Raw genomic sequence first — 57,527 nt, forward strand, 5'->3', positions numbered from 1 at the left:
ACGCCGCTGCTCGCAAAATTTGCCATGCCATAATAATGCATTCCATGCCGCATGAAAAGGGGGGGTGTTTGTGCATGTGTGAAGCTTAAAGTGCGGTTCTCGGCCCGATCGGAATCGGAATCGGATCGAAAACGGATCGGGGTCCACTACGGGTCACTGATTAATCCATTATTTCTCCATTAGCCCGCAGTGGCACGCACGAATGGAAGAGTAAAGTGCCAACTTTTGCAGTCAAAAGAGTTTAATACCTCTCCAACACAATAATGACTTGACCGTGAGTGTGTGTTTTATCATTGGAATGTTTTGGCGTTACTTTAATTTTGCTGATGTAATTTTATCAGTTCAAGTGTTCAAGCTACGGTTTCCCAACATTTCTGGCCTGTGTCAACCTTCCTGTGAGGGGGATGATGGGACTGATTAGAACACACACACAGGCACACAAATACCAAGAACTGCTTCCCGCTCCATAATCATCTCTTTAAGTTTTGCAACACAGAAACAGCAGCAACAGCAACCACTCACAAGCGAAAACAGCGACATTCTGCCTGTTTCCAGTACAATTAAACAATTAAGCACTGGCCAAAGAATAAATTGATGCCAATTAGCCACTTCCAAAAGTGGCATCTTCTAAACGCCCGTTCCTCACCAAATCCCAAGAAGTGTCCCGATGAATGGGGGTTTCGGCTGTCATTTGTGCGCAGTTTGTTTGTCCCAAAAACGGAAGATTTGGTTGTTGCGATCCATAATCATTCCTGCAAGGATCAGTCTAATTTAACACACACACAATATATACGTGACGATCGCGTGCAAATGGTATTTTTTGGAAGGAAATTATGTCCCTTTCTTTTGCTGCTGTTGTTATGGTTGTGGTCCAAAAGAAGTATATAAACCTGGGACCTCTGGTTGGGGGTGGTGTTTGCGCGACCCGTTGATAAACCTGTGCGCAATCAAATCATGCGCGCGGGGGATGTGAGGGTTTACTTTGCTGCACACTTTTCAAAAATCTTCGCCGCAAAACAAACAGTTGAACCCGGCTGGGCGACTGTGGGGAAGTACCGTGGAGACACCGTCAAGCGACACCCAGTTTGTCTGCCGTGTAATGAAACAATGAACGACAAGGAGGCAGCAGCAGCAGCAGCAGCAGCACCATCATCATCACATCACGTAATTCTGATGGAGACAACTCTTTTTCACCTAGTTAGTGCATTGCTGCTGTACGTGACTGGAGACAAAAGAGGGACACTTTGGTTCGGTACGCTTTTGTCCCATCTGAAGTGCAGAAGTGTCCCTTTCCACTTTGTTTTTTTTTGCGGTATACATGTGCACATGAGCTTTTTCCCCAACACAGAGGCGTTCGCTGGCGTTCGTTCGTTCAACCTTCAGCATCCACTTTGGCCATGGATCCCCGGCCAGAAGAGCACACCCTGCCCTGTCTAATGCAATCTGTAGTGTGAGGCAAGATTCCTTTTGCAACGCGGAAGGAAACGCCACGAAGCTGTTGTGTTGTCTTTTGGTTGAATTTGGCGTGTCCTTTTTCCCTTTGCGGCTTCTAAGAAATAACCTGCAATAAAATGCATAAATTATTTATTTGCCCATGATTCATCGCAAACTTACACGTCCGAGTGTTGCTAATTTCAAGCCTGCTAAGGCACAACTGCTGCTGCATGCTAAATCGCCCTTTGCGCCCTTTGTGCAGCCCCGTTTGTGACCAGCCCATCACCATCCGGTCCGGCTGACCATTAGACGATTTTTTCCTGCGCTTGAAGGGTGTTTAAACCTGCCTTTATTTGTCCATTCTTATCCTCCCTCAAATACGGTGATGCATTATTTGTATTCCTGCCTAATGACAGCTGTGTTCTCACCTTCACCAATGTGCGCCCGCCACGGTGAGTAATGCGACCCGTGCAACGCACCCCTTAAACGGACCCCCGCTGTCTTTCCCAAATACCCATAATGACTCATGCTCGGGATATGGAATACACATATCCTGCCAAGAGGGGGGGTGTCGACAGTTTACCATAAAACGCTACGGAAACCCAATTGCAAGCCAACCAGTCAGCCAGCCAGCCAGCCTGCCTGCAGAAAAAACAGGGAATTGACTTGCACTTTTCACCCTCCCCCGTGAGTGGCCTTCACTGCCTGCGTGTCACTGTCTCGGCTTCGGACAGCACACATGCGGATAGGGGTTGCAGGGGGTGGCGATTAGGTTTCTCGCCGGAACGAACTTCCCGGAACGGGAGTAAGAGTAACATATTCAATCGAAAACCCCCCTGGCCCTACCCACTGTTGAGAGCGCTGTTAGCCTACATTTAACAATACGTAGGCACAAGAGGCAGACGAAGAAGAAGAAGAAGAAGCACAAGGAAGCCATTTAATAGACACGTTGTATTTGTAATTTTGTGAGAAGCGTCCGAAGGATCCTCCCTATCCCAATGTTTTGGGTTTTGGGTGAAAGGGCCTGCCACAGGAGGGATCGATTTTATTTCAAACGAGCGTGAAATAAACACAGAACGCAGCCCGTAACGCCAATTGTAACGTGCATTTGATCGGACATCGGCACACGCAAGATAAACAGTCAATAACCAGGTTATTGGGAATGCCCTGAACTCGGCGAAGCCTCGCCCCGTAATGCGAATGCATCACGCTCCTCTCCTCCCCGAGCGCACGTCATAGAGGTCGTTGGTTTGGAAAATTGTTTAGTGTTTTGCTTCTTGTTTTTGCCCTCTGTTTACGTAAAGCATATTTGTATGTTCTGTATGGCGCGAGCGAGCGCCCGCGCCCACTGCACGACTCTACTCCGAACGCCGTAAATCACGCACGCACGCACGCACGGTCGAACGCACCCCTGCTGTGATTAATGACGTCCTCTTCCACCCGTTCAAACCACAAAAGCCAGTGAAAAGCAGAAGAAAAAACAACGAACTGGTGCTTAGAAATGCTTAGCTCTTAGCATCACTCCCATTTCCGTGGTACACTTCTACACACATGATCGTAACAACGCTACCGAATGTACGCAGTCCTCCTCTCGATCTTCACCTCGATTCGAACCTCTCCTCTATTACACATCGAATCGATGCTGCATATGAAGTGCTATGGATGCTTCCAAAACCAATACCAAAATTGTTGTACCACCCCGACAAAGGAATAAAACCCTCGTTTTACAAACCATCACTCACAACAGTGAGCGGATCGCCCTTTGCCGGCCATGAAATTTAACACTAAATGCGCGTCATGTGTCGCTTTTTTTGTCTTGTTCGGTGTGTCATATCGACCCTCTTCATTGTGACCCTCTCCAGCGAACGGAACCACCATCACCCACCACCAAATCGCCATATGGTTTCAATTAGAGAGCGCGGTCTATCAACATTCGCGACACTCTCGCCTTCCGATGTGATCCGATAAAACCGTTTGAATTTTGGCGTTTTATTTTCGATCGCGACACTTTTACTCGCTCTTTTCTCTCCCTATCTCTTTCATTTTCTTTCTCTCTGTCTCTCTCTCTCTATCCATTCGCGAAAGCAACACGTGTTGATACATTGATCACCGATCATGCCACCGATAGCGTGTATGCGTGCGTCGCCTACTGCACATACATACTTTTTTTTATTACGCACCACACTTAAGCGATAAGCAGCTACGAACGACACATTGTCGTCGGGCGTGGGACCATCATGCTGCCCAGCCCGGGGAAAGGACAGACCGATTCAATGCGCATCCTTCCAAAGTGCTGAAAAGTACTTAACATGGATGAGAGCGCGAGAGCGAAACCATTAAACTCGATCATTCACGCCATAACGCTAATGCATTTCACTGACGCTGTTCCATTTGCGTCCGCTGCTACCCTTTTGCAGGGCTCTAAAGTGTGTGTGTGTGTGTGTGTGTGTGTGTGTGTGTGTGTGTGTGTGTGTGGCGTGTTGTTTTTTTTATAAATTTGTTATACCCTTCTGTTAGTCATCTCACGAGTGAATGCATGCATTTTCTCAAAAAGACGGACTCGACGCACTAAATCTGCCTCTTTGACCATCAAATACGGCGCGTAAATCGCATGACACTCCAATGGAAGCACGTTGTTACTGACTTGCACTCTGCTGCACTCCAAAGCCCGGAAAGATGATCTTACTGTGCACGGCTCAATCATCATCGATTATTGCTGCGTACGAAGCGGAGTCATAGAGCGGGTGAAAGCGACAGGGTGGTGTGTGTGATCTTGTTTGAAGTAATTTGTTTCCTACGGCTTTTTAAGAAGCCAACGGATACATCCAACCCCGCTGCCGTAGATGGGCTTCCGGGCGGGCACCCACACTTCATGGGAACAAACAAGTGACAAAATGATGGTACTTCTTACTCCCACCAAACCAACGCTAACGCCCCGTGCCCATCGTGCATCGTGGCCACAGATGTCATTTTTTTAGGCGTTCTCATCTCAAGCATCAGAAACACTCTGCAAACACAGATCGGTTCGGGTTAAATTTAAAACGCAGCACTCCAAAAGCCGTCCCCACAGTGCACAGACAGCAGCGGCACCAAGCACGAAGAAAGAAGCAAGAAGGCAAAGGATTGTACACAAAAAAATGCTCATGCTTAACGAATTGTTCGAAAAGAAAATGAAACACCATCATACACCACATTCACTGTGTGCAACAAACAGCTTCAATTGTTGGTCGCCCGCTGCAACAAATTGAAGCCGCGTCTCGGTGGCACCACATCGCCACCAACCCCAGCCTACTAACAACGCACCAAAACGCATCAGTGATTAATTGGTGTTGTTTGGTCTGTGCGTTCACATTGCCGGGCCTGTTTCCTGGTATGCCATGACAACGCACATAGTGTGTGCACTATTTGGTTATAGAAGCATGTTCCGCGATTCCGCAATACGCTGGGCAAGTCCAGTGCAAATCGTCAATCTTCCCAGGTCACGATGATGGCCCGGAGGTAACGAATCGGTCACACAAATGCTCGACAAATACTACTTCCTACCAGCTGCTGTTACTGCTGCTACCTGCCTACGCCACGCTCCACGACATTGGGAAAATCCCGCCTACTTGTGTGTGTGAGGGGTTTTAAGGACCCAATTTAAAAACTTCGCGTTTTGTTTTCCACTCCTTGGCACGCGCTTTGTATACTTGCCAGAGGCAGGCATGGTACTTGCGCCTACCCTCCCACTCCCTACTCCAGTTGATGCTGAAGGGCTTCCACCAGGTTGACGTGCAAAACGAGCACGATACGCATACGCACCAATCCAAATCGTATGGCAATCAGTTCGCTGACGATCTGTACCGAAACTTCTCCAAGGTCTAAGTCGTTACCCGTGTTTTGTGTGTTGCTTCAAGAGGCATTTATTAAGAGCGCGCCTCATCCTCGAGATTATTGAGATTTACCGATCGGGCTCGCAAATCGCTGTTAGTTAGGAATTGGCCATAAATAACATGTTGTTGCGCTGTTGTGTTGCTGCACAAAGAAACCCCAGCCCGAGACGGGGCTCATAAGCATAACGTTCCAGCCCCACTCCACCACCACCAACCCCGTACCGTGAGCGAGTAACTGTGGCTAATTGAAAATATCCCTGTTTACACGACGCTCGCGCCATTGTTTGCATTGCTTTTCTTGACAAGCTGAAAATGTTCGTGCAGACATGTGTGGTACCACTCTCTCCCCCCACGGGACGGAACGGGAAACGCGCCACACACACGCAGCCGGGCAACCGGGCAATAAACATAACGGATTGCGAATCGGCAGCTTTGAACATTTAGACGTGAATAATTAATTGCAACAAAACCCCCCCCCCCCTCTCCCTATGCGCTCAAGCACGCTCAAGTCCTCTTTACCCCTGTGGTGCCCCTTGCGTGGTTCAGTTAGTTTAACGATTATAGGATTTTTCTTCCCAAACTCCCAACCCACCGGCTAATGTATATGTAGCTCTTCAATAGTTTGTTGCCAAACGCATTGAAACATTGATTTTTGGCTGTGCTGACGCTTTATAGCGACCGCTGTCCACATGGTAATCTACTCGGATTAAGTTATTTCCAGCTGTCCAAGTACGAACACGAGCTTCATCGAGCCAATTGAACGAAATTTTGAAAACCAATCGATCAGCGTGTGTTAACCCAAGCGATAGAGCATATACGAGCTAACTAACCAATCCATTCGGAATTGGTTTCGGCGACATTCAAGTCAAAATGTGTCCCTGAAACATGAACCTTCCGTGACATCATATTGCCTGATGCTCTCAAAAATAGAACGCTTCCCTTCTTTCCAGCCTTTTGAGTCATCAATATGTACGGAACCACCAGCCAACCGCTCGCATGATCGCATAATGCGTGTCTAATCGATTATTTGCGCTGCTCGCGGCTCGGTTCCATACGCGTGGAGGGGTACCCCTTACTGCTACCCCCGCCAAGCCATACCAAAAATGGACCTTTTTCTTGCGTTCGACCAGACGCACCCGAGAAGGCCGCAGCGGCACAGAGAAAAATGAATTATTTCTTACCAATTCTGGGGCCACCAGCGTCATAATGCGTGCCCAAACACCCATCAGTCGCCGGCAAATGGGAGTGTGACAACCCGCCAAACAAACCGTTTGAACCGGTTGCACACACTGTCGCTGACTGCAGTCCCCACCGTTAGTGGTCGCCACTATTGGAAACACTACCAAAAAAAAACCCTGTGTGACGCATGCTCCACCACACTCATTTGTGAGCCCTCGGTGTGTGTGTGTGTGGGGCGACAAAGATACATAATTTAGTACGCCAAAAAATGAACCTAAAATCGTATCGTAAATACTCATCCCCGCTGCCCATGTGCCGCGTTTCGAGTGACCAGTACTTGGACCTGGACCAGAAGAAGGCTAGAACAACATCACAACATCACGTCCAGGGGTCCCTGCTGTATGCTAAGGACTCTTCCGGCACATCGAAGCAACCCTCCTCACACACAAACACACACACGATGCAGTCAGTAATCGGCTAAAGGGGCAAAGGGCTCTAGAGCGTGCTTTTGTTACGCTTCGGTTCCTCTCGGAGAGGGACAAAAAACGCGACTGCCTATTACCGTTTCGTTCTTGCGCCCTTTCGCATTGGGTCGCATTCGCCCCAGCTGACACGCATCGCGAGTATGTGTGTGGGAGTTTATGACGCGGCCGTAGAACCAAATCGCGAGCGCGCGCGTGAGAGCGAGAATTATGCTCACTTTCCACAGAAGGGGCCCGAAGTCGGCCACATCGGCCACCCGAATGCCGAGGAGCTGCGAGTTGCGTGCGGTACCGTTCAACTTCATCACAATTGCTCTGACTTTGCCTGTGGTCGCCCGTGTCTCGGGGACATTGGATGTGGCTTCCCGTATTCGCGTTGGTGGAAGACAGTTTCGCGTTTCGGCTCTAATTACCGGGTTCGATTCACCTAAAACAGTTCGATTCGACACAGGATTCTGAATGCAAGCGCGTAAAGTGGTAATAAAAACGGACAAGTGCAATATTGTGTAAACGAAACGAAAGTGTGCTAGCGTGAAAATGTCAAACTGAACTCTAATCCCAGTGAGTTAACAACGCCTACTTTGCCCTCCGTAAACGCGCGATGGATCGGCCGAATCGCACTCGAAGGCAACGAGTGATTTTCCGAAGGATTATGTGATGATGATGATGATGATGACGATGACCAATGATTAACCGATCCTCGACATTTGTACCAAGATACATATAAGTAGTGTGGCGTTATTATGTATGAACAACAATTGCCGGTGTCGATCGCTGACTGGTTTGCTTTCCCAATGGTGATGCACGCTACTACTGCCAGCTGCAAAAAGCATGGAGTGTTGATTTTATGGATCATTTTTCTGCTGTCGATCATTGAAGGTGAGAGAGACTACAATAACCATCTGGTGTTAACTAATGTGTTGATTTTGTCATATGAAATAACCATCCACGTCTAACTGGTGCTTGTTCCCACGCTCCAAAACTGTGATTTTCTACGAAAGTTCAATATCAAATCGCTTTCTATAGAATTCAACTTCTTTTATAACGTTTATTTCTAACACGCTACCACGTTGCAGACTATGCGCTGGCCATTAAGCTGACCGAAGTGCGAGTTCCCAAACACGCAATCCGAGGTCAGGACGTCAAGCTCGAGTGCCACTATGATATGGAAGGTGAAGCCCTGTACTCCGTAAAGTGGTACAAGGATGGGCGAGAGTTTTATCGCTACGTGCCACGGGACGATCCTCCGCAACAGACCTTCCCAGTGGAAGGTATTACGGTGAATGTACGTGTTTCCTAAACTTTCCACCCCACCCCCAGCATTCCACTTAATTGCCTTTTATTCGCCTTTTTTGCGCGGCGGCACAGGTGCAAAACTCTACCAACAGTCACGTGATGCTGGAGTCCATCAACTTGTTCTCTAGTGGCAAATATCGTTGCGAAGCATCGGCGGAAGCGCCTTCCTTTCAAACCGTCGCCGAGAACGGCGAAATGATGGTGGTCGGTGAGTAAGGCAACTGCTACCTTCCCTTTAGCATCTTGTTACTATCTCAGTGATCATCGTTAATGGGCTGATGTGTGTGTCATCCACAGTGCTGCCAGAGTCGGATCCCGTCATATCCGGGGGAAGGCTCCGGTACCAGATCGGTGATCTTGTCCGAATCAATTGTACCTCGCCACGATCAAAACCAGCTGTCCAGCTGGCGTGGTACATCAACAGTGAACTGGCCGATCCGGCGTACGTTCAACACTATCCAACAATAGTTTCTCTCGCACCGGATCATCTAGAGACTTCAATATTGGGGTTGGAATTTCGTATCAAGCCCAAACATTTCCGCCGAGGGGACCTGAAGCTAAAGGTGCGTGTTCTGCTCGGGCAAAGTAAAAGGTATTTAACTGTTCAAACACAGCCATGCTCATTACTCGCTCTCTCGTCTCGTTCAGTGCCTCGCTACCATATCAACCGTCTACTGGAAAAGCAATGAGGAAAGCATGGAAAGCGACAGGCCCCAAAAGGCTCCCATTCTTGAGTCGCGCAAATCCGGCCTCTCTACTGCTAGCCGGGCGGATAGAGTACAAGGTAATAGCTAATGATCGCCCCATGATCTTCCTGTCTTATCCATCCGCTTTTCTCTATTTTTAGCAAACAACGGAGTTTCCTCGCATCAAGTCCCTGCCCAAACCTCTCTGGCGACCATCATCATCCTCCTAAGCGTTTGGTTCACTCTGCTTAACACAGTCCAAATCTGCTTCAGTGCACGGTAACTGTACTTACATACCACCCAAATCAAACCAAACGGTTAAGTCCTTCAGATGCAAGAACAATTCACTCTGCGTTCTGTACTCACAATGGCACAATGAATTTGCAGACAGTCGCTGATACGCAAGAAGCAGTTCAAAGCAGTTCCTTACAGAATCCCAGGATGGTGGGTATTATCGTTCTTATGAGTAAAATTTAAATTTAAAATCCACTGCCTTGCATAGCGAGAAACTCTGCCAACACTCTCCCAATATCTTGGTCCATCATATTGTACATAAGCAGCAGCACACACACAAACATCTACTGCACGTACTTCTTCAGCTTTAAAGTGAAATCTATTCCATTACACCCCCGTGTTAATGGGTGGAGAGAGGAAAACGAAAATATTATGAAAAACTTGTGTCACACAAGCTCAAAGGTGAGGTGTATATTCAGGTTGTATCGTACCGCAAAGACTTGTCGGAGGTAAGAATGTCTAGAAGAATGCTACCGGAATCGTTTCACGATCGGAATGCCAAATGTATTTATGAAAATCAGTTGAATGTAAGAAACGCGTAACAAAGAGTAATGATAATATAGAGCAAAACCTTTTACTTTGTCACATTTCTGCAACAGCACCAGTGAAAGATGAACTTTCTACTGATATATCACAATACTATCATTAAATTACTGTTACAATAAACAACGCAAAATCCAAACAAAGATCGTTTCCTATCCAGATTGTACCTTTGTACTGCCCAGTTGCAGGGTAAAACATGTAATGCAAAACACCTTTCTTTCAAAGGTGTTTGCTAAATTTGAATGTATTATATTGTCTGTTTTGTAAAATAAAAACTATTTTTACGTAGAAAAGATATATTTTGTGAATGCATCGATAAATCTTCCATCTGTAAAAGAGCACGAGCGGAAATGTATTTGACAAAACAGTAACTTTTGGAACTACTTAGAACTGTTGATTCATAGTATCGTTTAAAAGGCATATACGTGGTAATAGTTCATTCCACGTCCACCGTTTTGTGCGACACTTTGAAGCAGCTTTTCTTTGGACCTCCAGAATGTGGTAAGTAATTTAGATTAGTACGGTGGTTAATTAGCGTCCTTTCGGATAAACTTTATCAAACTTAATTCTCTAAAACGATTTAGGACTGAATGATTAGACGTATTCTTTATTAGGCTACCTTACACTTCATGCGTCATTATCTCTCTACAATCGCACAAGGACAATTTGGAGACTGTGGCTCGTACGAGTGTCTATCTTCTTCTTCTTCTTTTTGGCTCAACAACCGATGTCGGTCAAGGCCTGCCTGTACCCACTTGTGGGCTTTGGCTTTCAGTGACTAATTGATTCCCCCCCATAGCAGGATAGTCAGTCCTACGTATGGCGGCGCGGTCTATTTGGGGATTGAACCCATGACGGGCATGTTGTTAAGTCGTACGAGTTGACGACTGTACTACGAGACCGGCCTAATATGTGTAATATGTGACGAGTGTCTATATGTATAGAAATTATAGAGAAACAATACTATAACACCATCGTTTTTTTTTTGTCAAAGCCCAGTGTAAACGAAAGAAAAATTTCGAATCAACATACTTTCTGTTCTAGGTATGCAAGAAATATTAAATTACTATGAAAACACCCTGCAGCATATCAATTAGTAGCTCTGTTTTAGAAACAATCAAATTTTGATTGTATCTCACGAGCTAATAATAATCGAGAGGATATTACAGTTAGCTACTCTATTGAACCAAATCAGACTTTAATGGATGCATTAACGCAACGAAATTAATCACCGCGTACAACTTACGCCAAAGAAAAAGTCGAACGAAGCCCCAATCACGTAAGAACTTAATCTAACCGTCTTTTCGAATTCTATCGTCGTCCCTATACTATTAATCTTCGAATAGTACGATACTTTATGTCCCAATCCTTCGTTCGTTCGTTCGTCGTTTCGTCCAATGTGTCCAATGTGTGTGGGTCGTTAAATATATCGTTTGACTAGTGCCGTTCGAAGTAGTATCACCTTACAGTCGCATCGCATATGCAAAGTACCTCCGGTGAGGAGGTACTACTAGAACTCAAACCTATTCCCCTTCCATTCCATACTGTCTTGCAGATGTCCTTGCGTATGCTCCTAATGCGTAAGCGATTAGAACGAAACTCAATGTAAAGTACTGAAACAGTTTGCATTATTACCTGGCAAGCTTACTTCACTACACTCTATACTATATAACATAGGATGTCGATGACGCTCCTCCCCATCGACCGTGTAGTAGTTCACTGCATTTTGGAGACCTCAAATTTCGTGTTGATAATTTCCTCGTCCGAATCCAACACTGGAAGCGCCGCGTCCGCGATAGCAGCCGGTATGTTATCCTCTACCCATTTCAAATTTTCCTCGTCCGTAGTCGGACTCTTGGCGTTCGGTTTCGGCGAGTTGCTCCTTGTGCCACGCATCTTTACACCGTACGCGTCGGAGACGAATTGTTCTTCCTCTTCTAAAATTTAAATTCATATCAAATTTAAGGCGTCTCCTATCATCACAGAACATCATTTTAATCACAAAACATACCATCATCCTCGTCCTCAGGGTTATCTAGCAGTGGGGTAAACGCGTAACGTTGGTTGTTGTTCGTCGGTCGCCAAAGAATCATGATGACGAGTAGCAGGGTCGAGAACAGCACGTGCCAAAACGCATCGTCTACCCACAGCTCTTTCCAGTCCGTCAAGCAGTCGGCGAACCGGTGCACCTTAATGGAGTACAGCATAAACACCACGGAAGCGAGCACAGCAAATATGAGCGTGTTGGTAAAATGTCGGTACAACGATAGCTTCACCATATTCCTGAAAAACAAAATGCAACGTGTTCATTGTTAAAACTCACTCGCAACGTAGAATATATGCACGTTCATCGCATACATACCGTCGCAGACGCAAAGTGCGCGTCGTTTGCACAAGGGACGTGAAAATCCACCAACAAATGGCGGAGTCTAGTACGGCAAGCGGTATACTAGCAACCAGTATCTGGTTGCTGGGATCGTTCTTCGTGTGCATGATGCGCAAAAAGCTCTCAACGCACGCTAGTACCAGATACAGCACCCCTGTCCCAACGACCCGATGCAACATTGGCCCCAGTCGTGGTCTACAATTAATAAAAAAAAAAGTGTAAATGAGAATATAATGAGAACACCAACCTGGCAAGTCCGGCAAGTACGTACTTCACGATGCCAAAACCGAGCGACACTATGATCACAAGCATTCTGGCCAACGTTCGCTTTCCGCAGGACACCCATTCCGCGAGCAGCACCATCCCTTTCACGGACACTCCGGTTGAGTTGATGCTTTGGTATTCCCCATAGAACATGGCCTTTTCCAACATTCCCAGTAGAATTACGCCTCCTATCCAGAACTGGATACGAAGCAAATCTCTCCATTGTAAAAAGGACACCGTCAACCATACGATGCCCAGCAGTACATAAACCAAGCACATAGCTCCGTAAAACTGTGAATTGGAGAGAGTAGGGCATGAATAGCTCAGTCGTACTTCATACTACACTCCACCACACTGACCGGTAAAAGCGGCCAATCAACGGCTGACAAATAGCCACTCGGGCGTCGTATTTCCACATGTACACTCGCCGTGTAGTCATCGAACATTTCCTGCTCTCCATTCGAACGTACGCCGCCATCCTTCTCTCCCGGCTCAATACGCAAAATGAAGATGTAAAGTCCATCCTTGGTCACTGTAAACACCGGTTGCTGTTCATTGTTTGGCTGAAAGAGGTTTACAGCAGTACACGCTTTAGTTCCTGCTTTCAATTCGCCTACTTTGATTGATGCTTCTTACCGATCCGATGCTTCTACGAGACGGTGCCGGAAGGGGACTGTTGACTGCAGCGAACTTTGTTTCCGGAATTACAATGTGCCGATCATTGCTGCACACGTTCGGATACACTGCAGAGTCGATCTGCGTGATGTTGTTTCGCGTAGGAAAACGTTCATCCTGAAGCAAATAGGACTAAAAAGGGCAAATGTAAGACAAAGTTACAATCCGGAACGTAGCAGCAGCTCGCAGATTCGATCACCACACTCACATAGCTCACATATTCTTGCCAACATTTTAGCTCCCGCAGGCTCCAGGAAATGTTCACACGTACTTCCGGGCTGGCACTCGTTCGGGTCTGTGCTGCCTCGCAAGTGACTTTAAAATGCAAAAAAAAATGAAAACATGCGGAAGTTACGGTATAATGTCATTGATAAGTTGGCAGTGATGATAAGCAAACCCGCGCCGACGACTTCAAACGCGGACCGGTTACAGCCTTTCACTTACCCTGTACATAAATGCTGAATCCATCGTACAGTGATTTCGGTATTGGAATATACGTGTTCCGCTAAAATGATAAGAAGCAGCAAATATGTGTCATTTGTTTTCGTCACCATACTGTGGGTTCTACGTCGTCTGCTGAACGTGGCACCCTCCCCTTCCCGTGTGCATTTGCCCTGATACAAGAAACCATTCGAATGGACGATTCCAAAGAAACATACCTTCGTTAACACAAAATCCCATTTTCCTTGCTCCGGAAAAGCAAATACACTGTTAACACATAAAAATGCGAAACATATCCGCAAACAACGCCGCACCGTCCTTTCGTTCATGCCTGCCTGATTGAATCTTCCAATAACTACACTATACTAGGTTTGTCCGCCACAGTAGCAGATGTCGCGCGTTATTACTAGCCTATTCGATGAGCGATATCGTTTAGTTAGCGAGAAGACCGGCTGTAGCAAATCAGAGAAATAAAAATCCCATGAATATTTTGCCCGAATGGCCGCTTTGTTTACACCTTCCAACAAATTGTGTGACGTTTACAACGCAATTGAAGATCAGGTACGGCAACGATTCGCTCACAGCTGTCATGACGGCGGACGGCTTAGCCTGAACAAGGTGACCAGCGTAGACAATGATGCAACGGTGAAATTTATTGAATGCTAGTTATTAGTTATTTACACAGGCATTTTGAATATGCAGAGGTTTGTCCATATTGTTGATGTCCGACTAAAAGATTCAGTGATGCAAAATTTAAAGCAGCAGCACAATTGAGTCCAGTTTGAAAAGTTTCATCAACAAAATTTTCAGCACGTACGCAGCCAGACTATCTCCCGGAAAAAAATGGCTGCGTCGACTCTCCCCCAGCCGCAAAATACGGATTTCGCCGCGATTTTCGACCAAGCGAAAATAAAAATTATGCCATTTGTATGGGGCGAACACACACACACAAATTATAGTGGCTGATTATGGATGCGAAGATTATGGTTCTGTCTTCTGTTTCACTCTCGCTCACAGACGATGATGCCCTGTCACATTCTCACAATCCCATCGGCTCTACTGTTTGGTTGTTGCTGCTCTTTCTCGCACGTGAGGGAGTTTTCTTTCTCCTTGTTTTTCCCGTGTATGGCATTGGCTGCGAACGATCATCTTCCTCACGATCTTTTGGTTAGTTAAAGGGAAATTGTTAGAAGCAATGTCTCTGGCACACCAAATGCTATACAAATTCGTGCACGTTGATGTGCCACACTGTACGGAAAGCGTTTTGTGACTAACACAACCACAAACACAGTATTATGATATGTGTATATTTGGGACAAATTTTGGTAAACTTTTTCTTCGGTCGAGCAACAATTAATTGCCGCATATTGTATACAGACTTTAAACCAAAAGGCAGAATGCATTTTAATCCTAATTTTGCTGCTCTCTTCGACATGCGCCCCGACTCATTGAACGCGTGCTGTGATTAGACCGGTTCCTACGAGGCCAGACGAGTTCGATTCTCATCCAGACCATTCTCCAGGTATCAAGAGCCGACTATCCTATAACGTGGTTTTAGTAAGGTAAAGAAGCCGTTACGGCTCGGTCCATAGTATTACTCGTTACGTCAAAGAAGAAGCAAATTTGTACGGGAAGATGTGGGCTTGAGTTGCTGCGCTCGGCCTCGGCACGTGGGGGATGCAAGATCATCTGTAAAACAAAGAAAGTAGGGAGATGGCAGGGAGCTGTAGGGTCTTATCAACCACGGGCTGCAATCGACTACGTGGTTCCACGGAGCGCTAGTATGTGGCCAGCTGGAACGCTAGGTAGTTTGACAGCTACGACGACAATCGTGGGAGCATCGAGTTCGAGTCAACCCAAATGATCGGGATCGTTTGCGGATGGTTCCGACCCGGTAGGTCGATCCGCACCCAGTGGCGGATCAACACAAGTGGATACCCTAAGCGGTTACACTAATGTTAGCCATTCGGATATGTCGAGCGAGAAGTTGTATGAGGAATTTTAAACCAGAGACAGATTGGGAAGCAATTTTAATTGTGACCAGGGGGGGGGGTCCTTTCCTCTAAGCCCCATGCGGCCGCTAAGTTAGCGTACTGGTTAATCAGCCCCTGCCCGCACCTTACTATTGTGTTTACCAAATACAGTTTACATGTTGTATACTAAACTATGCTGGCCTTATTGAACAGCATCACGAATTAAAAGGAAAGATGGTGGAAGGGAGAAAATGGGGGTAAAGGGGGGGGGGTCAAACAAGAGCGGAAGGAGGAGCGGGAAGGGTGATAGTCGAAGAGGTGAGATGAGAAGATGAAGGCGTGGATTGCGTGCGGCAGCGCGAATTGTTCCAGAGCGACGATAGGTTCTAAACAAAGGGGGACAAGAGCGAAGCGAGCTGGAGGGAGCATACATGAACGGGAAGGACATACAAGAAGGAAGCAACATGATTTTTTTGTTAGTCTATGTTCTCGATTTACCCATAGCGGGATAGCCAGTCCTGGGCCAATAGGATCGAATGTGGCTTGAACGCAGGACGGTCATGTTGTTGTGTTGTGTTCGGATAGTACGACAACGAGGGGCAGCCAAATCCAGCCAAGCCATCCATAAAATGCGGGGACGCGTGGAGCAGCTTGGCGTGTGAAAGGACCAGCTGAATCACCGGCATTTGAGGCTCCCGGGGGCCGGTCGCCACAGTCAATCCCCGAGCGCAGCCGCAGCGCTATCGACTATGCATGCAGTATAAACGCCGCTTACGCATCCCTAGCCGCAAAATTGAAGATTTCCGACGTCGTGTGGACGTCGTGTGGACGTCCACCCGACGTCCACACGACGTCCGGTTTAAGAGGTTACTCGACCAAGCGAACTTTTTTAGACGACTTTTATGGAAAAAATTGTGGCGGATTTCCCAGGGTTGTTGTATCGAATAGCAGCCACAAAAAAAATATTTATGGATGGCTAGAAAAAAATGAATCTTGTTCTCCCCCTTACTCCTTCCTGGTCGGTAGTTGCGATCACACCAGCTGTTCATATGATGGTGGTGGGAGTGATATCGCTTTTATCTGCTGTCTTCTTTATCCGTTCTACCAGATCATACTCGTTTTCAGTGACGTCCTTCCCCACCTCCTTCGTTTTCCCAGCAGTTATTGGCGAATGCTTGACCTTGTGTGAGCGCGCTTGACTTGGGGTTATTGTTTTTTTCCTTCCCGTTTTTTTTTGGCTGCTGATGCATTGCGCGTTGGCTAGAGCGCCGTCGTTCGAATCTGGATTTGATCAACGCGCAAGTTGTCGTGTGGATGGAATCGATTTACCGTTCGAGCTATTTGCTGGTTCGATTAAATGCATGCTTCGTACTGGTTTTATGTTATTTGTTAGTGCAGTTAGTTGCGCTTGTGCAAAAAAAAACAATTCAAACAACAGATAATTCAATACACTAGTCCGCTCAAGTTAAGCCAACCAATGCTTAGTTAAAGTCAACGGAAGGTCAAATATTAAAATGAGGGATAGCATTGAACACATATTGTCTTTCCATTATATGTTTTCTTTAATAATGTACAAACCCTCCAATCCTCTCCCACCCCTCTCCCTCCCTCACTCCCTCCCTCCCACCGGATTGAAGGTTAGGATTTACCCACCATGGTGTACCCTTTTAATCCTAATTACCGGGGTCTACTGTTCGGAAGAGGGAAAGGCACGCCTCCCCTGCCTCTCGCTCGTTGCTGTAAGCGGGGAGCGACCCGCCCCGGCTTGGCTGACGCATGCATCGCTCGCTTTGCCTGGCTTGCTCCTTCTCTCGCCTTTTTTGGAGACGCATTATCGTTGCGGATGGTGCTGCGCGGCCATGTCGCTGCCTGGAGGATGGCATAGAAAGTTGTGTTCTGACCCGTCGCTGTCCTGGCGATTGACGCAGCATGCGTAAGCGGCGTTTATACTGCATGCATAGTCGATAGCGCTGCGGCTGCGCTCGGGGATTGACTGTGGCGACCGGCCCCCGGGAGCCTCAAATGCCGGTGATTCAGCTGGTCCTTTCACACGCCAAGCTGCTCCACGCGTCCCCGCATTTTATGGATGGCTTGGCTGGATTTGGCTGCCCCTCGTTGTCGTACTATCCGAACACAACACAACAACATGACCGTCCTGCGTTCAAGCCACATTCGATCCTATTGGCCCAGGACTGGCTATCCCGCTATGGGTAAATCGAGAACATAGACTAACAAAAAAATCATGTTGCTTCCTTCTTGTATGTCCTTCCCGTTCATGTATGCTCCCTCCAGCTCGCTTCGCTCTTGTCCCCCTTTGTTTAGAACCTATCGTCGCTCTGGAACAATTCTGCGCTGCCGCACGCAATCCACGCCTTCATCTTCTCATCTCACCTCTTCGACTATCACCCTTCCCGCTCCTCCTTCCGCTCTTGTTTGACCCCCCCCCCTTTACCCCCATTTTCTCCCTTCCACCATCTTTCCTTTTAATTCGTGATGCTGTTCAATAAGGCCAGCATAGTTTAGTATACAACATGTAAACTGTATTTGGTAAACACAATAGTAAGGTGCGGGCAGGGGCTGATTAACCAGTACGCTAACTTAGCGGCCGCATGGGGCTTAGAGGAAAGGACCCCCCCCCCTGGTCACAATTAAAATTGCTTCCCAATCTGTCTCTGGTTTAAAATTCCTCATACAACTTCTCGCTCGACATATCCGAATGGCTAACATTAGTGTAACCGCTTAGGGTATCCACTTGTGTTGATCCGCCACTGGGTGCGGATCGACCTACCGGGTCGGAACCATCCGCAAACGATCCCGATCATTTGGGTTGACTCGAACTCGATGCTCCCACGATTGTCGTCGTAGCTGTCAAACTACCTAGCGTTCCAGCTGGCCACATACTAGCGCTCCGTGGAACCACGTAGTCGATTGCAGCCCGTGGTTGATAAGACCCTACAGCTCCCTGCCATCTCCCTACTTTCTTTGTTTTACAGATGATCTTGCATCCCCCACGTGCCGAGGCCGAGCGCAGCAACTCAAGCCCACATCTTCCCGTACAAATTTGCTTCTTCTTTGACGTAACGAGTAATACTATGGACCGAGCCGTAACGGCTTCTTTACCTTACTAAAACCACGTTATAGGATAGTCGGCTCTTGATACCTGGAGAATGGTCTGGATGAGAATCGAACTCGTCTGGCCTCGTAGGAACCGGTCTAATCACAGCACGCGTTCAATGAGTCGGGGCGCATGTCGAAGAGAGCAGCAAAATTAGGATTAAAATGCATTCTGCCTTTTGGTTTAAAGTCTGTATACAATATGCGGCAATTAATTGTTGCTCGACCGAAGAAAAAGTTTACCAAAATTTGTCCCAAATATACACATATCATAATACTGTGTTTGTGGTTGTGTTAGTCACAAAACGCTTTCCGTACAGTGTGGCACATCAACGTGCACGAATTTGTATAGCATTTGGTGTGCCAGAGACATTGCTTCTAACAATTTCCCTTTAACTAACCAAAAGATCGTGAGGAAGATGATCGTTCGCAGCCAATGCCATACACGGGAAAAACAAGGAGAAAGAAAACTCCCTCACGTGCGAGAAAGAGCAGCAACAACCAAACAGTAGAGCCGATGGGATTGTGAGAATGTGACAGGGCATCATCGTCTGTGAGCGAGAGTGAAACAGAAGACAGAACCATAATCTTCGCATCCATAATCAGCCACTATAATTTGTGTGTGTGTGTTCGCCCCATACAAATGGCATAATTTTTATTTTCGCTTGGTCGAAAATCGCGGCGAAATCCGTATTTTGCGGCTGGGGATGCTGCGTCAATCGCCAGGACAGCGACGGGTCAGAACACAACTTTCTATGCCATCCTCCAGGCAGCGACATGGCCGCGCAGCACCATCCGCAACGATAATGCGTCTCCAAAAAAGGCGAGAGAAGGAGCAAGCCAGGCAAAGCGAGCGATGCATGCGTCAGCCAAGCCGGGGCGGGTCGCTCCCCGCTTACAGCAACGAGCGAGAGGCAGGGGAGGCGTGCCTTTCCCTCTTCCGAACAGTAGACCCCGGTAATTAGGATTAAAAGGGTACACCATGGTGGGTAAATCCTAACCTTCAATCCGGTGGGAGGGAGGGAGTGAGGGAGGGAGAGGGGTGGGAGAGGATTGGAGGGTTTGTACATTATTAAAGAAAACATATAATGGAAAGACAATATGTGTTCAATGCTATCCCTCATTTTAATATTTGACCTTCCGTTGACTTTAACTAAGCATTGGTTGGCTTAACTTGAGCGGACTAGTGTATTGAATTATCTGTTGTTTGAATTGTTTTTTTTTGCACAAGCGCAACTAACTGCACTAACAAATAACATAAAACCAGTACGAAGCATGCATTTAATCGAACCAGCAAATAGCTCGAACGGTAAATCGATTCCATCCACACGACAACTTGCGCGTTGATCAAATCCAGATTCGAACGACGGCGCTCTAGCCAACGCGCAATGCATCAGCAGCCAAAAAAAAACGGGAAGGAAAAAAACAATAACCCCAAGTCAAGCGCGCTCACACAAGGTCAAGCATTCGCCAATAACTGCTGGGAAAACGAAGGAGGTGGGGAAGGACGTCACTGAAAACGAGTATGATCTGGTAGAACGGATAAAGAAGACAGCAGATAAAAGCGATATCACTCCCACCACCATCATATGAACAGCTGGTGTGATCGCAACTACCGACCAGGAAGGAGTAAGGGGGAGAACAAGATTCATTTTTTTCTAGCCATCCATAAATATTTTTTTTGTGGCTGCTATTCGATACAACAACCCTGGGAAATCCGCCACAATTTTTTCCATAAAAGTCGTCTAAAAAAGTTCGCTTGGTCGAGTAACCTCTTAAACCGGACGTCGTGTGGACGTCGGGTGGACGTCCACACGACGTCCACACGACGTCGGAAATCTTCAATTTTGCGGCTAGGGTGGTTGCCAAGCCGAAAACTTTCAAAATACTTGAAATATTTTACAAATCAAATTATTATATTAAAAAAAACCGTTGTATTGAAATTCTATCCAGGGAACGAAGCTGCCTTATCCCCTGTTAATCCCCAATGGTACAATGCGGACCACTGGTTTAGATTGATGGAAATATCGATTCACTGATGTTTCATGTACATATGACCCTCGACATTCGTCTGTACCATGGAGCGCCGTTTATCCGAGCTCATTGAAACTGGACCTCGCCCAGATATTCGAATAACACGGAACTGCGTATTTTTCCAATTAGAATATTTGACTTTGTTAATGAATTATGGTGTTTTTTGTTATGTGCTCTGAATTTTGTTTTTTTTTTTTTCGAAAATCCTCCTCACAACGCAATGTGACGTTTGTATTAATCTGTCATTTCTCAACAACACGGATAACCGGACTGCCGGATAAAAGATATCCTGATAAACGGCGCTCTACTGTATATGGATCCGAAAAAAGGTCCCGAATTCAAGGCCGTAAGTCCCGCAGTGGAGTATTTCTAATATCGTATAGTCGATTTCTTCGGTGAGATTGTTTGTCCATGAGAGATATAAACTTTCTTTTTCTTACTCATAATTTTAAATAACACAATCGAAAAAATCTTTTATAAAACACTGGTATTTATAACTCTTTGGACAAACCTTCTTCTTCTTCTATTGGCAGAACAACCGTTGTCGGTCAATGCCTGTCTATACCCACTAGTGGGCTTGGCTTTCAGTGACTTATTGGTTGCCATATCAGGATAGTCAGCACGAGTATGGTCCATTTGAGGCTTAAACCCATGACGGACATGTTGTTAAGTCGTACGAGTTGACGACTGTACCATGGTACCGGATATCGATGTGGATATCAATGATTTTTAGATATTCTTTTTATCTTACCTTTGCCAGTGTTGTATTGCGTACAATCAGTGCATTACTGATTTTATAAATAATAAATATATGCTATTTGAAAAACCGAATTGTTATCCCATCCCAGACATCAACACAAAAAGGCCGCGCGGGAAGACTCGCTGATGCTAATTAATACAGGTTTATTTTGTGTTTTGTAGCACATAGCACATTTCATATTTTGTGTATTGAAATACAGTTACATGTAAACCTAGACCTCATAACAATAAGCTTGTATGATAATTTAGAAGCGAAATTAATCGTTGCCAACAATCTAACAGTGATTCACATAGAGGGCCTGTGAGGGGTCTGTTAAAACGATAAATATAATCGAAAAATAAATAATCAAAACGGCTACAATTAAAAATTAAGCTGCACCCCTTTCAGCGGTTAAATGCAATAATTAAAAAAGAAAAACCACTTATAATGTTGCTGCCTTTTCGACCAATTAATAATAATCCATTTGTACACCCTCCTGTATGTGAGCTACAATCTAACCCATTTTTGCCACCTTTGCAAACTGCTTCTGCTATGTTGTAACACAAAGACATACGAAGATTGATTTTATAAAATGTTTTCTCATTCTTATGATGTTTTTTTTTTTGTTCTTTTCCCTTCCTTGCTATGCTCATTCGCTTGCTCATATCTCTTATCGAATAATTTTGTCGATAGTCGCGTTGCTTAGTTCGCATTTGTGTCTACCAGTCGAAACGTCGTCTGCTCTGCTATTATTTATACAAGTTCTAAATATGATGTTAGCGATGTTCCATGAAAATTCTTCCGTAGGTTATACTATTTATCCAATACTTCGTGTAAAAAGGTTTATTTCAGGGTGATTTTTTTTATTCTTTCTTTTTTACCAATTTTGCCCCGCTTCTGCTTCAGCTTCTGCTAGACTATCTCTAAGGTTCTATTTAAAAAAAAAACAAAGACACAGAATTCTTCCTATCCATCGTTCCTGTCATCGGAGAGCGTGCAGCTTGTTGGATCAATCCGAACCGAAATCAAATCAGGTGAGAGCAACATGCACAGATTTGAGATCGCAACAAGTTCCTTTGCTGGATGCGACATTATGGCTTTTCGAAGCTCTATCTATGTATCTTTCCTATTCGGGCTCGTATCATGGTGCACAGCAGTCTCTAGACCCTTCTTAGCGTTCTTAGCAAACACACACCGCAGCTCCATCGCTCTATGCGTGGCGTGGCGCTTGCTGTGGAACTTGCCAGTTGAAGAAGGTTCACGAACAGTGTACAAATGTATAGTTTGCATTGTTGTAAGGAAAGGTGTGTTTAACGTTTCGTTCATTGTTTAATACTCGGCTTCCCGGTGCTTCCCCTCCGGCTTTGGTGCGTCATGGCATGCACCTGCATGTAATGTACATTTAAATGTGACGGTGCTGCTGCTGCTGCTGCTGCTGCTGCTGCTGCTGCTTGCTGAAATATGTTGTCGGCCAGTGGCTGTTACGTAGTGGTCGTCCGGATAATGAATTGCCATATTCACGGCTACCGTGAGATGCACGAATCTTGCAGATTTAGTATAATTGCACATGTGTTACGCGATACCAATATACGAATAGTGGTGTTGAAAATGTGGTTGTAAAGATTAGCATTAATTTGAACTAAGTGGCACTAGTATAGAGTACGGAGTTTTTATAGTAATTGGAGCGATCCTGCAGCGGCCCTTTAACTTCCCCCTCCGCGGCTTGCTGCCGTGCCTTCCGCTCCAGCTCCAGCTCTTGGGCGAGTGATTCTGTAAAGACAAAATACAAAAGCAAAAGGAAAAGAACAAATCAACGGCACAATCTCTCACATTCACTGCTGCATACTCGTCGCATTCATAACCTTCTTCTTTTTTGGTAATACCATTAATGTCTTTCTCGTGGGTATGCAAACAAAGCTCCATTACAAAAGACATTTTAACAATGTTCTTTCGTAAAATTAGTTAGCTTTAACCGTGGTACAACTCCCACGGGCGCACACCACACCACAACAATTGCGCCTATATCAAAACGACTCCAGTTTTCGACCCCCGGGGGCTTTGGTAGCATAACTATGACGGAATGTGCCGCTTTCTTCCTTCCTCACAAAACGCTTCTGCGGCGATTATCGCCTGGAGAATTAAACTGATTTGCCGGCAATTCAAGTGTGGCGTGCATGTCACGCGAGAGCGAGGGTGCCCATCCACCGCCGCCCATCGTCGTAACCATAGTGACATTGTGCAGAAAATCCTGTTGTAAATCCGAAATAAGCTACTCCGTTTGCGAGGGCAGGTGTGTGATGGCTCCCCTAGCGCGCGCGACCAGGGACCAAATAAAAAGGAACGAAAAAAGTACCCAAAGCGAAACAAAACCCATATCCCGTGGCAAGTATTAAGAAATTAAAAATGAAAAAAATAAAAAGCCTCAACCTGGCGAGAGTCTACGTCTACGCGGGGCAGGCGAAATCGCGGCACGATCGTCACTCGAGGCAACAGATAGGTACAGTAGTAATAAAAAAAACACACCACACCGCTACAATTGCTCTCCAAGCGCACCCACGACACGAATTTGCTTCTTGCGGGGCGGGGGCAGTGCCCAAAAATATACGGACGACGCAGCGTTGACAAAAGAAAAACGAAAAGGGAAACAAAAAAAACCGTTTCAGGACACCTTTACAATCAACACACAAAGCGTACACACACACACACACACACCAACGATTCTTGGGCGATGATGGGGCCACCACCGTTTTTGCTGACTCTGTAGCGCACCCGAAGTAAATGGATCATCTCGTAGCCTAGCGTGAAATTGAATCAATTTTTTTTTCTTCTGTTTGTGATGTCTCACTTGCCATATCATAGCCTACTTTGACTGCAGCAGCAGCAGCAGCAGCTCGGTAGACACCAGGGGTTGCCGTTGGACAGGGGGTTGTTTGGCATGAAACGTCAAAAGTAAAGAAAACGCGTTCCTTTTCCTTCGCCGTCGACGTCACTACTGCTGCTGCTGCACCCTCGCAGATACCGTTTCACGCGGGGCGCTTTCTTTTCACGGTTGTTTCTTTTCGCTGGCTAAGCCTTGCGGCAGGCGCCGCATGTGATTTTCGGATTTTTTAGCGTTAGCCACGGAAAATAAAAAAAGGATACACCACCCAAAATCCTCGTACCATCCCGTACTTAGAAATGCATGAATTTACTGCGTACTCAGGCAGCTTTTCACTTCACGAAACCGTAACCCTCCTCTTCCGTTCCTCCCTTGGCTCCAGCCGAACCGCGCAGAAATTATTTGCCGAAAGCGAACCATTTTTCCCCTTCGTCACCCGGCCGAGCGTCCTCACCCCAGCCCTTTCCTTATACCTGGATGTAGTAGGCCTTGGCCCTTTTTTCCCGTCATCGTCAACCATAACCATTATCTGAATATAATAACACAACGCCGAGCCGCCTGCCAGCCCATGGGCCGATGGGAGGAACCACGACGAGCAGCAGGACGAGCAGCAGGACGAGCAGGAGAAGGACGAGCAAAAAAAATGAATAAATTGGATTATGTTTATGAAAAACATTTAATACAAATACATCCGACGCCGAGGAGCAAAAGTAATGAAACGGGGCAGAATGTGTATATGTGTCCGTACTCGGGCCCGCGGGAAAAACAAGGAGGAACGAAAGAAAGTAGTCTGCTTCGCGTTCCAAGAAGTTACAATGACGCACACGCACACCGAGAAACATGGTAAAAAACATTTATGGTTGCATGTACTTTGGCAACAACAAAACAGCCTAAATCTCCCCACCCTGTGCCCCTCCACCCCCCCCCCCCCTGTGGCCCATCTGCATGATAAAAGGCAGCTACCAGCCGAAGCAGAAACCGACCAATTTGCTTTGTTTTACTTTTAATATATATTTAAATTTTTCATCGACAGAAAAATTGTGCGTACCACCACTGTGTCAAGTCGTTGCTGTTAACCTCGCGGACCAAAAATTGCCGGAAGGCTGTCTGAAAGAAAGAAAAACGCTCCGCTTCAGCGCAACTTTACCGGAACACCGAGGGATGGGGGAAACAGGGAAGCAAATCAAACAACAACGAGCGACCAGCACCGCCACGGTGAAAGTGGCAGCACATTTCGCCGAGAAAAGCGATTAGTGCGTGGCGCCCCTTTCCTTTTTCTGTTTTGGGAGAAGTTTTCCGTACGCATCCCCTCGGAGCGAAGTTGGAAAAGAAATAAAATAAATAGATTGATGTAAAATTGCAAAATGATTATGAAAATGGATCTAACTTCGTTACGGCGTTACGATTGACATCATTATTGTCATCATTTGTATCGAAGGAAGGAAGGCACAAGCCAGACTGGCCTGTTGTTGCGGATCCTTTTTGTTGCGTTTTCCTTCTCCTGTTCCTCCTTCTGGTGCTTGATGCCGTCTTGAGGGCCACTTTGTGCTTTCCCCCTTGTTGTAATCGGGCCCGGGCCCCTTTCGTTTCCGCGGTGGTGCGGTAAAGAGAGGCTGCGGGCGGGCTTCCCGGTTGGCAAACAGCAATTGCGCGGTTCAACGATTTTCAATAGCGCTGATAATGCAATTTGTGAAATTTTATGAATGCATGAGCCATTTGCATATCGAATGTCGCTCGCTCGTTTTGTTGTCTATAATTCAAATCGCTACACTCCCAACGTCCCGTCGCACCGTCTCGCTTCGTTACTTACCGGAATAATTCTGCCAGAAGGCCCCGGTGGCCATGATGTCGAGGCCGGGATAGTTCCACGATTTGCCCTCGCTGAGCGGGGGCTGGGAAGGTGACACTTCCTGGCTCGGGCGTGACGATGACGACAGGTTGGGCGCCGGGCTATCCTCCTTCGAGTACCGCTCGGACGAGGAGGCCCGCCGCTCGCGCTCCACCTCGACGCGATGCCGATCGCCGGCGCGCAACGACTCCTCGATAGTGCTCCGGTGCTCGCGATGATTCCGATCCACCGATGAGGACGAGGACGATTGCTGATGATGCAGCGGCTCTCGCTCACGTTCCTGTCCTTTATCACGTCCCTGGTCCCGCCGGTCCCGGTCGCGCTCGCGCTCCTTTTCCCGGTCCTTCTCACGTTCCGAGTCGCGCTCACGCTCCTTCTCGCGCTGCTGCTGCTGCTGCTGCTGCTGATCGCTACTTATGTTTTCTACCCCAAAGGAAAAACACAAAACAACACACCCGTATCATGTCACAAAGTGGGCCGATAACAAGGGCAGAGAGCGAGAGTGCTGCTTCAGCATTCAATGGCTTCAGCCGGGCGCTATCCGATGATATCGCTTACCTGCAATGATTCGCAGCGCTTCAGCCGGCGCGCCGGATGCCTTGATGATGTCCTCTAGCTGCACACGCCGCTTGCGCTCCCCGTCCAGCCGCTCCTGTATCTGCATCCGCAATCGGCGCTCCTTCTTGAACCGCTTTTGGTACAGTGCTGCAACGGCCAAAGGACCCAGGGGACGGTGGGGAAGTGAAAAAGTAGAAGACGCAAAAGAAACAAAACGTTACTTCAATTTGATTAAGTTTCCAGTCTTTTAAATTGTGTGATTTATGATGCTAAATCGTTGACGCAATTTCATCAATCATTCCAACCAGCGGGAATGAAAGACAGAAGTGAAAATCGGTTGGCCCCGGATGGGAAGAAAAAAAAAACGGGGACGCAAAAATGGTGTAAAACAAAAGATTAAAACACAAAAAACACGGCGATGCACCTTTTTGACCGAGCCCCCAGCCAGCTTCGGCGAACCAATTTCTGGCGAACCCGCCAAAGATGTAATCTGGGACAGGAATCGATGCATTTGGTTTGAGCGTCAACCAAATCAAAAGCAGAGGAAAAAAGGGGGCCTGAAAGGAAAAGCGGAAAGCATTCCCGCACTACAACACCACGGCACTGATGCGATCGCGCCATCGGTCTCGATCACGTTCTCGCAGACTTACCTCGCAGTCGCTTTTCATCGGCCAACTGACGCTCGAACGAGTCCTTCACCTCGCGCTCTCTGATTACGTCCATCTTCAGCTCGGCTGCGAAAACGGCCCAACGGACAATAAATATGTAAAAGGAGAAAAGTATACACATTTGTGCGAATTATAATTAAAACAACTCTTCATAACTGCCTTCCTCTTCCCAATGCACCACCGGAACGCATCCAACTCCAACACGACGACAACGGGTCCTGTTGGGCCTGTGATCCATCTGATCCATCCAACTCGTCCGTCCATCAGAGCTGGTGTGTTCTCAACAAATTCTGCTGAATACCACACTTTGGCTCATCTGTAGCATTTTGTGTTTTTTTTATTCCTTCTTTCTAAATCAAATTCGAGCTAATCGGAATCATATCGATCATCGCGCGAAAATACCACTCTACTACGGGAGACGTTCAATTCCAGGGCGAGATTTCCGAAACTGCACCGCAAAGCATAATCGAAAAGTGTACGCTGCCTTCACGGAAAATGATAGGTTAATTCGCGTAAACATTGCTTTTTACGATAAAACAACTGGCAAACGATCATTATTAGTGGATCACTGATCTGGCGGACTTGTTCTGTTCTGCCCTGCTCTCCGCTCTGGCCCGTTCTCTGTCGCATCGTCCGTCCTCGGGGAAATGCAATTTCAAAATTCCAAGATTCAACCCCAAAAAGGGTGGAATGAAACATAATAAATTGATGAATTTTCAAAACGACCACTTATGCACAACTGCGATTCTCTCTCTCTCTCTGTGTCTTCCAGAAAGAAAGGGAGATCCATCATGCGTCGGATCCTTCCACCACACAGGTCCTGCCGACACACGGTGTCGTCAAGAAGGGTGGGGAGGAAAGCACCAACAACAAAAAAAAACGACAGAGTGGAATTGAAATCTAACATGTTGAAGCAGTTGATCTTATTCGGCCCTTTCGGGACGGAATTCGATGGCCCGCGAGCTCTGTCAGCCACGCTAAAACAAAACCAGCCTCCCCAGCAGAATGGGGCAAAAAACAAAGGCGCAAAATCGATAACAATTATCTTTAATTATGGACCTATAAAGTGAAATCGTTTATCTACATTCATATTAAGGCAAAAGGGCATGAATTCTCCCGATCGCATCGCAGCGCATCGGATCGATCGATCGATGCGATCGTGGCTGGTACGAAGGAGCAGAGCCAGACATACCGAGAGTCTGAGTGGTGGTGGTATTATTTGAATCTGAAAACTCCCGAAACCCACCGACAACACCACGGGTTCCACTGCCAACCGGAATAATTCGATTTGGAGCGCACCGTTATCCTCAATCTTAGCCCCAGCCCAACCTCGTCCTTCAATCATCGATGGACACAAAATGGATACAGATGGATGGATGGGATCACTTGTCGCGTTTCGTCGTTATTGCGCAGGAAGGGCCAAGGCGAACTCCCGAAACCCTTCCCGGACAGTCGCGCATTTGCGCGCCAATTTACCTTTTTCGTAGGACGTCTGACGCTCCTGCTGCCTGGCATTGTCGGCCGCAACCTTCAGCAAGCCCTGGATGTTCCGCAGTAGCGTCTCGGTGGACGATATGCTCGGGTCCTGGCCGGTGGGCACCGCGCCAACAGCCACACTGGCCGCCAAGCTCGAATAATTCAGCGCCTGCTGCCGATGGGCCTCCATATCCGGCGGGACCGGCATGACGGCTGGCACCGGCGAATGCAGGTCCCGGTCACAGTCGCTAATGTCTGTGTTGGGTAAAGTGCAGCAGAAGCAAAGACGTATGTGTAGCACCAGGGGAACAGCGCATTCGCGTACAAGCGCACGCAATGGTGGTGGAGTACCTACCTTCGTCCTTATCGTTCGGTTCTTCCGTGTCGGATATGTTGGCTTCACTCATATTCTCGTCCTCCTCGTGCACGGACGGTTCCGGTGAGATCGGGTTGCTTCGTTCGCTTTGCGCTCCGCTGCCACTGCCAGCTCCGCCGCCACCAACACCGCCTCCTCCGCCGCCGCTAGCGCCACCACCCCCATGATCCCCGACGCCCGACTTGGACAGGTTCAGTGCGGGACTCTGGCCGTTCGGGGAGTCTGTCAGCGGTGGACCTGTTTTGGGAGGAGGGAGGAAACAAATGGAATGACAGAAAGAGTTATATTTGCTCCCCTTTACGCGCGGTCGGGACCAACGAGGGTTGCGCCCTCCACGTGACGAATCGGGCGGGACCACACTGCCCTTTTGGTACACTTACCACTGCCCTGTGAGCTCAGATCCCGCGGCTTGTGGTCAACGTTTGGTGTCCTGTCATCGCCCCGCTCCTCTCGCAGTCTAAGCTCACGCGATCAGCAAAAACGCCCGACGATGACGATGATTTCGAGAAAGCAGCAGCAGCAAAAAAGGAACAACAAGCACACGTACACAAAGAGACGTTAGTGGAAACGTATAAATTATATGCACAACCGACCCCACTCACTCATTCTTTGCAACCTGTTACGATCGATTTGTAAGCGAAGACAACTGGCAACGAAGAGCACAACATTAACATTGTTTATTTTCCCTACTCCTTCTCTACACGGGAAGGGTGATCCCGCGATCGATTATTCTCGCTCTCTATCTGTGTGCGATGACGATGACTTCCGACTCTCGCGCGCCAGTTGCCAGTTGCTTCGAGTTGCGTTTATCGCTTCCACTCACCTTTCGAGATGCTTCACTATATCCTCGTAGGCAGCTCTGCAATTTTCCCAAATCCCCGTGTGATGCGACCTGCGAATGAGCAACTGACTGGGTTCATGGGCTTTCGTGGACAGACACGACACAACGCACCTTGCAATCGCCTCCATGCCGGGAATGTTCTGACCCTTGATGATCGACCCGTCCGGTCGCTGGATGCCGTGCGGGTTAACGCCGGGGCTCATCAGCGGGTGTCCGCCGGCGGCCGGGTGCGGGTTCATCTGCATGAACGGTATGTGGTTCAGATGCGTCGGGGGTGCATTGTAACCGTTTGCCAGCAGCGGGGACTTATCCAGCCGGGGCAAATCTGGGCATTTAACAACCGAAAACGGAAAAAGGAAAAATCAGGCACGGAAAAGCCGCGTAAATGAATTTGGAGCGTGGAATTATTAATATTAAGAGTGTCCTCCCCAGTCCCAGTCCCGGTTTCGGGTGTCATTCTGCTAATCGAAAAAGGACAAACGCTCCCCCCCAAAATTGAATAACCATTATCCAATCACGTGGATCAAAGAGGGAAGCAGCCACTACCAAGCCTAGGCTTGCGATCAAAGTGTTCTCTCGACAATCGTTTGGGGAATTGGCACATTCTTTCGCAATATGATACACCCTTCGTCGCACACGGTGCCGCCTTTCCTACCCCCGGTCCCCCAACCGTCAGGGGGGTATTTGCCATCCCAGTCGTCCTTCGGGCACTTTTCCTTACTGGCTTCGGCTGGTGATGGAGCCTTTCATGTATAATCATTTTAAACGTTTCCAGCTGTTATTTATTATTATGTATTCCTTTTGCTGCTGCTGCTGTTGCTGCTGCTGCTGCTGCTGCATCTGCATTCGCCTGCTCTCCGTGTTCCGACCATCATCACCAAACAACGCGGCGTGGCCGTTGTCGGGCCGTACGGGTACCCACGGCTCCGTCTGCCGAGACTCTCTAATATTTCGCTGTGTCGTTCGCGATACAATCGATCGATCGTCGTCAGTCTGTTGGCCGTGGTGCCTCTGCCTGTGTGCCTGTGTTCGGGGGGATCCATATGAGTCTCGCCCGGAATGCGTCTGATTTGATGGTTTGATGCCTGCATCGCTTTTCACCTTCGATAGAGGCCGTAAATCTATTAACATAAATATTTTGCAACGGCTCAAATAATAGGTGATCGCAACAACACACGCGCTTCTACCAGCATATTCGTATATTCTTCATCGTATCGGACAATTATTTAGCGATTCGGCTGTTTTCTTTTGCCACTTCGCCACAAAGGCCACGGTGCACACACACACACACACAGAAAAAATGCGATGCATAGACTTTTTTGATTATGCAAATTATAAGTATGCCAAGCAGAAATAAAATATGCGTATATTGCTGGCTGTAACAATGTTTAGCAATCCTGCACATATGTCACGTGATATAGCTGATATACCCAAGCCTAACCAAGGTTTGCCGCCCATACCGTCTATTAAAATGGCCGCCGCCGCCGCCGTGGCTCGGGCAAATAATGATCACAATGCTTTACGTAAAGCTGTATTTGGCCCGATTATAAATATATACATCAAGCAAGAGGGTTGCTCAGTACAGCCACGCATTTAGCCACTGCAACAGTTCTTATAAACAGCAATAGAGGTAGTCGATAAGCCACGACATTCGAGTATAGTTTAGGTGAAGCAAGGTATAGAAATCTTCGCACAACTTGTTTTTTTCCAAATCCGTTTTACATAAACTTCACGAAATAAATTATTAAGATAGTTTTTTATCAGCAAACTACACCAATAATTCGTTTTATGGCCTTTGTCATATAAATGTACATTATTTTTCACCAAAAGAGCCTTCATCGCTTTTATAGGCCGTAACGACCAGTACAGTCCAACAGGAATTGTATGTCAAAGGGAATCCAATTTGGAATCCAATTTGATCAGATTTGTAATCTGATTGTTCTAATCTAGTAGGTGCTATAGATTCCAATTCACATCACATCAAGTTCACATAACCCAATAAGAATTGAACCGAACCTCCGCATCTAGCATTTGATCTATCGACCACGTATCAAAATAATGAAAAAAAGTAGCATTTTTAATTCAGGCGGAACACTCCAAAGAGCAACCGAACAATTGCTTAATAATTGTATTGATCAAAACAACAACAAAAATACTGATCCAATAATCCCTATGAAATGTTCCATCGCATTGCAGCACTTGACGTTTGGTGGGTCTCTAATCTAAATGTACATATATAGCTCGCGCAATCATAGACACCGCGCCTGCCCAATCTTGGCAAATCTTACCGTTTAGATGTCCGTTCTCGTACACAAACTCTCCGTTGTCCAGCCGATGCTTCTTCAGCTGGGCATGGTGCGGCATGTGCGACGTCGGCATCGAGAGTCCTACCGGGCCTCGCTTCGGCGGTCTGCCGGGCCTGGAACTGTGCGATAGCAGAGAGTTACTGGAGTTAAGACTGGGAGATTGTTAGTATAACATTAGACTCGGTTGCAAAATCTATCTATATTTATAAAAATGGGAATATATTGTAATTTGGCTTTTCTTCATTTAGCAATAACGCGATAGGGAGGCGATAGGTGCTGGGGCCTTTTGTATCAATAGTTGTAACTGAAGCATTCGCGCAAAAAGCAAACAAACCAAAGAACTATCGTGTACTTGTGTCAAACAAAACCTTTTTTCAATTTTTGTTCCATTAATCTCTCATCGAATGGGCTGCCCCGCTGAATGGGGTGGTGTACCTATCTCACATTGAAGTTTACTTTCTTTCCCTGGATTCCCTCCTACCATCTGCACCAACAAACAACACACAAGAGAAAAAAGTTTAAATTAAAAAAGACGATCCTACCCTATTGCGGTGCTTCCTGCGTGAGCATTCGTGAAACGTGCATTAAGAACTTTGCTAAAATACCACCACTGACGATTTATGATTTCGTACAAAGGGAAACGGCCAGAAAACGGGGAAATGCATGGTACCGGATGATGAAGACCAACTTTGGTCGGTTGTGGCAAACGGAGCCACACTAGTGGCACGGGAGTCGCAAGTACTTGTAATTGTAGGTTGAAAATTGATTTATGCATTTTATTATCTTTATTTTTATTATACCGCGGATTTTGCCGTGCAATGGATTTTCAAAACAAGCTCCTTGCTGTCTGTTACAAGACATGACGACGGCACTGCGGCAGGAACCCATTTGTAACTTATCGTATTGCAAAACCCTCCCCCCACCCGATAATACCGGTGGTACATTCCCCAAGACTCCCGTGATTTATATCGGGGTGCAGTAAAATAATAATTATATTTTCTACAAATTAATTTTCAAGCATAAATTTTCCATTAGATCCCTCCATACACTATTGCCTCCTTGCCTGACTTCTCTTCGACAACAACAAAAAAAACCTTCCATCTGCTCTTAAGACCACCCCCGCCCCGCTTTCTTCACCCCCTCCCCCGATGACTATCGTTAATTCAGGCCACCTTCGGCCTCGTAAATAGAAGCTAGTGCTGAAGAATTAAACACACACACACACACACACTTTGCCTCAGATAGCATCTTTCAAATGGTAGCTCCCTTTCATTCGTACGGGGTATGTGATGTAGATTTGTCTTGAGACGGTCCGACGCCAAAAGCAAACCGATGTCGGTGGTTGGATGCCATGCCGGTGCCGGTCCTCAACGAGGCTGAACGTCGGAACGTCCTCGAATGGATGATTCTGTTTTTTTTTTTTTGCTTTGTTTTTGTTTTCGCGACTCATTTAAGACTGATTTCAACACGTCGCGAGACCGTGTGTACGCATTGTAACGCACGCAAATGACTCCTCGCTGTCGTGTTCGCTTCAGTGTGCGCTCTGTTCCTGCTGTTCCTGCTGAACCAGCGACATGGAGTAGAGCATATGGTGCGCTTGACGAACCGCTAGCCTAAGTGCATCATGTTGCCGCATAAGTAACGTACCGTTTTGGAAAAATGTACCATCATACATACAGGCACAAAAGGAAAACCGTCGCTTTTCACGCTACTTTTCAGCGCGCATTGCATTGCATTGCACGGCTGCACTACTTATCGTACACGGTGTACACGAATCTCGAATCTCGGTTTTGACTAGCTTTAGGTTTAAGTTTTGCTACATCTACAATTAATTCAATCGCACATTTTTGGAAGGCATACCTCTCAGGTGGCTTTATGGACAAGCATCTGAAATTAAAAAAAGAGAAATCATCCATTCATTCAGTGAAGTTGTAAATACACACATACACACACACACAAACTAGCTAAGGGGTTTGTTTGAAGAAGAAGAAAAAAAACACAAAAATGAAAGATAAACAATCTTAACACAATCGCACGGATACCAACAAACAAAAGGAACACGTTTACATTTATCAATTCGTTAGTAAACAACAACATCCAAAACTATTTAAAGGCGCATAGCACGAACCACGGCACGAACACACACACAGCACACACAGCACACGAACACGAACACGAGCAATGGGAGTCAGAGACAGAGAGTGTGCTACAACACGCACACGACGAGCACGGGCACGCACATCATGTCTACGTCGAATATTAAGATCATAAATGCATATCAATAGCAGGCAGGCGGTAGCCAAACGGACAGGCACAGGCACAGGTGATGTTTTAACTCCCCGGGTCCCGGGTCACCCTCTCGCATTCTATGGTCCGTCCTTCCGTCCGCGGCCCCGTTCCATTGGAATCACCCACCGAACCAACCCAACCCATGCCCAGACAGAAGAGGGCAATTGCATAAGGTGTAAAACCGCAAACCTGGCAGCAGGCGGTGGTTGCGACCGCAATTGTGGTTGCATAGCAGCGAAGCGCCAAAACTCTGTGAAGCCTACCGCGATGTTTCTTCTTATCTTCCGAGATCCGATTGCACACAAGTGGATCCTTCCGCCCAGCCTCGTTCGTTCGCTTGGTCGTTCGTTCGCTCGTTCGCTCGCACGTTCGTTCGTTCGTTTCGTCCTTGTTGCATCTCTTTTGCCTGCGGATGCCACACTCTCCCATCCCTTCATTCTTTTTATCCCTTCCCCCACATCCACTATCACCCCATCTGTTTCCAACGCTTTCCCCCTCGACAGCACCAGCAAACGGACCAGCAAACGACAAACAGGTTATGGACAAACTGTTGTTCAACATCAATTCGCAATAAAACACGCCCGAAAAGAAAATCGAGGGAGAGGACAACGACGACGACAACAACAACAATGATGACTACCACTCCGTAATGTTAAACGATTCTTTGTCAGGTCCAAGCTATTCAACGCACGAAAACCGTGATTTTTCCCTTCCAAACCCGCATTGGCAAATGCTTTCTTTTGCCATGCTCAATGGCAATGCATACTTCGGTTCGTTGCCACTACGACACCATCGGCACCCTTCCGTGGCGTAATAGAATTAGCTACTAATGTTCCCGCGCTAGCAAACGCTGGAGAAGTCAACTTACGTCCCCCATCCAATGCTGCTCTACCCTCTACGGATTCGCTTTGTGGTTGAGGACGTCGCACTCAAAGATCACAACAGTGATATACCATTTTCACCAGCCCTGGCTAGCCCAGCATTCCCAGTATCGCTTGTATGTGCTTGTTGTTATTATTGCTGTTGCTTTCTCGAAAAGGACTTGTCTATTTACATATCGCCATCGCTATCGTGTTACGGATTTTCGTGACACAATTCATCAAGTATGTTGAATGAATGACGGATACCAGCCATACCGGCTCAATGGACAGCAAGTGTAATGGTGAGGAACTGAAATTTATTTGTGCAGGCATTTCTTCCAATATTATGTACTGTAAGACATACTTAGCCATCATGCTGTTGCTTTACCATGCGCAACTAGGTGCAACGTGCATCCAGCACAGCACTGCATGTTAATGAATGCAGAGAATTTCGAGTTATTATAGGTAATTTAATTTATACCAATTGAAACAAATTTCACATTAGCTCGCTTTCCCTCACTTCACCGCAAATTCTACTTCTCAGCATTTTTGCCCGATGCGTTGGTAGCATTTTGGAGCAGGTAAGGGAAGTGTATCCCACCACTACGCCATAAATAAAAATGTCTACACTTGGCGTCTTACATGGCTTTTTTGTGTAACCGTCCCATGTTCCGCGACCGTCCGTACATCTCGGAAACTCGGATTTAGGAGAAAATAATGTATGCCAATTATGCAACGAATTCAAATGGAACACACTGAGCGCCACAACGCAGGAAGGTGTTAGCATGAAGAAAAGGCATTAAATATATATATACATATCGTCTATTCGCTACCAGTGCACGTTCTGCGCACAGCAGAACAATTATTGCCAAGCTCCCCTTTTCGGTGCGACTCGGTACGATCTGCAGCCTCGATGTGCATATATTTTTATTTCGTGATAAAGCCTTGTTACGAATCATTTGCATTACGGGCCGCAGTTATTCCCCCCCCCCCCCCCCAGACTTAAGTGAGCTGCTAAAATTACGTCCTAGATTAATTGAGATAATATAATAAAGGAACCTCATCATTCATGTCTAACATGCCACTACATGTATGCGTCACAAAGGCATGCATTTGGGAAGGTTGCGTGAAGTGGAGTACACACTCTCTTACCGGTTTGCAAAATAACACCTGATCCTATCGCCCATTGTCTAAGTACTGTTCTACAACGCAAACTAACTTCCTAAGGGCATCCGTATCGTGTTGCTAGACTTAAAATGCTTTTTAGCTTTACACATTACTTCAATATGAATACATAATTTTACTTTACAAAAATGTGTTCAGCTATGTATGGTGTTGTGTTTCTTATACCTAAATCTTTTATCATTTTTAAATCAATTTAAACAGATTAAACTATTCGGTTACTGCGAAAGGGCCAACCCAAACGACGATGGCGACTATGTTGCTAAGACAAAGATACATACAGGTATTACCCGCTATAAGCTATTGATGCGGACTGGAGGCAATGAAGACGTTGGTTTTAGCCACTTCATGAGTTATTACATCTGACTTCAACTGAAGATTACAATTTTATACCTTTTAAAATGGATTTTTTAATTCAAACAAAGGAGAATTTATTTTTCATTTGACAATTGATGTTTAAAGTCAGTACAATTTGCTGATCAAAGAACTGTCAAATTTAGAATATCGCGTACAGTCTGTTCCCGAGTTACACGGTTCTCGACTTACGCGGATTCGGAGATACGCGGTTTTCTAAATTTGACAGATCAAATGTAAAATCAGTACAATTTGCTTCAAGTTCGGTATGAATTGCATTTTTGCCAACAAATTGAAACCGCTTAAGAGCCGGAAATATTAGAATTTTATGCACGAATCATATCAAATAAATGATAAAGTGTATAAAAGTACTAAATTAAATAAAAAACTCCGAATAATCAATAGTATTTTAGTCAAAAAACGTGAAATTCGACTTACGCGGATTCGTCGGGAACACAGAAACCGCGTAACTCGGGAACAGACTGCATAACAATAAAATCGCGTTTCTCGAGTATGGCGTATATCGGGGAATACCTGTACATGCAATGCAATTTTAACCCAATCTGTTTATACGATCACGTCATTGTAACAGTTCGACTCATTCCTCGTATCACTTGTATATCGTCTTGTGAAATGCACTGGCATACCTTTGCACTTGTTGTTCCTTATGCTTGGGCAAGCGCTCCTAATTGGGAATGAGCCACTTTACACCTTCCGCTTGCAAACAAAATATTATTAGCGTTTTTTGTTTTGTTTTGTTTTGTTTTTTATGCCCTCCACCTCAATGAGGCAATCGAACATTTCCAATTTTACAGCCTTTGCTGCTCACCGCTTTCTCTGCCGTTTCTCCCCCCCTTTCCTTCCATTTTAGTACACGCGGCTACGGTATTCAAATCTTAATGCCGAAACACAATGTATCACACTTTACGCACAAATAGCGCTGCGTCCTAACGACAAGCCGGCAATTAACTATCCATCGACGCCACAAACATCCATTACGATTCGTCGAACTTTGGATCATTAAAATAAGGCATTCCGATGCAGCCAACAACTCGCCAGGACCTGGACGAAGGGTGCCGAAGTGGGGGTTAGTAGTGGTTGGCCGGGCTGCTGCTGCTGCTGCCGACTAGTGTTCGGGGGCAGCGCGCATCTTCGGTGTTCAAAATCACTGATTACCATTTCTTGCCCGCGCTCGGAATCGATGCCCTTGCGCCGAGCGCCGCGCTGTACGGTAGTAGTGACTCGGTTTAATTACAATCCGAACCTTTTAAATTAACTGGAACTAATGCCTAAATTTGAAACGAAGATTTCAATCAGCACTGTTATTGCTCAAGAACACAGTTTACCCTTTTCCCTCCAGATTTACGACTGACAGTAGTCGTAATTTAAGAATGGTGCGCGTTCATTACAGTGTCGATTCAAAAGAAAATCCATCAATCATATCTTCCCGTTTTCTTAACGCAGGTTAACGATAATTACACAATGTATGCTAGGCGAGCGAGATGAAACTCTCCTCTGCCGCATCGCTTCTGATCCTGCGAGTTTGCGATTCGAACCTACCTACACACACACACGCGCGCGTTGCCTCCGTGGCCACTCTTCTGCCTGTGAACCTATCCCCCGGAAAGGGGCATAAACACGTTCGGCTTATTTGCCACCGCATCGTAAAAGCAGCAAAACTCCATTTCCTGCTTGCCACCGCATTATCTTCTGTGCTCGGTAACCGGGTTGAACCGTTCGACAGGCGGGGGCCACAAGCATACCGTGTTCGATATCTGTTACCTCCACGCGATGCGAATTAAAATTGCTACATTCGCCTCTGCGCTCAAGCACTTGCCAATTCGCAGTGAGACCCAAGCTTAGCTGGACGGGGGAAAGCTTCCTGTCCTCCCGTCCACGATCCACGATCGCGACGAGCGCGGCGTCGATCACGACTCCGCTCTCATTTTCCCGTGTTGAAAGTGATCGATTCTGTTATTGCTCCTTGCCACCGCTGCCACCATCACCACCACCACCACCACCACTGCTCTACACTTCGCCACTGATCGCCCAGAGGCTCCAGATCGCGATCCTTGCTCCTGAATGTCGTCATTTTCACCACAAAGAGAGACGCATTTGGGAAGCATAGATGCACGCGCACCTACCGCGGATCCTGTACCGCGGATATGGCAGTTGCGGTGCTCTTCTAGTACGGGCTTCCAAACCAACGCTGATGTTCAATATCCCTGCCAAAATTGCGCAAACATGAAAAACATTTCTCCGTCGGAAAAAAGAAGTGCCTACAATTGCGTTTCCGATCAGCACATGTAGCAAATATTGAATGCAACGTGTTACAACGTGTGTACAATATGAACAATAATAAAAAACGGAGTGCATTAGCCTCCCTTCCCGCCCATGACCGCAAACTATTTTGGTGGTTTACCACTGCCACCACTCTTCCAAAGGCGCGGTGGCACCAACTGTTCCCTTATTGCCTGGTCCGCACCGAACGGGTGAGATTCGGGCGAGAACGGTGGGAAGCAACCGGTTCCGATGGTTTCCTACGGTGCACAAACAAGGGATTAACAGATAGAAGATTTTACGCTTCAATGAGTTTTGCCTTCCAATGCTGGTAATAGTTTACATTTTACGGTTACGTACAATTCGAGAGACAGATGTGATATGGGAGGGTTTTGTACTTGATACAGTTGAAGTTTTGCAGCTTGAAATTTAATAATTGGACGTAGCGCACCAACTCTCCGCTACAGTTGCCAAATATTGCTCTAGACTGTAAACCCTTTTTTATCAGTAATTCAGTACTGTAGCAGTGGTTATTCATCTTCCTTGGAATAATTGTACATGCATATTGGTAAACAAGTATTTTGGGGGCTTTTTGGTCTTCAAAATTGTTTGCAAGCTTTAATTACATTTATGACAAGGCCACACGTACCATGAAATGTGCATACAAATACTATAGATTAAAGATAGAAATTATAGTCCATCTTAAATCATTTGCAAATATTTTCAAAAACATAAATAATTACTTTGTTTTGCTATATAAAAATATTCATATCGAATCGACTATTTATCAATTTTGATCGATTATCAATTAGTTACTAGCTGTTGTATTCAGTTAAAACCAATCTTTGCATCTCCATTGAACAGAAAATCTTGGAAGCTTCACATTTAACATGCAACAAAACAAACATTTTTCAGATAACAAACACTAAACGGTTATTAACTTTTGCTAAAAACGCGTACAATTTACTCTGGCACACTCCATGCTTTGTGTAATTTTTTATGTCTAACGCAGTTATAACTGTCCAACATTTTGAACCGCTATACCACCATTCGCAAGCCATTCTAGGTAATGTTGTGTTTCAAGTACTTAACTACAAAATACTGAATGCATGCTTCCTATACGCTCTATAATATGGTTTGCTATACATGTAAGTGTGCATGAGTCGGCGCACTGCCAACAGGTTGGCATTGGTAAAACACTCACCTGGCCGTGGTGCAGTCCCGGTAGAGGACGTCGAAGTCTTTGCAGGACAGCAGCTTGCAGCGGTTGACACCGGGCTGGATGGCGCCCAATCCGCGCAGTATTCGCACCTGCTCAACGTTGCACACCAGCGGCACAATGTCCAGCCGCTTTAGCTTGGTGTAGACTGTGTGCAGACCACCGACGAGGTGTTTGAGGAACAGCTCGAAAGCCTGCGGAAGACATAGCATCGTTTCACCCTGTATCATGAAGGCGGCCACCTTCTGTCCCCGGTAGTCGACGAGCTTGCACTCGTTCGCCGTGGGGTCAGAGCTGGAGATCGGCGGTGGACTGTTGTACGATCGCGGCGGCACGTGATGGTGCGCCGCGGCCATCAGATCGAGCGGACTAGCGTGGTGCATGAAGGAGTTAAGCAGGCCGAGTCCGTGGGGCGGCAAATGCGACAGATTCTGTGCCATCCGGGGCGGCATACCGACCATGCCAGCCATACTGCTCGGCGTGGACACGTGCGGAGGGCTTAGCGGGTGCCCCATGTGACCCATCATTTGGACCGGACCGCCGGCGCTCAATGGACTAGACGAAAGTTGGCGGCTACTGTGATGATTGCTCAGTGGGCCGTTGTTGCTGCCACCGCTGTGACTATTGTGCACTGGACTCACGGGCGTCGGGGTGCGCGTTTTGTCCAGCTGGTGCTGATGGCTGCTGCTACCGTTGTGGTTGTGCTGTATTGGGGACGAAATGTTGCGGCCCCTGGAATCGTTCGACGAAGCGATACTGTGATCGCTGGCCGTAGATGCAGTATCCATCGCGGAATCCATCACTCGCGATCGACTGAGACGATCACAACAACACTTCACTATCACTGTATGAATCACAAGAAAAACACCCTTCTTCCTAATCCTTTACTTTGATTCACTCCACACGCACACACGTACACACACGCACACAACTCGTATTGTGCGTATTTCAAACCATTTCTACTATTTCAGTACGAAGAAAACTGATGCCAATTCATTTTCAGGCCGTTCAATCGCTTTGAACGCACGCAATTTGCACAACGCATGCACCTCCGCAATGATACACACTATCCAGTCGATAAATTATTCGTACTTCTGATACGCACCGCGATACCGAGCTCTTCCTTTTTCTGGATGCAAAACGCGAACGTCAAACAATATTCAGACACTGTCACTGTGGCAAAGTACCTTCACTGACCACACTCTAGCCAACTAATCAACGCGCGAACACACGGCAGTAATCCTTGTCCCAGCCAGCTAACACGCACGACCATCTGAGCGAACGCACAAACGTACGAACCGAACGTACAAGTGAACGACGGCATCCGCCAAGGCGAATGGTTGGCGATTTGCTTGCCGTGGCCACAACTTCTGTAGCGGACAACTTGCTTCTTGCGATTCCCGCTTTGCGATGCCTATTTTCTTTCTCTCTGCTTCCACTCCGGTTCGCTGCTGCTGCAGTGTCCGTTTTGGTCTGTGACGGCAGCAGAAATTACACCGACCAGCGGAGCCGGCAGCCGCAGATTCCCATCTGCAGACACACAAGATTTTATTTCCCGAGAATCACACAACAAACGGCAAAACGCGCTCTCGTTACGAGTGTCTAAATCGGATTGCTATGCTGGCTGGGGCTGAGCACGACCGAGAGATACACACGAATCCCCGTCGCCGCAGTCACACGAATAATAAATAACAGTTTAAAAATATATATTAAAGAACGAATCACTTAATCGTACAACATTGAAATGAAACAAAAATAGGTGGGTTGTATTTTCATTTCAACTGTATTTTCATTTCAATTCAACTTCAACTTCTCATCTGTATTTCGCTTACATTACATATGTACAGAGCATTTCCTCTGTGCCGAATGCTAGACGCACACAGTTATGCTCAGTAATCCCGGCGTCACCACTGTGAGTGAGTGAGATCGAACGCGCCCGTCTCAGCACACTGAGCAGCGAGAATAGTCCGCCCAGCCGTGTTGGTGCAAGCGAGCCGGCACGCTGCCCTAGCCTCTTCCCAGCTTGTGGGAATGAGTACGACAGCTTCACGAAGCAGTCGCGACCGAACACGAATGAACTGGCATATGTACGCGAGAGCATGGGGCTATGCTGTGTTTATGCTTATGCTGTTCGCCTGGCCCCGAAGACACGCCCCTCGAATCGGATCGAACGTTTTACCTTTATGCCAGGCCAGGAATAGTTCGCTGATATTTGCATCAAATGTATGCATATTTAATGTTTATTTTACATTATTATTCGAACCTCTTGCTTTTGGTTTCTTGCATCTTTTCCGTTTTAAACACTATGACATGCCACACCAAAAGGCCCCACTTGCACCAATACTTGCCGGTACGGTTCGCAAACCGATCTCTATTTGCTTCTTATCGCCCGGCAGCTGTGTAGGGCAATGCAGGGCAGACAAATGTTCATTAAACTTCTGTCTATATATACATGCATATCTACTATATACAATCCGCCATAATCAGAATGCGAATGGTGCTGCAACACGAGATTTCACTTCACAAAATATGTCAAAATTACAAAAGTATTGACAATTACCTCAACGTGGTGCAGCACTACAATCTGACCAAACCTGTCCCGCGATCGTTTATGTTCAAGCGATCAGTTCATTTTGCCATCGACAATAACTGCTATTATTCAAGATGGAAGAGTTTTACTGTTTGGCATATGCATGATTAAATGCTTTATTTATGGTTTTTCGCTTACGAAATTGTTCGATCCGTTGTTCGTATGATTTGCTAGTAAAAATGATTATTCTGCGGTTTACAAACATACATGACAGTTTGTTGTTTATTCCTGCAATCGTAACAGATTCAAATGTATTTCATGCACAATTTGTCAAACAAATCATCCAATGCAATTGTAATTCACATCAGTAGCAGTACTTTATAACAGTGTATATAAGGATCTACAGTTTTTTACGAGAACTGATCACATACATGACGGTTTTATGGAAAGGCATACAAACCTTTTTTGTCCAAAATAGGGAATTAGACTGTACTAAAATGCATTTTATTTAGCTCAACAAGGCTTGTTACTATTTTATCATCAGCCCATTACGCAATATAGATATAAGTGCTTTACGTAACGACACACCCTTCCAGGATGCCAAGCAAGCATATTGTCCATGTTCCTAGTCAGGCTTTAGATAAACAGTTTTTCAACAGTTTGAAGGAGCAATAAGTAAAGACTAGTGTCTAGTCTTTTTAATGCTTGCATGCATGTAAATGCATAATATACAAATACAATTATAACACACAAAAGAGTAAAAATATAGCAATTATTTAGATGAAACTCAAAACACAACCAAACCATAGTTAAGAATATAATTCTTGAACAAATATGTTCTTACGAATATCCTTCAAGGAAATTGTATGCATTCTACCGTTGTTTTACTTTCCACAAAAAGGATGAAGAAAGTATGTGGTAATATGTAAATAAAAATAAATTATATGGTTCGAATTTACTCAGGAAATGTAAAACATTGTCAGCATTCTTACGATTTGGGTAAGATGGAGCAGAAACCGCAAAAACTCTCAAAATCGCCAGTAAATGTAACATTCTGAGTTAACTCTCCGATGGGTCGGAACGTCAAATAAGCAGGGCAGGATAGTTACATACCTCGAATACAGCAGTTCTTGCCACAGAACAAAATTTGAAAAAATAAATAAAATAAAACTGTCTAAAGCCGTCGTCTCAAACTTGTGGTCTGTGGCACTAACAGGCTTGGTTCGTGAAAGATTTTTTTAAAGCAAAGCGATTACAATACGTATCCTGTAAATATTTTTTTGAACAATGTAGATTATATTTTTAACAGGCATGTCTAGAATCAGATTTAAACACATTTCATCAAAAAGTATTGAAAAAAGTCTACAAAATATATGCCCTCAATATACGAGGGCTGCAGCAAATGCATTTATAAATCTAAATCGTCCGTGATCCCTAAGAGGTTGGAGAGCTCTGGTCAAAAAGGGATGAATGAATGGTTTACTGGTACACGCATCGGCCCCTGTAAAACCTGAAAGCAGTTCAATTCCCATCCAAGCCACCCTGCAGGTTATATGATAAAAAAGACTCGTAAGTCTGTTTAATGCCAACACGAGCGAAAAGATTATTACATCACGAACAAAATATGTATCAAAAAAAAACGCGCCTATCATCTCTTGTGGCACCTAGCAACCGGTTGTTACTAGGTTAGCAGATCAGTCATACATAGCCCGGTGCATTTGTGGCTTATGGTAGACCTAAGTCAACTTAGGTCGCTGCGCCATATAAGCAGCAAATTGCAATACGTTTTATAATTAATACATTTTACATTGTCAAAACCAAATGTGTCTTTCCGTGTGTTAATTTGACATTCAAACTAAAGCGAAGTGATAATTAAACTGACATGTCTATTCAAACCTTTCAAAGCTGAACTTTGTCTAATTCGCAATTTGTTTCGATACATATCTTCTTGCTTCTTGTTCTGTGTTGTGGGTCCGATCTAGATTAAAAAGCAATTTCTTCGCTTATCTATTCGCGCGGATACAAGCGCTTAAACTGTTTTTGACCAACAACAACAACGACAACGACAAAAACTAGCTACCACAACCATACACAACGGTATTACCGCACAGGCATGCAACAATCCCCGAAAACCGCTGATCGAAACTGTAACGGGATATCTGTATTTGATATCTATGCATTTGCAACATCATTGTGCCCCGTGTGATAAATGTTATTTCAAACTTTGGCTTTTGTTAGTGCCCACCCCATCCGCCAGCGGACGCGAGGCTATAAAAGCCAAAAATGTGAAATGTCATTCTTGGTTCAGTTGAGAAAATAATAGAAAAGGGTGCGCGTGAACGTTTTTCCTATTTTTCCAATCACCTTCCTTCACGTCACGGTCGCCTGATGTCCCTCGTCGCCGTTTTTTTTTTGTTTGGTGTCATTGTGTGTCGCGATATTTATCAACCGTTGACTTGAAAATGTCGTAATATTCATATTTCTGTGTGATATTTTCTTTCGTTCGATTTTGGTCGGGGTTTTTCCGATGATTTTTCTTCAACCGGGAGTACTGCCTGCTTCACCCCGTACTGCTACGGTATATAAATTTAATATCGCTTTTCGTATGTCACCACCGTAATGATGGAGATGAAACTTATCCTTTTCACATTATCCTTTTACGGATAGTCTCTCCCTGCTTTCCCATACGTTGCGTGCCACACACAAACAACAAAAGGAAACGATGACTATTTATTATTTTTTATTGCACATACATGCCTTATCAAAGCCATTTTTATCATTCGACTTTGAAACGGCTAGGCAATAGCTGAAAGGCTTTCCGTGCTATCGTCGTAGCAGTAGTAGTAGCAGCAAACGGGAGCATTTTAAAATTGTTCCTCAACCCTCGGCGCCAGCCGCCAATGCCGCCAGCATGCCAGAATGTAATTCAATTTTGAGCCGAAATCTCTGTTCGAATTTAATTGTCTATACAATGACGAAGCCGTTTTTTGCTTCCTCTCGAAACCAGGCTAACCAATCTGACAGATTCCAGAAATTGATATCTTCTCAGCCATAGCCGACAACCGACAAACCCGGGGCTGCCCCTCAGTCGCACAAATCGTTCAAAATCCTTTGAAATTCCAACCATCGACAACAACAACATCTACAAACACACAAAAGATGATAAGCCGTTTTTACTTCCGTTCTTCATGAGAATCGTTTTCCGCAATGAAAGCACGCACGCATTTTCCATGTTTCAGAATTCATCGCATCTCAATATGCCTCGTCCGCTGCTGACCGACCGAATGACGAGTTGTTGACGAGAGTTGAACAGGGTTGAAAAAAACAGCCTGCTCAGCCTATCCTACTTAACATGCCAGTAGCGTGGTCGGTCGGTTATTGCGGATTTTCGGCTGCTAATACAGTACCACCTCCACGCCGAACTGGCCATGGCCACCTGGCTATAGAGGAAGAAGCACCGTGAAGGACAACTGAAAGTCGTTAAGCAACAATTCCGTGGCCGGCTTTGCAAGAGCTTAGCCGGGAAAATTGCCCACAGGCAAGCTAACGATAAGGTGCTCGGTGCTCGGTGCAATCATCGGACTTATCAGCGAGGCATACTCGCTGATTCGATTTGATACTCCGAAAAATATCATCGCCATTATCGTGTCCAATTTATGATGAAGTGCTACGAACGAATAAGTTCGAATTCGTTCCATAATCTTTCCGCTGCGTCGTCACTCGTCACCGGCCCCGGCCAGGTCGATAGAGTTGGTTATCAAAACTCGTACAGGTTATTGCGGAACTACTTCTATCTGCACATATTTCATGTTTTATCTTCCTACACTCACGTCACTTTATTATCTCTCTCTGACACAACCGGAGGAACTGGATGCAATAAAAACGCAATAATAAAGGATCAGTGCCAGAGGCCCCGGTTCCTTTGCCAAGCGCGGCAGAGAGGGGAAATATTCGGGGGCCCCCTGAAGAAAATCAATCGATTATCACCCTCTATATCTCTGCAAGCGTATTGATGCGTTTTTATGAAGACCTGCCCGGCTATGGAGGAGTGCTAGAGCGCTAGAACATGATGGTTGCACCATTTCGGATGGGAACAACGCCCGACTACATGTGCGCTTATCGATTGTACGCGTGCACCGCCTAGCGTGTAGCGCCGACACGCAGGGTTCGGTGCTGGCCGCAGAAGAAAATCTGACTCGCTTTTGAAATCTTCTACAATTTTTTCACCTCTGCCACCACCGCTCGAGAGTGTAGTAGGTTGCGTACTGGCGAGTCACGGAACTGTCGCGGTAGGAAACTCTCCAGCTACAAGGATCCATACTACACTGCCAGTGTATGGATGCGCATCAGCACAACATACCTCGCCCGTGGGGTCTAGCCAGGATAGAGCCCCGCAGGACGACTTTTAATATGCATGTACATGAGCACTACTACTGCTGCTGTTGCCGAAAACACGCCCGCTTTGTGGGGACCATGCGCAGAAAGCACGACTCCGGGCTCCCGACTCCGGGCGGCAGCAGTGTACTACTACTTTGTACTATGTTCCATTCACTCCACAAATCTTATGGCCGCTCGTTACCAATCCCCCCCCCCCCCCCACCCCATTTCACTACCACTTTAGTGTGGGCAACCGATTTATGCTTCTTATCCTCCACAACAATAGACAATCCTCATGGGCCAGCCTGGCCCACCTGCATCGATGTTAAATGCAAATTAAATTCTTCTTATTACAATCTCTTTTGCATTTGGTAGGATTCTATCCACGGTACGGTACGGTGAAGAGGCACAAGGGCACGAAAATCTTTGCCGAATTCTTCCCATCTTGCCCACTACTGGCTTGCTACGACGACCGGAGCGCTGCTACCGAAGCCGTTCCACGCAGGGGACGTTTGCCAATCTTTCGGAAGTTTGTATGCACAACTTTATTAGTTCAATAACTCATAGCAATGTTTAACATATGGTCCAGCATTATTACAAACCCACCATCCTTAAAATGGCTGTCCGTATTTTCCGCAGCGGAGAATGTCTAATTCATATTTAACGTGCCAAACCACACCACACCATCATGGAGGAGTCATATCCCCCCTCCTCGCTATTGCTGGCTTGCTGGTAGAAACCGCATAGCGGTCGACCCATGTTGCACTCGTTTATCACCGGAATGGAAAGGAGCAAAGCGTCCTCCCCACCACGTATTTGTGGCCAACTAATTTTATCATCCCAATCTGTATAAGTCGACTTATTCGGTAGTCATTAGTAACTAAGGCATGTTTGCATTTTCAACTGTTGGGAACCAGCCCCTTCTCTACTGTACATTCGCATGCCACAGCTTCCCACGATCCCCTCCCTCGATCTATTACTTACTCTTGTTAGTGTACAATCAGCGCTTGTCAATGGGAAAGTAAAAACTGAAGCGTTATAATACTGCCCCCCCAAAAGTGTGAGCATCTCAAGTGAGCGACGAGTCCTCAACGCTGCGGTGTATAGCGCAATAGCTTGGAAATGAAATATCTTCAATCTAGCTAATAAGCAACAGCTCATTCGGTTCGGTTCGGTGCGGTGCAGGTGCCCGCAGCAGGAAAACGGTACTACGAAGAGAAAGGATCGCCTCATAATACTCAAGGAGCCAGCATTCGGAGAAGGAAGTTTGTTGGTTATTCTGCCTTGTGTTCTGTGTTCTGTGGCGAGACGAATCTGGTGTCGAATCTAGCCGGCGCGTCCCTCAGCTGCTTGATGTTTGATGACGAGATATCAAATATCACTCTTAAATTTTCGTCCGAATGAAAGCCGATATTCAAATTTGCCTGCCGAATTATATTAGACAGGACGGAAATCGATGTAAAAAAAAACACAATATGAATACCCACATTTGCTGTGCGTGGCCCGAGCAGCAAAAGGAGGCAGGACCACCGCGCATCTTTCGCCCGTGCAACTGTCAGGGCGAATTACCGCAAGGGCCAATCTGGGGGTTCGTCGAAAGAATTGAAAATTAATCTGCAGCCCGCGCTCTGAGTTTTTGCTGTCGCCACTGCTGGCAGCTTGTGTTAAGGTTTTTAGTTAAAAGTTTGCTACAACCAACAGCAAGCAAAAAAAAGCAACTGATTGCTACCTGTCATTTAATAACTCACCAACCGCACACACACAGAACTCGGGAAGCCCGCATCAATGATTTTTGTTTAGTTCGGTTTTTTTGTGCTTTGTTTTTTCGTACTCTTTACAGTGCTGTTGTCACTGTGGCCCGCAACTCAAGGTGATTGTTGGGAGTGATTTTTTTCTTCTTTTCTTTCTTAACCAATAACGTTAGATTAAATTTCCGATCCCCTTTTCATTCCGCGTAGGGCCTTTGTGTGAGTAAAGCATCAACGGTTCATTTCACTTTCTTGGTTGCTGTTTTTCTTTCCAACCCATCCCACATTGACCAACATGCCCACAATACCTCCAACGAAGATAATTTTTTGGGTTTTTTGTTTCCATCATAACACCATTTCACCACCGTCCACCTCGGCCTCTCGGCCCTGCTGCCCTTAACGACTGCCATAGAGCGTCTTGGGCTGGATATTTTAACAGGAAAATCAATATTTCCGGTACAACACCGCCAGCGGTTTTTTTCGGGTAGGGTGTCTTGTGCTGTTAACGAATATTAAACTGACTAAAAACGTTGGTCAAGGCCCATCAACACTGGGGTTGCAATATAGAAGCGATGTTCCATTCAGCATCCTGCGCATGAGACGTGCCGCCAGAAGAAGTGGATATGGTTTATAAACTGTGTATTTATCTTCCGTAATCGGCCGTTTGATGAAAAGCAAACTGCTGAATTGAATTCCTACTCTAGCTGCATTTGAGAGTAAGCAAATCATGTCCCACTTTAATCACACACCCTCCCCCCTTTGCTTGGCATGTCCACCAAAGGGACGTGCATTTTCAAGCCATCCATCTAGTTATGGACAGACGCTTTATAGTCCCTTTTGATTTGCTCCGTTTGTATAGTAAAGCAAATACAAATGCTTGCAAAAGATACGATTTGCATCGGACTCCAAGCCCACTCCAGACGGGTGTACCGAGCCAACCCCACCACAGCACAGCACAGCCGGGACGGGATTTGCAATTGCAGGGAAAACTGTATTTGATTTGCAAACCACTGCTGCTGTTGCTTGTGTTTACTTTTCCCTCACAAAGAAACCTGGGACGCTTCTACGACCGCACGCTGTAATGCTGAATTGATGCAGGAATGATGCATTCAAAAATCACTCAGAATTCGTTTCATTCATTGAACGCGAACTGTGGTGAAGTATGATTACATATATTTCAGCTCACAAACTCGCAGAATGCAGCATTGCCTCCCGCAGCATTTGGCAGCATTGCAAATGACATACGAATACGGTGGTGCGGTTTTGGTTGCCTGCCACCATGGGCATTGCTACTATTTTCCTACATCCTTGTTAGGATGTAACTCCTGCAACAACCTGCAAGTACAGTACAGGCAACCTGTAGCGTAAAAATTAATAATTCATTCAAGCCAACTGTGCGGGTACGCCGGGACAAACACGAGTCGTATTAGATCGTGCGCGCTGTGTGCGCTTTAACCGATTAAAACTGGTGAGCCGAGAATCGAACAAGGGAACTTATCACCAGCCCGGGGTGAATGTATTCACCCCATTTCCGAGAGCACAGGTGAAACGGGAAAAACATCCCACAAAAACAGGTTTTAGCTTAGTTTCTCTCCTACCACCCACGGAAGGGGGAACGGGTTAGGGCAAATCCCTCGCCAGCGCAAACCTTAAGGACAGAAAAATTAGGAGAAATCCTTGAATCGTATCTGGAGTTGCCTCAAAACATCCCCCAGCAGCAGCAACAGCAACAACCTGTGTCTTCCGTGCTTATGCGAAACAGCAAGCCTGTTGCTCTTAATTCCATCCAAGTAGCTTTAGATCTAATACCATCGCTGTTGCTTCTTCTTCACTGCTTTTGCTGATTCTATTATTGCTGCTCTTATTGCTGCCACTCTGCTCTGCCAAATACATCAACAGGTTAAATTTTCGTCAGAGATAATATTATTTCTATTTCCAGCCACTCACTGCCTCACTGCCCGTTCCCTGCAATGTTTTTACAATGAATGGTGTGCTATGGCAGGCCTGCCCAAACCAGTTACCCCTTTCGGACCAGAAAAGGGGCCCCGACTTTTCCGAACCCCGAAATGCTCGGCGGGCCCACCCATTTTCCAGAGCGTTTTCCCCTGTTTCCCTTAAAACTTCTTGAAAACGCCCGAAAATCGTGAAATAATCCTTTCCAACTTTCTTCACGAAAACGGTCTCGGCTACCTTCCGGCCATGGGCCAGGGTTCTAGCGAAGCAGAGAAGAGTAGTTAGGATGGGAGGGTGGGTGGTAGCGGCACCGAGGATATAAATTATTTGAATACCTAATAAAGGAAGGGTGTGCCCTTTTGTTTCATGTTTTTATTACACACAAATCTGAAGTTTCCATTTGCATGTAGCGTGTCGGGGAGAAAGAGCATTCAAGAAAATAATCGTCCCTGGGAAGTAATAATAATTCCAAACAATATTTTACACTTTGTTGGTTTCAGTGTGTAACTAAAAGTGAGATTGAATCTTTAATAAGATCTTGAACACAGATTTTAATTTATTCCAACAACCTCTCCCACACACCACGAGAGCGCAACCCACACACACACGCACACGCATTGTGTGTCCCAGGGTTCGGGCACAACGTACACACGCTCGCTTGTCGCGCCGTATCTTTCCGGTGATCCTTTTATTTGATTTTATTACGGTGCCGGCACCTTTCTTATCACATATGCAAGATGTAGTTGATCCTTGCCGTGTATAGTGAGATAGTTGGTGAAATTTTCCGTTTCGGATCCGAAGAGCATCGCAACAAGGGTGGAACGATGGGAAGGTTAAATCGCTTTTCTGAAGAGGAGTATCTCAAATATGTTGCCTTTCGATGCGTAAACAAGAGCATTAAAGCTCGCAGAAATATTAAATCTACCTTTTTAAATGTCCCTTAACGCAAGCAAACACACACAAACGGTGTGTGTGAGTGTGTGTGTGCGTAGGAAACACAACGGTTGACCGTACACGGGGTGGAGCTCACATTCTGTTGCCCACGGACACAGGTGAAACGATGCATGCGGTATCGTGTATTGATCTTCAAAAGATACTAGCTGCCGTACAGCATTAAAAGCATAATGGCCAGCATCGACCAGCATCACACCCAAAATACAAAAACAATCAAAATCTGCATTTGATATTTTTCAAACCACCCACCTTGAAACATGATTTCCTTTGATCTTTTCACTTCTCTTGCCCTTCACTTCCCGAATCGTGCCCTCGCGCTTCCTTCCGTACGTATGAACTTGTTGTTTAGCAGGATAAATGACAGTTTTCACGCCTTTCACCCAAACTGACCACTGTCTACTAGATCGACAGCAGGTCCACTGCGTGGTTGTGCTCCTTTGTGTCCTCCGTATGCTTCATGATGTGTGTGTGTGTGTGTGTGTGTGTGTACCGCTGCTGGCCTCCTTTGTTGCGGTGTCGCCACCAAAAGTCAATCCTTTCGAATGTCCATCATCACATGTAGTCCCCGCTCCGCTTTGCGCAATTAATTCCACAGCACAAGGAAGGGGAAGAGATAACAGGACGCAAAAGTCATCCAAACTACATTTGCATAAATGGGGATTTAAAAAGTAGTCCTGTCGACTTGTAACAATAACCAATGAGTATTTAATTAAAACCTTTTATGCTTTTTCCCGGCCAACGCGCCAACTCCTGCTACAAGATGTGGGGGGGGTACCCTTTCGATTCCGATCTCGTTTCGTCCCGTAAGGACGGATTGTTTCGAGAACTGTCCTCTGTACTTTGTACAAGCTAATGTTGCTGCTGTCGCCTGCTAAGGACAGTTAAAAAGGAATCGTATTGCTGCTTACACCCACTCACTCCCACACCCACACACATCCCGGTTGAACAAACTTTCACGCCCTGTGGCGTGGCGTCAGTGCTGTGTGCTCTTCTTTCCAAAACCCATCCGAACCTGAATCTGATCCGAGCTCCGAAGCGGAAAGGAGAAGGAGGAGGAAGCAAAGCGGCAACAAAAAACCAACTGTTTGGATTTGATAGCACCCGAGCAGAGAGAGAGCGAACCCTCGCACCCTCGGCGTTAATGGGGAGGCGCGTCGACGCAAGGACGACGGGGCGACGTGTTGGAAGCAATAATGGAAACAAAACAAGGTCATGCATATGCTATTTCCATTCAGCAGCAACAGCACCCTTCCCGATTGTGTGACATTGGTATCGAGTGACTGCAACCGCTACCGAATGATTTTTTAAACCGCCCTGTTGTTCCCCCAAATCATCATCCGTTGGCACCTTTCTTTCTCACGTCGTTCCATGCTAAATCTACCGCTGCGCTGTGCGTTTGCTGTTTTCACAAATATTCAAATTGTTCCCTACTGCTAGGGGGTGCCGTGTACGCAACCGTTTACCGAGCGAAAAATCAAAGGGGTCGCCAGCGTAGCGCCCGGGCCCAAAACGGCTCCCGCGCCTGATGATGATTACGCCTGACCGTGATACTGCACATTTTGTGTGTGTGTGTGTGTGTGCAAACAACAACACACGCCGCTAAAAAAGTAACCGAACTGGGGGACTCTCAACCCGGCCCATTCCCGTTTCATCCAACACGTGGTCGTTGCTACTGCCCTACAGAAGCGGTCAATAAAAAGGAAAAGAAAACCGATCCGTCTGCTGCTGCTGCCCACTACCGGTGGGCACCCTCCCGAAACCTTAATCGACATTCTCACCTTAGCACAATTGTCAAACCACACACACATTTTCAAGCCGTACTATCAGAGGGCTCAGAGAAGTAGCAGTAGTAGTAGGAGTAGTAGTGGTATCCGTAACAGGTTCCGTACTTGGACCTACAAAGGTGACTTCAAACTCGTCCGGTGCGGCGGCGTCTCAGGCGGATCAAAACTATCGAATTTCAATCGCAAGTGACGGCCATTACCCCTTCATCCCCCGGGGGGTGGTTAGGCTTTTGCGGTGCGGCTTTTGCGCGCGCGCGTGTTAAACACGCTTATTAATTACTGTCTGCCCCACCGTTTCCTCGCGAGGCAGGCTATGATACACATTCCAACCAACGCACCACCCAACGGAATGACCAGCCTACTGCGATGCTACACATATCTGTACCATGCAACAGCGTCATCCAAACAAAGTGTGCACCAAAAAAGGCACTTTTGTAACCAAAAACAAAAACAAACCAACAAAAGACACGATGGATGGAGTGATGAAAGGGAGAGAGAGAGAGAACGAGAGAACGAAGATAGAGGATCTTCATGCCAAATTCCAAATTCCGCAAGCCCAGGCAACCGAAATCCAGTGTTTGTGTGCGAAATTGTGTAAATAAAATCCACCGTAAAACATTTCTCGGCCACTCGGCGCTCGGCGGAACACATTTTACGTTCTTGCGGTTTTCCCGATACGATTAACGCCTGTGGTCAGCCAAAAGGGGTTATACAAACCTCTGTCTCCCCGGGCGGGGGGGCCCTATGATAAATACCGTACAATTCCCCAGGTCCACAGTGGTTTGGAAGGCAGGTTGGCAGGGACGCAGTTTGACTAAATTAGTACTATTTTGTGGTCAGGCTGGTGCTGGGCACTGCGCACTGCGTATCATGTACTTCGACACATGTGACATAATTATCTCGCTTTCACGGGGCCGCACGGTTGATATATTGCTCCGAAAGGGCACACTCTCGATGTAGACATTTTAATTCACTAGACACACATGTGTGTGTAATGCCCTGATAGAGAGAATGGACGCAAATTTTGTAGCGAATATTGTTTTATCCAATTGTAAAGCATTTATGCATGGAACGGTCCGTAAAGATCGTGCTCACGCGTTACAGCTTTGTTTTGCTGCTTGTTATCCATAGAAATGTTCCGATTTTTTTGCTCATTTAAACCACCGGACTTATCGGAATTCGGGAAGGGAGTTCGAAAGATTTCCCGCGCACGATAAGCCGTAATTCACCCATACCTGATGCTGTGCATTTGCGTTAGTGCACAGACGCTTGGCCGAGAGATTTCAATAGAGATCCAGATCCGGACTCCGGCAGTGCGGGTGCGCGGTAGTATATCTTAAAATCGTATCACCGTAACCGACTGGTAAACCACCTTACATCGGATAAACCGTAACACTCGGAAACGTCGTCGTCGCCAGCCAGCCAGCCAGCCCAACCAAACCCCAGCCGGAGACGACGACGACAACGCAAGATAAACAAACAGAACAATTTTAATGATCGCACCACAAGAATGAATCACGCTACCGCCACCGCTGCCACAGTTCTCTGGCCCACGGTCGCTACAGTCCGTCCGGTGCGATCTGCTCACCTTCTCACTTTGGGCCTGAAAGCCAAAGAAGCTGCAGCATTGTTCTCCTCCATTGGGTGTGTGTACCACGCTTTTCTTCCTTTTTTTGTTGGATTTAGGGCCAAACACACGCCAAATCACGCATTCGCTTTATTAAGTTGTTAAACAAGACGACAACGATTTCCTTCCCTGAAAAAACAAAGCAAGCTCTGGTGGCAAACAAACTGCGAGAATGCGAGAAAAACTGCTGCACGTTGCCGCAGCGCTCGATGTTTGCAAGCGTGGCAAACGGTTCTGGTATTGTCTTGTTAGGCAGTTGTCCTAAAGTAATTAAATGCGATTTATCTCGTATGTTTAGCCTCCTTTTAGGCGTGCCCAGTGTCCACTGCTGTTGTTGTTGTTGTGTGCTGTTGTGTCCACCCGTACAAGGGACTTGTTTGTTAAACAGAGAGCGATGGGTTGGGGGGGCTGGCTGGCTGGCTTGCTTGTAGTGACTGCGGCTCGGCGATCTCAGATCGATTATTTCTTCAGCACTGTTATAGCATCGATGCCGGTGCAACACATATATGTCTTCGAGAAGATATCGACACGACCAAACCCACCGCTCCTTCTGTCTTCGGAGGCGAATCGGAGGCTAACGTACCCAGCAGCAGCAGGAGCAGCAGCAACAGCAGTCGATAACGAAGGATAGATTGAAATTCGCGCCAGACTCGTTACTAAGCGTCGAGTTTTCGGCTTCAATTACAATTTATTCTTGAGCCCGCGCTTTAGGGCCGCTGCACCGTTCCGGCTCGGTGCGTCTCCCCCCTCCAGCCAGCCAGCCAGGCACTCATGTCCGGATGCCTGCAGGTAGAATTCTATAATTCAATTATTTCACCAAGCGTGAACATAATAAATATCAAGGGGTTAAGAAACGAAGGCGCAGCGCAGCGTAGTGTAGTGTAGCGCAAATGCTTGTTGTTTATTTACTTTGGAATTATGGAAAAACGCGCAACCGGAGCGGGCGCGCCGAAGTTGAAAGTTGGCAGCACCCAAACACACACTGTTGCCTGTTCCTCGGGCCCCCTGTAGACGGCCCTAGGACGGCTAGGGAAAATAATAACTAAACTCAAGAGGTTCATATTACGCCCGAAGGTTTTTGATAAACGGAAATCTTGCAATGTACCGCCGCCGTCCCTACCCCGCCGGTTTAGTTTGATTTTACGCAACGTCGTCGTCGTCGTCGTTGTTTTGGGAACAATTTTTCGGCATCAACTTGTGTCGACGTACATTTAGAAGCTGTCGAAAAGACGATATGGTATGGCATTACGGTATTGGCTGTGTTACCGCTGCGGAGTGAAAAAGAAAGAACACCAAACGCCAAATGCCCGCCCGTCCCGAGCCTCGCGCCCTGTCGGCATTAGTTACACACAGAGTTCGATATTAAGCCCATCTTCAGCCATGTGTCCGGAGGAAGATGATAATACGTTGGCAGTGGTTGTGTTATGTTTAACACTCACATCATTGCTCTTTACCTCATTTACTTTTGGCGAGGTGGTGGCGATAGGCCGAAGCAGCAGCAGAAGCAGCCACATCACGGTATGCAAAAGGAACCTTTTAAAAGGCTCGCTCGCGTTTCAAACAAACAACACAAGTTTCTCCTTTCAGCAATGTAGCACCACCAGCACCACCAGCAATGAACATTGACGCAATAATCGATTTATAATCAACATAAGCATTCTCACAATGCTACATCGAAAATCAATTTCACATTTCGCGGCTACGCTCATCGGGCCACCGCCACCAATGGGCCCCAATGGACGGTGGTGCATTCCGCAAGGCCGCACTTTGTTTCCGTTTCAGTTTTATTTATTCTTCCTTCGTGCTTTTCACCGCTCCCGCATCAGCACCGCCGTCTACTACTGCCACCCACGAGCCTTTATCAGTGGCCATTTATACTGCAGCTCGGAACCCTATGTGAATGTGGCATGTCGGTCCGTTTATCGGACGGCACAAAATGCATCTCAAGCAAGCCCTTTCCGATGTGCTACGCTTGTGTGTATGTATGTGTGTGTGTGTGAAAGGAA

At 46.4% G+C, this 57,527-nt stretch overlaps 2 protein-coding genes across 2 annotated transcripts; one reads left to right on the plus strand and one right to left on the minus strand.

Moving 5' to 3' along the window:
- The first annotated feature begins 6,673 nt into the window (after nt 1-6,673).
- LOC120900461 lies at nt 6,674-9,841 on the plus strand. The gene is made up of 6 exons (XM_040307498.1): nt 6,674-7,846; nt 8,044-8,252; nt 8,336-8,471; nt 8,561-8,826; nt 8,912-9,047; nt 9,111-9,841. The coding sequence occupies exons 1-6, from the start codon at nt 7,711-7,713 to the stop codon at nt 9,230-9,232; spliced, it is 1,005 nt and encodes a 334-aa protein (XP_040163432.1). The 5' UTR covers nt 6,674-7,710; the 3' UTR covers nt 9,233-9,841.
- Nucleotides 9,842-10,763: 922 nt separating this feature from the next.
- Nucleotides 10,764-42,265, minus strand: LOC120900462. The gene is made up of 19 exons (XM_040307499.1): nt 40,534-42,265; nt 34,225-34,251; nt 32,347-32,516; nt 30,170-30,383; nt 30,041-30,109; nt 29,598-29,674; nt 29,197-29,454; nt 28,842-29,096; nt 27,348-27,431; nt 26,698-26,844; nt 26,101-26,562; nt 23,076-23,182; nt 13,320-13,406; nt 13,073-13,243; nt 12,796-12,999; nt 12,444-12,727; nt 12,149-12,367; nt 11,798-12,069; nt 10,764-11,723 (listed from the first exon to the last, which is right to left on the minus strand). The coding sequence occupies exons 1-19, from the start codon at nt 41,346-41,348 to the stop codon at nt 11,503-11,505; spliced, it is 4,143 nt and encodes a 1,380-aa protein (XP_040163433.1). The 5' UTR covers nt 41,349-42,265; the 3' UTR covers nt 10,764-11,502.
- Nucleotides 42,266-57,527: the final 15,262 nt, after the last annotated feature.

This window comes from Anopheles arabiensis, chromosome 3, assembly GCF_016920715.1.
Source record: "Anopheles arabiensis isolate DONGOLA chromosome 3, AaraD3, whole genome shotgun sequence".
In the NCBI taxonomy this organism is placed as follows: Eukaryota; Metazoa; Arthropoda; class Insecta; order Diptera; family Culicidae; genus Anopheles; species Anopheles arabiensis.

Excerpts from the sequence above, each read along its gene's own strand:
- LOC120900461 (XM_040307498.1), top strand. The coding sequence starts at position 7,711 with ATGTATGAACAACAATTGCCGGTGTCGATCGCTGACTGGTTTGCTTTC. Across the intron at positions 8,253-8,335 it reads TGGAAGGTATTACGGTGAAT|GTGCAAAACTCTACCAACAG; the intron begins GTACGTGTTTCC and ends GCGGCGGCACAG. Across the intron at positions 8,472-8,560 it reads CGGCGAAATGATGGTGGTCG|TGCTGCCAGAGTCGGATCCC; the intron begins GTGAGTAAGGCA and ends TGTCATCCACAG.
- LOC120900462 (XM_040307499.1), bottom strand. The coding sequence starts at position 41,348 with ATGGATTCCGCGATGGATACTGCATCTACGGCCAGCGATCACAGTATC. Across the intron at positions 26,845-27,347 it reads CGATGAAAAGCGACTGCGAG|CACTGTACCAAAAGCGGTTC; the intron begins GTAAGTCTGCGA and ends TGGCCGTTGCAG. Across the intron at positions 12,728-12,795 it reads TTGATTGGCCGCTTTTACCG|TTTTACGGAGCTATGTGCTT; the intron begins GTCAGTGTGGTG and ends TCCAATTCACAG.